Source organism: Cryptomeria japonica, chromosome 7, assembly GCF_030272615.1.
Source record: "Cryptomeria japonica chromosome 7, Sugi_1.0, whole genome shotgun sequence".
NCBI classification, from domain to species: domain Eukaryota; kingdom Viridiplantae; phylum Streptophyta; class Pinopsida; order Cupressales; family Cupressaceae; genus Cryptomeria; species Cryptomeria japonica.
In genome coordinates, this window is record NC_081411.1 from 616,084,639 (window position 1) to 616,156,727 (window position 72,089).

The window sequence follows — 72,089 nt, forward strand, 5'->3', positions numbered from 1 at the left end:
TTTCATTGTTATCTGATATACATAGTGGATATATTTTGTGGATGGGTGCTTACCGTGGTTTTTTCACATAGAAAACCTTGGAGTTGATGTTGTTGTTTTGAGTTGTTGATTAATTGTTTATGTGCTACATTATTTTTGGTTTAGACTAATTCACCCCCCCTCTTAGTCCTACCTTGGGTTCAACATAAATGTGACATGTTGTTATCATATCTATGGTATTGTTGGTTGTTGTTTTACCAAGTTTTGCCTTGGTCTTCTGGATGGGGCATTACACTATATTTTGTATGAATATAAGATTTCTCTATTTTTTAACTACCCTTATGTCATGAACAATGCTCACTACATTGAACAAATAATTATGGTACCACTTTTTTGTTAAAAAAAATTATTCCATTCAATCCAATCCATTATATTTGTTGATAAATTGTATTGTTCCAACCATAACTAGAGATATAATGTAGAAATTTTCCTTCATGAAGTCAAAATTAAATTTTCAATTACTTTGATTTCCATTTTTCAATGGACAAATAGGTGTCAAGAGTCATCTTGTTAAACCTATTTAAAATATATGCAAGGATTCCATTTAGAAAAAAATTGAACCTTAATGATCATGTATTTATTACTTCATATCACACCATGATTTAGGTATCTATTATATTTATGTAAAGTGTTATGTCATATATTTATTCCACCTTTACAAGGGAGGTCATTTACTTCTTATCCTAAATAGTTATTTTGTTGGTTATCATGTCTATCCCTTTAAGGGGAGTTTATAATAATATATATTATAAATCAAAATAACATATTGTATTCCCTTACAGTGAGTATTTATGGATTTGTAATAATTTAAAGTGTCACTTTCATATATAAATTTATTTTTAAAAGTAAGTCACACATCAATAAATTCTCTCATTGATGATTGAAGCATACATCTTTAATAGGACTATTGTGAAACCTTTGTCCCAAAATGTAGGTTTGGAAAAAAATCCTTCAATTTTTCAACTTTACCTATTGATTTCATTATCCATTAGACAATGTAAATTTTTTTTTTTAAATAATAATATATTATATCTCCCTATAACAAATAATTTTTATTTAGTAATATTTGAAAATGTTATGTATATAGTTATATAAAAAATCATAAACACTCTTGTTGATGATTGACATGGGTCTCTTCAATTGACATATTCTAATAATTTTATCCCAAAATGTGGAAGTGTTAGAAATTCCTCTCAAAAATAAACCTCAGCTATTGATTTTTGTTCATTGGATGATGGAGAATATTTATGTTATTGCATTATTTTAAAATTCATAGGCTATAAAATATGAACTTTTTTTCTTATTTTAAGTAGTTGTTAAATTGAATGGTATCTATGTGTATTTAGAAAAAGCATGTTTAAATTCATTAAAAAAATAAATTAAATTTTTAATAAAAAATTAAAGCAATTATACATGAAGTATTATTTCCCTTTATATTAATACATAAAAAAAATAATGAAATAATTACAAAAACTAGATTTGAATCCATAATGACTCTAAAAAATGTTCATATAAAAGATATCAATTGATTTCATATTTGTATCAATCCATAACATCAAAAAATAGTCACAAATGGACTAGAAAAAAGCAACTTGCATGAAAGCCAACAATCAACCTAGAGAAATTTTAAAAAAATGTATGTATAGGCTTAATACATCAAAAAACTAGGATAGATGAGCATTACCTAACTACCTAAAATATGGCACATAGCATTATCAACCCCCACTCATACCTATTAAGTTATCTCAAACTTTAAAATAGAAATAAGCTAGATGTTGATTGAATTCACCACTAATAATGGCTAAATATTTTCTCTTTGAACCTGGCATATTAGAATATGTCCATGCAAAGTTGATCTTTTTCTCTATGAAGAAATTAGTAAACTCTTTCAATTCTTCTGCTACTAGGGATTGAGCCACATCTATTATATGTTGAATTTCCTCTATTCCAATGTTCATTGGTTGTGTAGGTTCAATCAATACCAATGATCTCTCTTGAAAGTGATTAGGCAAAATATCAAGAATCTCACCTCCAGGTGCCTGAGGGAGGTTTTCACGATCAGATGCGTCTTTTATTTTTACTTTTTCAGTTCTAATACTGCCACATTGTGTTTTTTGCCATCAGGACACTTGTTTTTCTTCTTTTGATATTTGAGACTAAGATACTTGACATCCGCTTCTTTCATGTTCACATTTTGTTCGTTGATGGAAGAGATCATGGGTTCAAATCAAGTTGAATATCTCACTCTTCATTTGTTCATCATCCATCAAGTTCAAAACCAGTATCTCTTAGACATCAATTGTTGTTTGAATCAATGCATTTCTCGCACATCAATTCAAAGAGGGAAAAATGTAATACCCTAAAAATGGTCATCTAAACCATGGGCCCCTAATCTCGATTAAATCACCAAGGTCCTAACCAAAGGCAATTAAATCAATTTTGAGCACCTAATTAATTAATTTCTAAATCATCAATGTCACATGGCAAATTAATCTTTTCAATTAAATATATCATCGAAATCTCTTGAATCAATTATCCTACTTATTTAATTAAATATCCTAGCATATTTAATTAATAAATCAATTTGCCATTAAATTTTAAAAAAATGAATTATTTTTGAAAAAGGAATTATTTTGAAAAAAAAAAGAAATCAACTTGAGATAATTTGAAAAGAAATTTCAAAAAAGGAGCAAAATTGAATAAAAGGGAATAAATCAAAGAAAGCTTGCTTTAAGAAAGGAAAATGAAATAAATCAATTTTTCTGATTTTATCTCAATTTTAGTTCAATCTTATCTCCTTCAAATCTGAAGAAAGCAACCAATCACATCAAATCACCTGGATTGTGCTACTTCTAGGAGAATCTTGACCGCTCATCAATAATCAATCTTGACCGCCGCTTTCTCTTTGGATTTTCTATAGATTCAAACCCTCATCTCTCAATCAAAGGAGGTTATAGATTTCATTGTTATCATGTTGGTTTTTCTCTAGAGTCATTGAGATTTCATTCGTTCGTGATCCATCAAGTTCAAAACCGGTATCTCTTAGACATCAACTGATCTTTGAATCAATGTGCTACTCGCACATCAATTCAAAGAGGGGCAAATGTAATACCCTAAAAATGGTCATCTAAACCATGGGCCCCTAATCTCAACTACATCACCAAGGTCCTAACCAAAGGCAATTAAATCAATTTTGAGCACCTAATTAATAAGAGAATTATGGCTACATGGGTTCCTCCTCCTCTGGCTCATTATAAACTCCACTTTGATGGTGCTTCCAGGGGGATCCCAGGTATGGCAGGGGCTGGTATGGCTATTCTGGATCATAATGTAGTCTTAATATCGGCTCAATGTCATGCCCTTGGGTCTCAGTCAAACAACTTTGCTGAATGTCAAGCTCTGTCACTTGGGATTGACATGGCTATTTCCCTTGGGATAAAACATCTTCACATTCAGGGGGATTCAATGGTTGTTATCCAAAGTGTTTTGAATTGTAAAAGTAATTGTTGGCACTTGAAGTATTTAATTGACCACATTTTGGAGAAATTATCTTTTTTTGATACCTATTTGTTATCTCATTGTTTTCGAGAGTTAAATAAATTGGCAGATTTCCTGGCTAATTTGGCAATTGACTCGGCTGCTTTTCATAAGATTGTGGAAAGAGGTGACATTCCTCAAGATGTCCTCCCCGAGTATATGCCTCTTCCCAAATATTAATTTCATCTATTTGGAGCCTTTCCTCCACTTCTTTTTGAAGTATATAGATTATCCCCTTCTCAAATTTTGTATTGGGTTAGAAGGTAATATATGTACTTCTTGAGGATTGGGGAGGCAATAAGGCAGCTGGCAATACATTAAAATTAGTGTCTTCTCTTTATCTTCATTTCTCACTAAAGTATACATATTATCCTCTCCCCAGTACAGTCTGTATCTGTTCTTTTTGTGCTGATAGGAGTCTTTTATTTCTATCTGCATTTGAAGTACTTATACATCTCTGTCCTTGGGGTAGATGTTAATGTGTGTATTTCCTTGAGGATTGGAGACGTTTGTTTCAATTAATTCTATTAATTCATGAGTTACATATGTCTTGGAGATATATCTGGGTCAAGCAGAAGGATGGGGCATTTTTGCTTATTGCTTTTAACTATGGGTGTTGGTTCTATCATCCGTAAATGTTGTTTTAAGCACGCCCCTTATATTATTCACTCTCAGACATAAAAATTTAAAGTGGTGGTATCTTATTTTGGGTCATTGATGCATTATTTTGACATAGTTTGTGTGTAATCCCATATAGGGTTTGAGGCCTTTGTTTCCCCTATCCGGTTGGTCTTATGGTGTTTGGAAATTGTTTTTTATCGTGCTTTACTCTTTGGTACCACTTTCAAGAGTTTTTGTTTCTTACTCATTGGCAAAAAGCTTGTCTATGTATGGTGGCTGGAAGTTAAATCATAGGAATGCACTTCTATTTTTTCATCACACAGGGTGTCATTATTGAGAGTAATGTTTGCATGTTTTTGGGGTACGGGGGAGTTATTTCTTGTACGTGGTTAATCCTTCCCTCATAAATTTTATAATTCATTTTCCACCCTTGTTGATTGCACGATTTTGGTTTCTTCATGTTTTCATAACGTGGCAAAGTTTGTGATCCTCTGAGTAATTTTGTTCATGTGGATATCTTGAGTCATTAATTTGCTTGGTTGGTTTTATGCTTCGCATGGGCATTGTCATCATCGTTTAGTAAGTTGGCGGCTTTTGTTTCTGTCTTGCATTCTTGGTGCCAAGCTGTTTTGAAAATATCATCATTATTTGTTTAGGGTGGCGGCTTGGATAATGACATCATTTTTTATTAGTGTGTCGTCCTCTCGTGGTTGTTTTTCTGTCTTATGATGGCATTGGGTTCTTTAATTCTCCTTGGCTTTCCTGGCTTTGCATTTGCTTTTCTAATGGAATCAGTGGGTTATCGCATTCTATTGCCCCGCAAGCACTATGATTTTTAGGACTCTTTTGTTTTGGACGATGAGAAGCTCGGGCGTTTGTTTCAAATTCATTTGGTGGATTTTTCTCTGGCTATTCACAAAGTTTTGGGAAAGCGATGGCTTGTGGATAATCCAGGTTGCTTCCTTGCTGATATTGCATCTCGGTTTCTCAATGTATGTATGGATGTGCTTCTGGATTCTGCTATGGTTAGGGCAATTTGTGATACATATTTCAACCCACACTTTTACTCTTTGGTTGATTTGGATAATGCTCTCTCTAATTACCGCTTTGATTTTGGTAATTTTGCATATGCTGGTTTTATTACTCGTTCTTAGTTATTATCCTTTGGGTGGCATGGGGAACTCCTTTTAGTTTTAAGGAATGGGCTAATATCTAACATATATGATGACACATTATTTGAATTGGCAGCCCTTTTAGATCATATATCACCAGATTGTCTGGCTGCAGTGGTTAATGTTTTTGTAGGATTGCATTTTCTCTTAGAAGCATTGTCTAATGTTCAAGCTTTGCCAGTCTGGATTCCTCCCATACAGATGGTGCCTCCTTCCTCTCCGCCATTAGAAGGGCCTAGCTCATGGCTCTTATTTACTTGACAGCATGATCTTGGGTTTATGTTTTGAGTGTAACAGGTTTTGCCCGCAGGTTTTTTGAGCAGGGGTATGCTTCCATCTGGTTCTTTCATCTTTTTGGCAAGCAGTATTGTTGTTCATGGGACATAAGGGGTGGTTTTCTACATGCCTGTTGGTCATTATGGTGTTGGGCGGGTGCTACAAAATCTTGTCAAGCATGGAAGCATGTTGTCTTCCCCTTTTCTACAAATTTATTCTCCAAAATTCTTTTTGGGTCCTATGGAGAATGATAAGCATCTTTGAAGAATCATGTAAGGGGAGGGTGTTTATATCAAGTATGTAATGGGTTTATGGGTTTTTTTGGATGATGTCAGGTATATTCTGATAAAGCTCTGTAACGGGAGGGTGATCAAACTCAGATTTGTAATTGGGTATATGGGGATCTAAATTTTAGTTTTTTCTCTTTTTCAGGCCACAACCGGAGGTTTTCTTGCGGGTTCTTTCATGCCGGTATGCCCTTTGAACCCGTTATGTATTTTCAACTCTTAAATTTAATAAAATATAAGTTTAGTGGCTTGTCCACTTTTATCAAAAAAAAAATTCCTAAATCATTAATGTCACATGAAAAATTAATATTTTCAATTAAATATATCATCAAAATCTCTTTAATCAATTATCCTACTTATTTAATTAAATATCCTAGCATATTTAATTAATAAATCAATTTACCATGTCCAAGGGGTTGAGCTTAACTGGTTAAAACACTGGGTTCTCACTGTGGAGACCCAAGTTCAATTCCCAATAAGGACATCTAAAATGAATTCTAAGTTGTGACTCTTGGCCTTCCATAAAAATGGGGAAGGTCTAGGGTCAATCTAATCAAACATAATAATAATAATAATAATAATAATTCAAAATATTGTGGCTTCGGCCTATTATCTACCAAAAAAAAAATTCAATTTGCCATTAAATAAAAAAAAGGAATTATTTTTGAAAAAGAAATTATTTTGAAAAAAAAAGAAATCAACTTGAGATATTTTGAAAAATAAATTTCAAAAAAGGAGCAAAATTCAATAAAAGGGAATAAATCAAAGAAAGCTTGCTTTAAGAAAGGAAAATGGAATAAATCATTTTTTTTTATTTTATCTCAATTTTAGCTCAATCTTATCTCCTTCAAATCTGAAGAAAGCAGCCAATCACATCAAATCACCTGGATTGTGCTACTTCTAGGAGAATCTTGACCGCTCATCAATAATCAATCTTGACCGTCGCTTTCTCTCTGGATTTTCTATAAATTCAAGCCCTCATCTCTCAATCAAAGGAGGCTAGATATTTCATTGTTATCATGTTGATTTTTCTCTAGAGTCATTGAGACTATTACATCTTAGCTTATTGCATATTAGCTTAATCATATTAGCTTAATTTGCTTAATCTTGCATTCATATAGATTAAATCCTCTGTCTTAGTGTAGTCTAGTCACTGGTACTGCTTAGATAAATCTGAGAGAAAATATATACTCGCATCTTTTAGGAAGCAATAGGTCAATTTTTTATGGTTTTTACATTCATTGATTTTGATCAACTAACCATGCATGCAATGATTTATTGAGTGTTCGTGTTTCAGATATAGATTCCAAATTTCACACACACAACCTAAATCATGTTGTTCAACCTTATCACTTCATAGTTGTATATAGGGGACTATGCATGGTAAAAAAATTCCTAGGCGTGGAGGGCCTTAAAATAAAGTAAGATACAAATCCACCTATTCCACTTTTTTAACCAAAGAAAAATACCTATCCACCAACACCTAGAAGATGCAAACCTAAATAAATTATCTAAGATTTAGGTTTCTAGTGACCACTTCAATATAGTTTACCACCACATCCAAATTACCCTTGAAGGTTAAATGTAAAATACAAATCAAGCTTGAACCACCACCTTATCCCAAAAGTAGGATTGAAATCGCATGACAAATTTGAAGGCAATGTTTGTATGTACTCAAGTCATCCCTTCACCTTGCATATAATATTTACCAATCATTGATCATTTTGAGCTTGATTTATATTAAAAATTTTGGGCAAGTCATTTCTCCATAGCCATAAAATCTACCTCCCACCTATTTAAGATTGCTCAAGTTGAAATCACTAGAGCCAAGAGCAAGCCAAAATTAAGAACAAAGAGTGATGAATGGTAGGAAGCTAATATGCCTTCATATATTTCTTCACCAATTATGTTAATATTATTTCCATACCTTTTAATTCATTATTAGAATAACCTCTGCACGCTCCAAATCCAAATTAGAAATGAGAACATTAATGAAGAAAATTGTCACAACAATCAAAACTAGAAACTCCTTTCCCTTACATACCAAAAGTGCATAATGTGTTGCCTAATCTTTTCATATCAATTAATGGTGTATTGCATACCCTCCAATAATTATAAACACAAAGCTAGATTAATGCTCTACATTAATCTACCACAACCCTTAATAAATTCTCTCATTAGGTCAGATGTTATAATAATATTTGATTAATTACCCACCAACTATCATACTCTACAAGTACTAATTATTTTCCAACTAGATACTAAAACTTTTCTCTACCCAAAAGTATGTGTAGGATTCATCTCTTAGAATAGAATATCATCATCAATAATTCTAATAAAAAATGTATGTTTATCTCTAATTCAAGTTGATAATTCTCCAAATAAATTAGTCTATATCATTTTTTGTAAAAATATTTTTACCATTCATATTATGTAATATTTTTAAACCACTATGTAACTCACCCAATGAATTATTTTATTTCTTTGAATTAAATTGATAGGTTTTCAAACAATTATTTTGTTTATATGAATCCAACTATAAATCATTAGAAAACACAATAATTCTGGTGAATTGCATAAATTTTCTATAGAAACTAAATTTCACCAAAAAATAGACATAAATTTGTCATGAAAAATTAATGCATCATGCTAACATTCATTATGATTAATATAAACTTTTAAGGGGGTTTCTTAAATTTATTATTAACCAACACATAATGCATTGAGAAGAGGTTCTCTAAAGGTACATTTTACATCAAATACAAGATCAACACAATAGAAATTCTTATTATTTTTTAAGAGAACATCATGTTCTTCTTCTTTAGGAATGTACAAGTTGTGTTTGTTAAATTTTAGATGTGTAAGATGTTGCTTCACAATTATTTAAAGATGTATCATATGGAAACATAAAAGGATCCGAAAGAGAGCTCCTATGGACATCAAAAATTGGTACATAATTATGATGCATAGAAAATTCATGCAATCCCCCAAGGGCCACTATAAGGTGAAAGATGAGAACAATGATAAAAAAAATGCCCTAAATCCTAAAGTTTAAGGTAATCAACGAAATCATAGGATGGAGAATAAAATGACGAATAATTATGACATGGATGAAGCTACTATTTTTCTCTATCAATCATTGTATCACCAATTGTATTCTCTTTGTATTAGCATGATAGCTATACATAATGTGAATGTAAAATATATCTAACATATAACATTGAATTGAGCTAATTTTTTTATCATTGATTGTATTATCATTGCAATTTAAAAGGCTGTGTATCATAAATCAAATATTTGTGAAACAAAGAGTCATTAGACTCATCATGAGAAGATACAAAACTAGTACAAAGCTCATCATCAAATATATTGTCAATAGAACATAAGCAAAAAGATATAGAATAAGGACTAGCAAGATTGTTTGAAGGTTCATCATTTACCTCACAAGTGTATAATAATTAGTCATAGAGATAAACGAAGTGAATTATCTAACATAGATGGGAAAGTGCGCATAAGATCCATAAGGGGTGAAAGATTAGAGAAGTGGTTAGCAGTCTCATGCACATAAAATATAATATTATTTATGTGGTAGAAATAGGCACTATCATCAACAATAAAAAAGATAAGAATCAATTAAGCTTGATACATAAAGTATAGACCGACAATCGTATGGATCCATCATGAGAAATATAACAATGAATCACAATTAAGAAAGAGTGGAGGGTTGGGTCCAAACTCTAATCAATGATGACCAAATTTGAAATGAAAGATGCAAACAATTAGAAATTTATACATCAAGCTCGGAAATAAGAAGAATATAAAAGCCTAGGACAACATCCTAGAGGATTTGTGGGTTAGTTTCACCGTGTTTTGTAAGGAAACAAAATTACCTTACATAAATATCTAGAATAAATAAATACAATAAAGAAATATTATCAAATTACCCAAAATAATAGAGTTGAGTCAAAAACATGTATGTGATTTAGCACGAAATAAAAATTGAAACAACAAAAATAAACATGTACCTTCAAGCGAAATAAGTGACCAAAAAGATCATGACAAATGACTATCACTCAATTTTTTAAAACTAGATAAAATAATCCACTTGAAACACTCAAACAAAATAATATTAAAAAATTACATATATAAATATTAAAAAACAACTAACCTCTTCAAAATCAATTTTCTATGGAAAGTCTTTAATCATTTCCCTATTCTTAGGGCACGCAAAGAAAGGCAATATGTATGTTCCTTAATCCATAAACTACATGATTGCGCACCCACTAACAAAATTAGGTTGCCACCATACTTGCTCACTCATTGTCTAACTCATTTATTTTTTAAATACGTTTTTAAATTATTAAATGGCTAAAGTAGGTTAAAACGCCACCAAAGCTTTTTTCAATATTATTAAAAATAAATAATAATGTGGTTAGGAAAAACGATTTTTTTTGGATTTCATAATGATTTAAATGAAACAAGAATATTCTTATGTAAGGAAGAAAATTATTTAGTATTATTATCATTTATTTAGTATTCCCTTTAAATGTTTATTCTTTTTAGAGTAAGTGTGAGAGTGAAATAACATGCTAAGAGTTTTGGGTCAACTGTTTTTATATTTATGAATAGATATTAATGTTCTAAATAAATATAGGTGGGATTACACTTTATTAAGAAAAATAATTGGGTCATATAAATATTGCATTTTTATTCTTATATAATAGTATGAGGAATTATATATTTAAATTAGAAGTTGTTTTTGGGTTAAGTTATGATGATTAAGGAATATAATATTAAATTCACCTGGGGATCAAATTTGGTCCATTCACACCTCAAAGGGATTTGAACTTTGGTGGTTGGAATAATATAAAATATGCTATTATCTTCACCAACTAAGTTCAACTAATTAAACTACAACCCTTTAATAAAATTGTCAGTAATATGGAGTTGATTATTATATAACAATTATTATTTTGTGTAAATAAAATTAGTTTAATAATATTATTTCTATACAAACTTATGTCATTCATGATATCTTCACCAAGTTAAGAGTGAATGTCAATCATGGTGATCTGGATATTTGTGCAGAAGGTAATGATGGAGAGGGTGGCCCTATGGATCACATGGAGATATGGGGAGATTGATCAATGTTCCATACAAGCATGGTGCAGTGTCCCTCCTAGACTTGCATTTTGATTTGCGCACTGATAGACTTATTTAGACTTATGATGGTTACTTGGATGGTTGTTTATGACTCTTCTGTTATTTTGGATGGTATTTGTGATACTAGGACTTTATGTGGATTCATGGTATCCGTTATGACTCCTTATGATTGTAGACTTTTATGATTGATGATTGTAGACTTATTATATAACATTTGATTCTTATGGATATTGATATATAGTATCTCCTAGATGGATGGATTTATATGACTCATGGAATTACATATGATTATTGTTTACATGGATTATGAGATTGATGGTGATACTAACCCTACTTCATGATAATGATTCTATGCGATGTTTTGGTATTATATTGCATGACTATCTTCGTGAGTAGAGACGATGCCAAATCACTCATTGTGAGCGGGACATGTCATTGTGATTCTCTATCACCTATCTGTTTATTGTGATGTATATGTCATGTTGGCCTTTTATGCAGGTTTGTAGGTACCAAACATCGACTCCACCTGGCTCCACAGGTCTGAGTGTGTCTTTATCCCAATGGCAAGTAGTCGGACATGACATAGTTTCCCTCACACACTCTTGGTCTAAGATTTATACCTTGTTAGTTAATCCTAATGTCTTATGCTTGGTTGATCTTCATTTAGAGTCAACTAGGAGATGTGGCGTATTGATTAAGTATCTTCCACCTTGTTCTATAGGTTAGGAGGTCAAACCTCTTTGGCTTCTTATTTTGCTCTGTCGTGGTTTGGTTATTGGATCTATTTCATGATTGGATTATTCATTTTATTAAGAATTTAATTGAGTAATTAATTTATTTAATCTAATTTATTGATATTTAATTGAGCTCCATTTATTACTTAATTATTTAATTTGTTTGATTTATTGTTGGGGTGGTTTTTATTTATTGATTTTAGTTTAATTATTTATTTGAGCTCTTTTTTTTTATTTTATTTATTGGTGTTATTATGAATAATGATAATTAATTATAAAGTATTGTACAAGAATTATTTAATTAAAATATGGGTAATTATTTGTAAATAATATTATTCCTACCTATCATCTAATTATGAGGAAATATTTGTATTTCCTAATTGATTATCATTCCTATACTATAGTAATTGAGTTTTGGGTTTGTTTTACCTACCCTTATTTTTGATTGGACGACTTGATTGAGTAGGTAATAAATATATATTTATAATATGTATTTTTTCAAAATTTGCAATGGTAAGTAAGATATATGGTTTTCGGAATTTTTCTATTGGTGGGAAAAACTATAGTCTAGAATTTAATTTTCCTATTTATTTTGGCTTGTTGGTCTGTGCATGGGTTAACCATCCGGAAAATCATTGCAAGAGGCTTTCAAATTTGGTTTAAATATTGGATCATGATTTGGATTTGTGAAGGCTTGGCAATTTCAGATTTCTTCTTCAATTTTTGGTTTTGTGAATTGCAAGTTGGTGACTCTTACTTCTTCATTTCATTTCCGGAAAATATTGTCTTCTTCGTGTCTGCAAATTGAGTTTTGATTGATTTTGAGGATTGGTAGATTGTAGAATGATTTTCCTTGATGGATTTCAATCTGTTATGCAAGTTTGGGAATGGGGGAAAATGCAGATTTGACTTTATGTCTTCATTATGTTTTCTGTGATTTCTTTGTGATTGCACTATGAGTGTGTAGACTCTTATTTCCACTTGTTTTGGTTGCATTTAGCCCCTACCTAGCTTTCTTGACTCTCTCTCTCTCTCTCTCTCTCTCTCTCTCTCTCTCTCTCTCTCTCTCTCTCTCTCTCTCTCTCTCTCTCTCTCTCTCTCTCTCTCTCTCTCTCTCTCTCCCTTGTGATTTTGGCTCCTTATACCTCAGATTATGCTCAGTAGGAGAGAGGATTTCTTCTATAACTTTTACCAGTGAGTATGCAGTGAATGTTTTGGTTGTTTTTGTTGTCTTTTGGATGTCCCAAAGCACCTGTGTGTAGTATGAGGGTCATTTTGCACTGCTGAGTCTTCCTGAGACCCCTCCTAAGCCTTATGCCTCAGTATTGGGTTGTTTTCTGCAACTTTACCAGAAATGTTATGGAAACACCCAAAAACGCTACAGTACATACCAGAAATGCCATCATACATGCCAAGAATGCCACTCTTCATCCCAAAAATGCCACTATTCATACCATATGCGCTGATAAACATACCAAGAGAGCTAAGATCCTGATTTGCAGATGCAAGCGAAATGCCCAGAAATGCCACCCTAGAGACTAGAAATGCCATCATACATACCAGAAATGCCATCACACATACCAGAAATGTTGGCATACATACCAAGAATGCCATCCTTGGTTTCAAGGGCACTTGGTTGTCCCAGGGGTCTCTGGAAGTCAGTTTTTAGCCTATTTAAGTGTATTTTTATTTGTGTGTATACTCCAGAGGCTTGTGCAGTATGTATTGACTTTTTTAGAGTTGATTATGATGTAGTTTGATCCCTTATGTTGTTTCATGTTCTCTGGTAAGAGGGCTCATGCCTTATCTTTTTGGTGATTCCTATGTGATTTGACGCTTCGGGGAGAGAGAGAATGCCTCGTTGTTGAGGGAATGATTATATGACTCTAGTGGGATGTGCTATGCCTCACTTTTGAGGATTTTATGTTATCTATAACTCTTTTATGATTTTCATCCATGATTGGCTTATCTTGATATTGCAATTGTGAAGGCCTCCTTCTTTGAGTTTGATTCACGAGTCTGTATTTGCTCAGTTTGTGCTCAATTTGTTGATATAGTTATTGTATCTTCTTAGGATTTCATGATGGTGTAATGTGTTCATTTGATTTATATCTTTACTCTATGGCCTTGGTTCATGGATGGGGGAGTGGGCTCTTGCATGTATTGGACCTAGGTTGTGAGTACTGGATCTCTAGGAAAGAGATTTAAACCTATGGAACCACATAAAGAGTTGATTGTATAATTGCAAGTGATACATAATAATAATTGATTAGTGGGTTGGGTATTAGAAATACACCTAATCAAGATAAAGAATATGATATTGAATGCCCAAATTGGATGGACCCAGGGAGGTGTTTTTGGGATCCTAGATTGGGAAGATCGTTGGAGCGGTATACCCGATCTCCCTTGAGTTACTTCACGATGGAGATGGATGCCACATGAGGTTAGCATGTGATGACACTATACCCCACATGTATCCATTTTCCATATGCCTTTTTTATTTATTTTCCTCTGGAGGATTATTGCATTGATTTAGCCACTTGATGTACTTTGGTATTGTATCCTTATATTTGGGTTTTGTGAAGTCATGTTGTATCCTTTGGTTGATAGGTGTCAACTTAGATCTTGAGTGTGAGTTGGAACCTTTGTCATCTCCTAGCATAGGGGTGGTTCCTTGATTGGTTCCACATGGTCGGGTGGTTGATTGTCTTCTTCCATTGGGATACTCTCCTTGGTTTTGCGTGCGTGGATTGGATTCTTCATGAGATTGCACTTTGGAGTCGGTTTCTATGTTTGTGAAAAGAAGACATTGTATCATAATAAAATGTGTATGTAAAGGAAATGATGTATCCTTGAATACGGTATTATCATTAGGTATAGATCTATGACTATTTCATGTTGTAATAGACATTTTCTATGAGTTTAAAGTGACCATGTGATTGGAATAGTTTATATGTATTTGAGATGCATTACATTCATGTGATGAATAATATTATGTTATTCTATAGAATGAATGATAGTAAAATTAATTGGATAGCATTGATCTATACTCGAGTAACTAGGTGATCATTGACACTAAAGGTTAAATGATTTCTATTAAGTTCTAATAAAGTATACTACGTGTATTGAACTTTGTATAAGATGATAATGATGATTTTATTATGTAAGGGATTATGCATCTTTGAAATGGGTATCTATATGTAAATGTATAAATGACATGATGTAGAGGTTAGGAAGAATACTTTGATGTTTCTTTGATGTATAGAATGACTATTATGTAAAAGGTGCTTATGGATTTAATGTGATTGTGAAATGGAGTAGTCATTTTGGGATGTATTTATATTCATGAATTGGGACTGAGTTATCTTATGCCTTAGGTTGAATGATGGAAAGAATATAATAGTTGCATTGAAACTTTACTTGAGTAGTTAGAAATTTATGAGGAATGAATGGTTAAATGTAACCTATGTTGCTTCCTTGAGAGATTACTAAGTGAAAAAAAATATGCATATGTGTTGGTTATGCTTTAGATGCATGAAAAGTAAATGGTTAGAGGATTACAGAATTTGATCTTCTAGATAGATGGATGTTATGATAGAATGTTGCTAATTACTGACGTTAAGATACCCTAGGGAATAAATGTGTTCCAAGAATATATTTTGATATGATCTAATGTTAGAAGATTCAATCCGCTTGCGTAATATAGAATTATGATGTTTTACTTGATGATACATGTGTTCTTGCAATTGGATAATGTTGTATAGATGTATTTTGATGTTGAACTAATGTAAAGCATGTTTTAAAAATTAAAAAAATAGTAGATTTAGAATGTTTCTCTAGGGTATTTTGGCGGGCATTACACATGGACTTTTTATTGCATGTCAAATATTTTATTGGTCTTGGTTCAATTGATAAAATAGATGTTTGTGGGGTCCTCTAGGGATTTCTCAAGAGATCAACAATGGATATAAGGTCATGAAAGATAAGCCTTTATGAGCTCAAATCCTTAATGGTAATTCAACCTCTTCTTTATCAAAGCATGGTTTTACTGTGTTTCCTAAATTAAAGAGTGATGGTGTTCACTCTAAGTTTCTAACTTTGTTATCAAAAAATCTTTTAAAATTTAGGTGCACACCTTAATTGGAAAATTATTGGGTTCTAGAATAAATATTGATAATTTGAGGAGCTAAAGCATAAACCTCTTGGGAAAGTTGAAATCTCAACATTGTCTCAGGGTTTCTTGTTCTCTTTCACAAGAAAAGAATCTTATGTTACATCCCTTATGGGTGGCCTAGTTTTGAGGTAAATTTGGCTTCTTCCCTAAGAAACAAAGTTTGAATTTTAATCCTAACAAAGAGATTATAAACTTTGCTTGTGTCTAGGCTAGACTACCTAGTTTTCCTCTTAAGTAACATGAAGATGACTTTGCCCATTTAATAGTCTTTAATGTTGTAGTGAAATCAAACAGAAGGTTAATTTATGTCATTTTTTTTATAGAAATAGGGAAGGTTCTTCCTATCTCCATCAGTTTATCTTCAAGTTTTGGAACTTGAATCTAGACAATTGAGTTCAAGGATTCTCCCTTCCACTGCCCAAAAAATGCCAACTTCATAAGAATGTGTATTCAAATGGAGGGAAATCACTAGAAAATAAATTGATTGTGTCATCTTGTGATCATATTAGCATCCATGTGGATCACAATAGAATTACTAGATAAAATCCTTTTCTCCCATAGGTTACCAAGCAAAATAGAAGGGTTGTGGCTTTGGATTCAAAACTAGGATTTTATTTAAAAGCTATACATCAAGCCAAACATAATCAAGATTTAGTTTTGGGGCATGTTATGGAGTTGGTTGCTATTATTTTGGGTTCTCAAAATGGCTCCAATAAGTGCTATTTATTCCTCGTTGTCTATTTATTTATTTCCCCTAGCCTTTTAAGGCAAGGTCTGAACATGATTAGCACCAAATCACTAAGGGGACCTCTTATTGGTGGGAGGATAATGTGAAAATCTTGGTAGTTCCATGCTTGTTAAATTAGGGGTTTGAGGGTGTGTTTTTATTCCTTGTTTTCCTTCCTTTTAGGTCCCAATCTAATCCTATATTGTTAAGGTATATTAGGAATAATGTTGTTGAGGAGTCAAATAAGAAACATAGATATCCTAATCTAAAATAAATAAATATCTATAGAGACAAAAAAGGATGTGGAGCATGGGAGCTAGAAAATACTTGAGTTTAATGGTTTCAAACCACTCTCTAAGTTTGATAAATGAATATCATCTCATGGAATATCAAAGGATTGAACACCCCTCATATATAGTTGATCCTTCAAAAAAATTGGAAGGAGCATAAACTTTGTGTTGCTTCTTTAATAGGTTACAATCTGTTAAAAATATTTTAGAGAAATAAAATATTAATTTTGGGGTAGCACCATGTTCTTTGACGTTTGTTCATTTACTATATCTAAGGGTCTTGATAGTCCATTGGATTCCAATGTGGTTGAAGGGGAAATTCTATTAAGGAGCACCCTCTATCTTTCCATTTTTTTTAATAACAACTCAATTTTGATTCTCTCAAATATTTATACTCCTAACTCTTATTTAGGTAGATAAACCTTATGGAGAGAGCTATTTTTAGAAATCATTCTCAAATGTTTGTTGTTTTAATAGTATTTCTTACAAGATAAGTGAGAAAGTGAAATAACATGCTTAAGAGTGTTGGTTCAATGTGTTTATATTTTTGAATAGATATTAATGTTCTTATTTATTTATATGAATAGTTAATGTTCTGAATAAATATAGGTGGGACTACACTTTATTAATAAAAAATAATTTGGCTATATAAATATTATATATATATTTTTAATAATAATTCAATCATAGTAGGCTATAATATATGAGAGAGTATATATTTAAATTATAAGTTGTTTTGGGGTTAAGTTGTGATGAGTAGGGAATATAATCTATTAAATTCACCTAGGGATCAAATTTGTTCCATCCACACCTAAAGGGATTTGAATTTTCATGGATGGAATAATTAAAAAATATTCTATCATCCACGCCAACTAAGCTCAACTAATTAAACTACAAACCTTTAATAAAATTGCAAGTAATATGAAGTAATATGGAGTTTACAATATACTGACATGCTCACCAGTAACCGGTTGTGGTAGCTTTGTAGTGTACCGGCATCCAAAATGGAATTTTTTTTCTCAAGTTTAATGATAACCAGTTGTGGTGGCAGTTTGTAAGAGTTCTTTTGGATTTATCTAGATCTGCTAGCCTCAATTTTGGCCTCTATGAGGTTTGTACTATGGGCAAAACTCATCTCTTTCTTAGGATCTTTGGGGGGTTTCTTCTTATAGCTTTGATTTCTCTTTGTTCATTGTATCTGAGCAAGGATATAGGGTTTTCTTCCTGGTTCTATCCCTATTGAGCTCTTGAACCAGTTATCTTATTAATATAGATATATCAGTGGCTTGCCACTTTTGCCTAAAAAAAAAAAATATAGAGTTAATTATTGCATAACAGTTATTATTTGTGTAAATAATATTATTTCTATACAATTTTTTGTCATTCATGATCTCTTCACCAATTTAAGGGTGAATTTTAGTAATGGTGATCTATGTGTTTAAGAAGAAGGTAATGAAGGAGAGGGTGGCCCTATGGATCACATGGAGATATGGGGAGAATATCAATGTCCCATATGAGCATGAAATTTTGATTACATGTCAAAGATGTTATTGGTCTTGGCTCAATTGATAAAATTTGTGTTTGTGGGGTCCTTCTCTAAGGGTTTCTCGAGATATCAACGATGGAGATAAGGTCATGAAAGATAAGCCTTTATGGGCTCAAATTCATATAGGTAATTTGACTTCTTTATCAAAACATTTTTTAACTATATCTCCTAAAATGGAAAGTGATGGTTTTTGCCTCTAAGTTTCTAACTTTGCTATCAAAATTTGGGTCTACACCTTAATTCAAAAATTATTGGGCTCTACACTAAATATTGATAATTCAAGGAGCTAAAGTTGAAGCCTCTTGTAAAATTTGAAATCTCAACATTGTCTTAGGGTTTTTTTTCTCTTTCGCAAGAAAAGAATCTTATGTTAGATCCCTTATAGGTGGGCCTATTTTTTGGGTAAATTTGGGATCTTCCTTAAGAAATAGAATTTGAATTTTAATCCTAACAACAGAATCATAAACTTTGCTCATGTCTATGTTAGACTACCTATTTTTCCTCTTAAGTAATATTAAGAGGAATTTGGCCATTTAATAGACTTTGATGTTGTAATGAAATCAAAGAAAAGGTTGATTTATGCCAAGTTTTTTGGTTTTTAAAGAAATAGGGAAGGTTTTTAATATCTCTCTAAGTTTATCTTCAATTTTTATAACTTGAATCAAGAGGATTGAGTTTAATAATTGTCCCTTCCTCTACCAAAATTATGCTAATTTGGGGCATCCTACCAAATCATGCCAATTTCATAAGAATGTGGATTCAAATGGAGGGAAGGCACTAGAAATTAAATTGATTATATCATCTTGTGAATCTATAGAATCCATGTGGAATACAATATCATTCCTAAATAAAATTCCTTTTTCCCCTAAGTTACCAAGAAAAATAGAAGGGTTGTGGCTTTGGAGTCAAATTTAGGTTTCTCTTTAAAAGATATTTTAGTTGTGTGGAATGTTATGGAGTTGGTTGCTATTATTTTAATTTCTCAAAAGGCTTCCAAGGAGTAATTGTCCATTTATTTATTTAGATTTACAAGGCAAGGTTTTAACATGATTAGCACCAAATCCTTGAGGGCACCCCTTCTTAGTGGTAGGATAATGTGGAAGTAGTGGTAGCTCCATGCTTGTAAAATTAGGGGTTTGAGGATGTTCTTTTATTTATTGGTTTCTCTCCTTTTAGGCCCTAGTATAATCCTATATTATTAAGGCATACTAGAAAGAATGTTGATGAGGACTTAAATGGGAAATATTGAAAGCCTAATCTATTGGAAAATTGAGGTGTGTTGTCATTGATGACATAGTTTGTGTGGTCTATGATTGTGTGTTTAGGTAACATAAGTCAAGAGGAAGTTGGAGTTATTCACTTGTGCGGATGCAGTATATTGTCCAAAAATGTGTGCTCAAATGTTGTTATATTATTTGGTGGTAATGTTAAGTAAGTATGAGGTGTTTCCAGATGGCTACAGTAGTGGAAGTTACAATATGTTGTAAAGAGTATTTAATGTCTTAATAGAAGAATGTTTTGCATTCCTTCCATTCTTGATGATGATAGCTTGTCATTCTAGAAATAAAGTGTACATCATGTGGATGTTGCACTATCATATTTTCAAGTCCTCAATTTCTTAGAAGATGAGGTTGGTTGTGATGGTTTGTTGACAATGAGGCTATTTGTCAGGAATGATCTGGAGAATTCTCTACATTGCTTTGTTGATTTGATTCATGTCTTGCAACTTGGAGGAAATGTTCATATGGTTCTAGTAGTGTTCTAATTCATATTTATAGTGATGGTTTGATCAGGGAGTGAAGTTATGTTGTGTTGTGTCTGTTATATTTATGTGAATGTTGTCATCAATGTCAAACTCAGTGATCCAGTTTGGACCGGATGTGGCATTTTGGGCAACAATGGAAGATAGGTATGTATGTGATATGAAGTATTAAGGCATGTATGGTTTACAAGAGTGTTTTTTGAAATATCCTCTTCTCTGGAATCTTGTGTTTTGCTTATCATGGTTTGTATCAAGTTTTGATATTAGTTGTGTCACTTAATTTTTTATCTGAATGGTTGTATTACATAATGATTTATGATTCCTATGCTCTGGAATATGCAGATCTGTATCCTGAAGATGGAAGTTGTTATGCTTGGAATTTGTGCTTATGGGTCTGTATCTATGGGTCCGATAGACCCTTGTTTTCTTCCAATAATTGAAGTGTGTTTCGATAATTGAAGCGTAAGAAGAAAGTGTGTAGAATACCAATGAAGGCTGGATTAGTTATTCTGTTTTGGTCAAAACATGTTTTGGTAACGTGTTGATTTGATTAATGCTTTATTGTATAAACCTTTTATTTTTGCCCGATATATTATCTTGGTGCATGTGCTTACTGGTATATATATAAAAGATATATGAGTATTTATATATGACAGTGTATGAACAATGCAAGTTGCAGAGTAGTAGAATGCAAGGTATGCAATTAAAGAGAGTAGTAGAGAGTGTAGTATTCAAGAAAAGTGGTGGACAAGGAGACCAGTACCAATATGTGAGCAACGTGCAGTGTGAATAGTGGAGTATGATGGTGTAAGAGTGAAGGTGTATGTAGAAAAGTGTTGGAAATTTGGAGGAAGTGATTATGTGTTGCATTAATGTTTGTCATTGATGTCAACACTAGATGTTTTGTTGTCTATCGGGTTCTGGTAGAGTGGTTGTATTATGATGTTAATCTGGAGATCTTTTTCGGTAAATTTCAATTTGTGGAATTGGTTTGGATAGGTTATTCATGTGTTCTTGATGTGTATTACATTCAGTTGGTTCAGGATTTAATGATCCAGAAGTCATCATTTGTTCTAGTAAGCCTTTTGGTTACCGGTAAGGGTTTAACTGGCAAAGCTTTGTTGAAGATCTTTTGATGGATCTGATAAGTGGTGTTGGTGCAGTTTCTAGAAGGTTATCAGGATGTTGATGGTTATCATGTCCATGTTCCAGTTGATCGGTAATGTTTCATTTGGCTTATGGTGACCTATTTTAGGTCCGGTCTTAATGTTATTTTGTTAGGTTATGGAACAGTTTATGTAATGTGTTGGTTGATGCTCCTGATGTGTTACTAGTTGGATTTATTGATTGGTTTATGTTGTTTTGGTCTTAGGCTGACTTGGTTTATCATTGGTTTGCGAGATTATGTAACGGATTTATTATATTATCTTGCAGGTGGTCGAACTAATTGTTTAGGTCTCGGGTTGGTATAAATATGATGTAAGATCTCTTTGTAGATCATGGGATTAAGGTTATGGGATTATCTCTGTGCGAATAAAATTGTAATCATATGCAGAGGTTTTGGTCAACCATAGGTGATCGAATTGGGTTTGGGTAAGAGTTTTAAGACCTCCGATACTGAGCTTAAATGGAACTATACTTAGGCATAGGAGATGTTATTCTTGCAGTTCATTCATCTTTCCGGATTGTAGTCTGGATTTCTTTTGTAGTTGGTCAGGCTCCTTTTGTGATGAGAAGTGTGCTCTAGGTTGTTGGTCTTCCTGCATGTGTAGGCCCCTCTTATTGTAATCACATACTTACTACAAAAGTATTATCTGACTATGGGTAGTCTTCCCACCGTGTTTTTTCCCTTTACTGGGTTTTCTACGTACAAATATCGATGTTATGTGTTGTGGATGGTTGGTAATTATTCTATGATTTTTGTTTGTGCTTAATTGTTATATCTACTATTCCAGTATTTGGTTTATGCATTCTGGTAAAAGGTTTTGTGTACTTAAATTTCTATAATCTATTGGCAATTGATTCACCTCCCCCTCTCAGTTGTCCACCGATTATCCTAACAATTGGTATCAGAGCTTGGTCCTCTCTGCAGAAGATTAACCACTTGAGGAAGATCCTATGGCAACTAATAGTTCATCTACAGTTGTTTTCTGAAGAGACACCCCTAAGCTTGATTCAACAAATTATAGAGTATGGAAGATTCAGATGGAGACTCATTTGAGATGTATTGGGAAAGAGATTTGGGAGATCACTGAGAAAGGCTATACTCCTTATAATCCAACATCTGGAAATCCTCCTCCGATGGACTTGGATAAGAACATTGAAAATGACTGTAGAGATAGAGAATCCCTCTTGAGTGCACTTTATGATCAGCAAATAATGGGATTAACTGACCATTTATCATCTACAAAGGCTATATGGGATAAGTTGGAGACTTTGAATGAAGGTGACCCTACTATTAAAATTGCTAAACTTGATGGTTATCGAGTGAGGTATGAGAACCAAAAGATGGAAGAAGATGAAATGAAAGGATTACTACTTTTATGGAAAGAGTTAATGAATTGTTATGAGAATTCAATGTTGTGGTGGATCTCTGAGCGAAGATGAGATTGTTTCTTAGGTGTTGAGAGATTTGCCACCAGATTACAAGATTAACGCTACTACAATTAATGAGTTGAGAACAATGTCTAACACCTCTATTAACAAGGATACTTTGGCCAGAAAGTTATTTGCTTTTGAGCTTGAAGAATTTGGTCCTTAAGGAGTTGCAAAGACTGAATCTTCTTTTCATATATCCACATCATCAACCGACAAGAGTGATTGGAAAGTTTAATATGCAAAGGAACTGGAGGAAATGAAGAAAAAAGATGATGAGTTTGAGCAACTTGAAGCCCTATTTGCTAGAAGAGTACCTAAAGGTCCGACACGAAGTAAGTATGAAGGAAAATCACCTTTTAAATGTTTTGCATGTAATAAGATAGATCATTTTGCATCTAGATGTAGGAGAAAGCTAGAAGATCTTTAAGGCCTAACCATGATTATCAGCTCAAGCATAAGTATAGGAGGAGAAAAGACAAATCATGTTACTATGCAGATGAGGAAGGTGTGACTAATTATGATGAAGAACTAGCACAAGATTCAACTAGTGGATCCAGCAGTGGAAAGGAATGGGTATTTTTGGCTATCAAGGAAGATACGCTGGAGCCTATCATTCAAAATAAGGAAAAGGCCCTTGTTGCTAAAATTGAAGACAAGGATGAATGGGTGATAAATATAGGAGTTGAGAAATACAACCCCACAGTAGCCTGAAGATCTTCTGCAAGCCGAATAACCTGTTACAAGGAGAAGCAATAAAGCAAAATTTGAAGAACAAGAAAAACACAGGAAAAATATTCTCCAAAAAAGAGAGCTCCAATTCACTAGAAAATGTATATTGAAAAGATGATACAATGAAAATAAAAAGTAACCTCTAATAGGTCAAGAAACCCTAAAAAGGGAAAACCCTAGGTTTGCACATAATAATTAATTAAAATAATTAATTATATGCACCTAATGTTAGCTTAAGTGTAAAAAGATAATTGGAAACTTAAAGAATTAAACAAAAAATGTTTAATTAATCAAGTAAAGACCCAATTACTCTAACACCCCCCCTTAAGATAGACTTAGGGAGAAGCTAAAACCTAGAACAACTACTAAACGCATGAAAGATGGGTCCCGGCAATAAGGCCTGATCAGGTACCCAAATACAATGAAATCTCTATGAAATGGAGACAAAGGAGAAAACCCAGTGGGAAAAAACTCCTTTCCAAAAAGAGATGAAAGAACATGCTGAAAGAAGAAGAAGGAAGGAAGGCCTCATAAAGACCCCCCAAGGACAACTTCCTTCACCCCAAGCATAGAGCGCAACTGAAGATAGCGCAGTGATGCAAAAGGTTTTGTGAAGATGTCTGCAACCTGCTTAGAAGTGGGAATGTACTCTAGAATGAGAACACCATCCTAAATCAACTAACGGATGAAATGCATGTGAAGCTCAATGTGCTTCATCCGCTGATGCTCTACCGGGTGTTGGGATATATGAATAGCACTCTGATTGTCACACCAAAGAACAGTGGGACTATCAGGAGGAAAACCAAACTCAATCATCAACTGTCGAAGCCATAAGATCTCCTGACTAGCGAGCACAGCAGAGCGGTACTTAGCCTCTGTAGCTGATAAAGCATGAGCAGTCTACTTCTTGCAAGACCATGTGATAGGACCAGAGCCAAGATAGAAAACAAATCCGGAAGTAGACTTTCGATCAGTGACATCACCAGCACAATCTGAGTCAGTGTAGCCAACAATGTGAGGTTCCCTTGATGTATAATGAATGTCATGAGAACTAGTGCCCTGAATGTACCTCAAAATACGTTTGGCAGCTTGCTAATGACTCTCATGAGGATCATGGGAGAATCGAGAGACAAGACCAACCGCAAAGGAAATATCAGGACGGGTGTGAGTCAGGTACAACAAACTGCCAACCAACTGCCTGTAAAGTGTAGAATCGACTGAAGGAGTGGGACAAGCTGTGGTCAAAACAACCCCTGACTGAAATGGTGTGGGAGCAGGCTTGCAATCAAGCATGCTAAAGTGCTGAAGCATGTCAAGAGCATACTTCTGCTGGTAGAGAGAGATTCCATCAAAAGACTGAATCACCTGAAGACCAAGGAAATAGTGCAAGAGACCGAGATCTATCATCTCAAACCGATCCATCAAGGCACACTGAATATGCTGAATCATAGAGGATGAGCTACCCGTGATGAGAAGATCATCAACATATAGCACAAGAATCAAAATGTCACCCTCAAGAAGCTGAATGTAGACGGTGTGATCAGAATGACTGCGGGAGAACCCAATGGAGAGCAAGAAAGAGTCCATCTTCTCATACCAAGCCCGAGGGGCCTGTTTGAGACCATACAATGAACGTCGAAGTCTGCAAACCAAAGAACTATCCTACACAAATCCCTGAGGTTGTTCCATGTAGATTTCCTCCTATAGATCCTCGTGCAAGAAGGCACTCTTCACATCCATCTGAAAAATAGGCCAACACCGAGAAGCTGCAAGAGAGAGTACAAAGCGAATGGAATTCATCTTGGCGACAGGGGCAAATGTCTCAGAGTAATCAATACCTTCAACCTGTGAAAAACCCTTCACAACAAGACGTGCCTTGTACTTATCAATGGAACCATCAGCAGCATATTTAGTGTGATACAACCAATGACACCTAACCATCTTTCTACCTTTAGGAAGAGGACAAAGATCCCATGTATGATTCCTCATCAAAGAAGAATACTCCTCCTCCATAGCACAATCCCACTCAGGGTGACCTGTCGCCTCTGAAAACTTCTGAGGATCATCTGAAATAGCATGACTCAAAAGACTAGAACCCACTATGTGAGAACGAGTGCGACGAGTATGTGAAGGATCACCAGCCAGAGGACCTGCCGCTGCAATAGTAAGGCGAGCCCACTTGGGCATCTGAGGTGGAGCAGGTGGAGGTGGGGATGGTGGGGGTGGGGTAGTGGATCATCAACACCATCATCAAAATCATCCTCAAAAAGATCTTGAAGTGGTGCAGTGGTCGGAGTAGACACAGGAGTAGACACAGGAGTCGGGGTATCCACTATGGGAAGACACTCATCAAACTGAACATCCCGTCAAAATAGGTTCTCTCTGGAATCAGGATCAAACAACCTGTACACCTTAACATCCTCATAGTAGCCAACAAAAATGAGTGGTTGGCTCTTCCGCTCCATGGCTTTCCTTTGAGCATCAGGAATAAAGGCCCATGCCTCACTACCAAATACCCAAAAAAAGGAAACATCAGGCTTGTCATGAGACCAAGCCTCCTCAGGAGTCATATGTTGAATAGCCTTGTGAGGCATCTGATTCATAATATAGTTGGCGCAATTGATTGCCTCAGCCCAAAAAGATGAATCCATGGACCTGGACTGAAGCATACAATTCACCATCTCCTGTAAAGTTCTATTTTTGTGTTCAGCGACACCATTCTGCTGAGGGGTGTAGGGAATAGTAAACTGATGCTGCAAACCATGCTTAGTGCAAAAATCTCTGAAAGCCTGATTCACATACTCCCCCCCATTATCTGTGCATATCCGCTGAATAGAACAGCCAAACTGCTTCTCGACAAATGTCTTGAAGATTCAAAATGAATCAAAGACATCAAACTTGTATTTAAGAAAGTACACCCATGTGCATCTGGAGAAGTCATCAATAAACGTGAGTACATACTTGGCCCCTAAAAAAGAAGGAGTGGGAAATGACATGAGATCACTGTGAATCAACTCCAAGGGTGCCAAAGCATGAGAGGCTCTCCCCTTCAGAAAGGGATCTCTGTGATGCTTGCCAAGAACACAACCATGACAAACACCATCAGTGCAGGAAATCTGTGGGAGCCCAAGAACAAGTGCCTGTGTACTCATCTGCTGAAGATATCTGTAATTGACATGGCCCAATCACTCATGCCAAAGCTTACTCACTAAATCTGCATCTGCTATGAGAGATGAACCTGTACCCGAAGAGGGCTCAAATTCGTCAAATCTATAGAGATGAGATGCAGAATCCACACTACCAGAAGCCACAACCAAATCAGGGTCATGGAGGTCCCGAATAACCACATCATGTGGTGAGAACTCAACTGTCTTACCAAAGCTAGAGTGACAAATCTAATAAATGGACAGGAGGTTCATCGAGATGTCAGGGACAACCAGAACATCCTATAGAGTACCCCCATCCAAAGAGACAGAACCTGAACCCAAGACGGAAAGCTGAACTAAGTCACCCACTGCAATCTGTGAAATACCACAAGAGGCAAGAGAAGTAACCAACTGCTGAGTTTGTGTCATATGGTGAGAAGCACCAGAATCTAGAATCCAAGTGGACCCAGAGGTTGAAGCTCTAGCAGTGAGAGCATGACCTTTCCCTGTGGAAGGAGAAGATGCCTAAGGTGAGGAAATGTGATGTTGCTGCATGGCTTCCTCTAAAGCCTCTAATCATTTCCAACACCTGGAAACTAGATGTCCATCCTTTCCACAAAAACTGCAAGTGTCTGATGATTTCTTCTTAGTCTTGGAGGAAGACTCACCGGACTGTGAAGATTTCCCTTGTTTGGGAGGAACTGGTTTTGAATCAGACTTAGGAGCAGGCTTGGAGGAATTCTCACTACCTGCAGAAGGCTTTTTCTGCTTTGGTTTTTGCTTCTGTTTGTCCTTCTCCTTAGAGGACTGAGCAACCAATGCTTTGTTCTTAGAGCCTGAGAGCGTATCCAATTGAGAAAGATGAGATTGCTCACGAGACAAGCGCTCACAAAAGACATCAAAGCTAGGCATGGTGAAATTAGTACCCAAACCATCCATGGTGGAGTAGAAAGTAGAGGCAAAAAACTGAAAGGGACCCAAAGCTTCGAAAGAATCAAATGAATGCACTCTGTATCAGTCTTGTTCTTTCCACATCCCTGAAGAACAGATCTGGTAGTCTTGAATTTGTTCAAAAAATCCTCAATAGTGGGAAAGGTATCAGGTAACAATGAAGTCAACTCTGCCTCAATCTGTAATGCCCGAATCTCATTGACCCTCCCGAAGAGAGAATCAAACTTCAACCACCTATCCCGAGGAGTAAGCAACTCATCAAGGTGAAACAGAAGACTGTTAGAGACATGCAAAGCGATCAAACCCATGGCCTCATCCAGCTTGTTCTGGTACATAAGAACCTCATAAGAACGGTGAAGGTCTGGCTGAACCTCATCCAATGTAGCCCACAACCCTCATGACCTGAGAAGCCTTATGATGCAGGGCTTCCAGGTGTGATAGTTGTGTGAAGTCAACAACTCAACTGAAGGATCTGCCATGAGAACAAAGAAAAAAAACTCTGCACCTGCACCTGCTTGTTGGTTGTTTTTATTATGTGATCTTTCAAAATAGACAGAAGATGCAGAAGGGTTTGTTTGTTTTGAGAGTTTAGGTGTTCCTGATTTCTGAGATAAATGACAAAAAGTGAGAAAAAAAACACCCCCCTACAATGGAGAAACCCAAACCCTAGTACATAGTACTGAGAAGGAAGTAGTGCATAAGCAAAAAAACTTCAAACTGATATCTCATATACCTAGTGAAAATTCTCAGAAAAAAGATCACAAATTTGAATAGAGCATGCTGAGATCTTTCCAACGCCTATTCGTTTTCTAAAAATGGAGTCCGTTTGCCCATTCTAAGACCCCAGAAGTGCAAAAAAGAAGCCCGACTTTGACTAGTAAAAAACATAGTCAAACAGTAGATCTAGGAAAAAAATCCACCACCACGAGGTCCATCTCGGAATCACCTTTCCAACACCTATTTGTTCACCAAAATCCGACTCTGGATGCACGATCTAGGCCCAAAAAACCAACCCCCTCTTAAAAAGACTAGAGAGGAGGGGCTGGTGGTGCTCCGAGTGGAGGTGGCGCTCAGGGCGGGCAGAGGTGGTGCTCGGGCCGGGCACAGGAGGTGCTAGGGCGGAGCTGAGCGGAGAAGAGCTCAGCCCAGCAGTGGTGGCATGCCGGCAGGGTGCGAGCGGCGGTCGGAGATGCGGGAAACTTGTCGGCGAGGAACGAAGCGTGGTCGGCGGCGTGGACTTCACGGGCGGCGGGAGACTCGCCGGCGGGAGACGGAGCTTGGCCGGCGACATGAACTGCACAAGCGGCGGGAGAAATAGCCGGCACGAAAGGAAAGTCACCGGCGGGAGCTGTAGCTGGAGCTGGAGGCATGTGACGCCGGGTGGGGCCGGCCTGACAAGTCTGTACGGTGCCGGACTGTCAGGTCCGATACCCTAAATTGCTTTGTTAAAAAACTTTTTTTTTTTTTGGAATGCCTTTTTGATTTGTTTTTTTTTTTTTTGTAATTTTTTTTGAAAATCAAAACAATTCGGTCTGCATGCCATAAAAAGGCAATTTTTTTTTTGAAATTTTTTTCTCGATTTGCGTGCAAGGGTCGTACGGCCTAGCTTGGAGAAAAAAAAAGCACCTGGATGCTCAAGGGTCAAAAATGGACAAATTTTATATGACTATAGGGGTTTTTAGGTCTTCTGAGCATGATGGTGAGGTCCGTTTAGGCCCAAAATGCTCAAAAAAAAAAACGTTAACCCTAAGCACACAAAAAATGCTTGAAACCCCAGATCTGCTTCAAATGCAAAATTCTCAAAAAACAAGAACAGGTAGCTGCAAATCTGAGCTCTGATACCATATAGGAGTTGAGAAATACAACCCCATAGTAGCCTGAAGATCTTCTGCAAGCTGAATAACCTGTTACAAGGAGAAGCAATGAAGCAAAATTTGAAGAACAAGAAAAACACAGGAACAATATTCTCCAAAAAAGAGAGCTCCAATTCACCAGAAAATGTATATTGAAAAGATGATACAATGAAAATAAAAAGTAACCTCTAATAGGTCAAGAAACCCTAAAAAGGGAAAACCCTAGGTTTGCACATAATAATTAATTATATGCATCTAATGTTAGCTTAAGTGTAAAAAGATAATTGGAAACTTAAAGAATTAAACAAATAATGTTTAATTAATCAAGTAAAGACCCAATTACTCTAACAATAAATAGTGGATGTTCACATCATATGGCTGGAGATAAAAGGAAGTTTCTATCTTTGCAAGAATTTGATGGTGGCCTGGTTAGATTTAGAGATGACAAAGCATGCATGATCAGAGGAAAAGGAACTATATCATTGGATGGTAAGTATAACACTGATAATGTTTATTATGTTGAAGGTTTAAGGCATAATCTTTTGATTGTAGGATAGTTGGTGGATAAGGGATTTCAATTACAGTTCAAGGATGGAAAATGCAAAATCATCAATAGATCTGGATTGGAGATTGCAACTGCTACTCAGACTAAAGGTAACATCTTTCATTTGAACTCCAGTGAGAAGACATTTTTGATTGCACAAATTGATGAGATTTGGCTATGGCATAAGAGATTGTGTCACGTGAATTTTAATTGCATTGTAAAGATCAGTTCAACTAAGGCTATTAGAGATATACCTAAGCTTGTGAAGCCCTATAATCTGTTATGTAAGGAATGTCGAATGGGAAAGCAAGTGAGAACTTCTTTTAAGAGTATACAAGACAAATCTAATGATCTTCTTGATCTTATTCATATTGATTTGTGTGGTCCTGCTAGAATAAAAAAAATTTAGGGTGATAGATATTTCATGCTAATCATTGATGACTATTCTAGAATGATGTGGGTTACTTTTCTAAGGGAGAAATTTGAAGCTTTTGAAAAGTTCAAGATCTTTAAAGATAAAGTTTAGACAGAGATAGGGTTGAAGATTAAATGCTTAAGGTCAGATCAAGGTGGTGAATTCGCATCTGGTGAATTTAATAGTTATTGTGAGAAGTATGGATAAGGAGACAATTGTCTGCACCCCAAACACCTTAGCAGAATGGTGTTGTGGAAAGAAAGAACAAAACTATATTGGATGCAGCTAGAACTATGATGATGGAAGCTAATTTGGCTCATATCTATTGGAGAGAAGTTGTGAGCACAACGGTATATACATTCAATAGAGTTCATATCAAAGAATACACCAGTAAGACACCTTATGAGTTATGGTTTGGTCATACACCTACAGTTAAGTATTTCAAAATCTTTGGTAGTAAATGCTATATTAAAAGAGATGATTCCATTGGAAAGTTTGATCCTAGGTGTGATGAAGAGATATTTCTTGGTTATTCTAATGAAAGCAAAACATATAGATATTATAACAAAAGATTGCAAAGAATTGTGGAGAGTATTAATGTCAAGGTGGATGAGTAGTACAAAGGTCAAATCAGAACTTATGAGAGAATCGGAAGTGGATATGATCATAACTGAACTGGTAGCACCCATACCAGAATAGAATGTTGAACCAGTTACCCCAACAGTATTAGAAAATTCAACAATAACTGAAGATCTGAGCAGAGAAACAGAAAGTCAGAAGACTCCTACATATATAAGGTTAAATCATTTAGAAGATTAGATCATTGGAGACAAGAACAAAGGAGTAATGAGAAGAAGAAGGTTGGTAGCTGATGAGGTATAATTACTTTCTCAAGTTGAACCGGCATCAGTTATTGAAGCTAGTAAAGATGAATGTTGGATGAGAGCTATGGAAGAGGAATTAGATCAAATAGAATAGAACAACACATGGACTTTAGTTCCCCGACCTAAAAAAAAGAATGTTATTGGAACTAAGTGGGTCTTTAGGAATAAATTAAATGAGGATGGACAAGTTGTGAGGAATAAGGCTAGATTGGTATGTAAAGGATATTCTCAGAAGGAAGGAATTAATTATGATGAGATTTTTTCTTCGGTATCTAGGATTGAAGTTGTGAGACTATTTCTTGCTTATGTTGCCCATAAGAAATACAAGGTTTATCAGATGGATGTTAAGTGTGCATTTTTTAATGGATATCTTGAAGAGGAAGTTTGCATCGAACAACCTGATGGATTTTCACTTTCAGATGACAAAAACATGGATTACAGGTTAAGGAAATCTTTATATGGATTGAAACAAGCCCCTAGAGCTTGGTATGCTAGATTGGACAAATATCTTTTGAAGCTTGGTTTCACTAAAGGTAATGCTAACAGTAACTTATATTACAAGATCACTAATGATGACATATTGATTGTTGAATTCTTTGTTGATGATAGCGTTTTTGGAGGTAAGGATAAGTTATGTATGGAGTTCTCTGATAATATGAAGAATGAATTTGAGATGTCTATGATTGGGGAGATGAAATTTTTCTTAGGATTGCAGATTACTCAAACTGATAAAGGTATTTGCATTTGTGAAACTAAGTATGCTAGAGAATTGTTGAAGAAATTTGGTATGGAAAATTCTAAACCGATTGGTACTCCTATGGTTACAAGTGAGAAATTGACAAAGAAAGATGCATCAGCTCTGATAAATCCTACAAGGTATAAATCTATGATTGGAGGTTTGTTATATCTGACTCAAACTAGACCAGATATAATGAATGTAGTTTGTATTGTATTGTATTGTATGTGCTTACCGGTATATATATAAAAGAAATATCAATATTTATGTATGACAGTGTATGAACTATGCAAGTGAAAGAGTAGTGGTATACAAGGTATCCAATTAAAGAGAGTAGTAGAGAGTGTAGTATTCAAGAGAAGTGGTGGACAAGGAGACTAGTAACAATATGTGAGTAACGTGTAGTGTGAATAGTGGAGTATGATGTATGTGTAAGAGTGAAGGTGTATGTGGAAAAGTGTTGGCAATTTGGAGGAAGTGACTATGTTTTGCATTGATGTTTGTCATTGATGTCAACACTAGTTGTTTTGTTGTCTATTGGGTTTTGGTAGAGTGGTTGGATTATGATGTTGAGCTGGAGATCTTCTCCGGTATGTTCTGATTTGTGGAATTGTTTTGGATTGGTTATTCATGTGTTCCTGATGTGTATCACATTCAGTTGGTTTTGTATTTGATGATCCTGTGTGGGAGAAAAAGTGACACTAAGCAAACATGCCCTAATCTCACTTTCAACCACACACTTGTGGAATACGAAAGAGCCTAGAGGTATCACACAATTGCCTACTTCTTTTGGTGGAAGAGAGAGCCATGGGCTACCTATTAGGATTTCTATTCCTTTGTTGTAATTGAAAGATAAAATGATGCAAGTTCAATCCCTAACCCCAAAGTGCAAGTATGAACTAATAACAAGATTGCAGAATTGAACTTGAACAATGGAAAGCGGAAAACACAAGGACAAGACAAGAATGCAAATGCGTACCTGGAGTTAAAATTTGACTGAAAATGTTCGGGACGGGGGCGTGGGCGCCACTGTCCTGATTCTGCCCCTGAAACTGCTCCAAAAACTGCAGTTTTGCACTCTGGAAAAGCTGTCAAAAATGCTGAAAATGTTGTCTGTCAGGAGGACCAGGGCGCCCAGCGCCCCTGTCCCAGGGACCAGGGCCTCCAGTGCCCCTGTCCTGGCAGGACCAGGGTGCCCCACGCCCCTGTCCTGGTCTTTTGCTCCGAAACTTGGTGTGAAGTTCGGTCTCAGTCCGCTTCTGTCGGATCTGCAACTTACGGCGTCGTCCGAATTCCGAAACCTGCACTTATATCTGAAAAGGTGTGGGCGGCTATATAGGGTTTTTCCTTAGTCAAACCCCCGCTTCGGTGATTTCCACCTCCACGAATAGCCAAGTTGTATTGTAAAATGTATTGTGTGTGCAGACCTAGTGTGTGTGCAAGGTCCTTAAATGCAAGAAAGCAAACTAGAGCAACCTAGAAAGTAAACCCTAATTGCTTGTAAATGATAATGTAAATGCTCTAAATCAAGATGCAAAGTGATCTAAAGCATGAATAAAGGATATATTGAAGCTTATGCAAAGACCTGAAAACAACATGAAATCATACCCAACCCTCAAGGGAGGAGTACAAGTCAATCTTCAGTCGGTAATCTCCTATTGTTCTTCAATGTCTTCCAAGCCCTAAATGGATGAATGAAATTGATAAATGCTTGATAGAAGGATGTTGAATGTTGTTGAAGTCCTCAAAGATCTGCTCTTTTGCTGCATATGAGGTTCCTGAAAATGAAAATCCGATCCCTTCAAATGAAGAAAGAGAGCTCTTATGTAGGAAACCCTAGGTCGTAATTTCGACTTTAGGCCAACCTAGAGATTGAATATCCCACCAATTTCTTGGGGTTAAGCTTTATTTTATGATTGGATCGCACTCCTAAAATTTCGAGAAAAATGTCTGGGACCGTGTGCACTCCGGGTGCCATGGTCCCGACAACTTTTCACCAAATTTTCAGGGCCGTCAGATATGATGATTTTAGAGAGAATCCCGAAGTTATAGATGATTTCGAGATGTTTTGACCCTCGAAATCAAGCCCCCAAGTTCAAAATAGGACCTAATTAGGGTTTTTGATTAAATGATGTATAGGAGGAATAAAATGAAAAGGGCACACTTTAATGAAAGGGCCCAACTTTATGATGTGAAATAGAACCTTAGACCTAATTAATTTAATTAATTAAGTGCCAAAGGGGAAATGTGATGCAAAATGCAAAATGCGCCAAGGTGGGTGCTAAACTAGGTGTGAAATTGTACCACCCTAGCAAGTGCGTACAATTTACGACGCTACATTTAGCCCCCACTTTAGCGGTCATATGAACACTACGTGCATATGCAAGCTAAAGTACAGAAAAGTAAACATTATTTGAAAAAGGATATATCCATAAGTCTGTCGAACGAAGCCCCCAGCGGTATCTGCAGTACACAGTTAGGAACCGCACCCTACAAAACACACGTTAGATCACAAAATCACCTAATGCTTACTAAGGAATGTGATGAAAATTCGAGGGTAGCTATATGCCCCCCCTGTTTCGGCTTGCTAATTTTAGTGAGTTGAAACAGGGTATCATGTTTACCACTTCGAATTGTTAAAGAAAATTGATGACAAATGCTCACAAGAAGATTTGATATGAGATCAAAAACTAATGGAGAATCATTTGGTAAGAAAGAGGACTAAATCTCAATTCCAACACAACAAAGAGTGTGAGGATTTGAGAGTTCTCTAACACAAGATGAAGGAAACAAAATGGAAAGAGAAGAAAAGAAAGGAAAAAAAGCATGAATACACACATTAGTGATCCATGAGAAGAATAGTGAGAGAGAAAACATGGACTTCTCACCCCTAGATCTTGTCTAGGTGATCCATGGGAAAAAGGACATGGAAAACTAGCCCCTAGAGTCTGTCTAGGTGATCCATGTAAGGGAGGAGAGTGAGAAAGTCTAGCCTTATGCCGCTAGTTCCACTCAACCTCGTGCATGTGTGTGTAAGGGAGGTTAGAAGCACCTCATAGGAGTCTATGCCCAAGTATGCTACAACCCGTATATGTATAGTACAAAAGCGTGACATCTCGCTCTAAGAGTCTGTGCTCTGGTTCCGAGAATAATCACCTTGCATAAAAGAAAAACAGAGACATCTCACTCTAAGAGTTTGTGCTCTGGTTCCGAGAATAATCCATTGCTCAAAAAGGTGTAATGTTTATGTCATAAGAAAATTAGAACAAGGATACCTACCTTCATCACAAAAGAAGACACCCCCAAAATGCAACAATGTCATAGATCCAAGCAAGAGAGTTTTGCACTCTTTAAGCAAGGATAAGATAGTTGAGAAGGGATATCTTGTAGTATGTGTAAAGGAGATCCTTAGAGGAGAAGAGATATTTGTACAAAAGACACCTATCCCTAAGAGAAATTGTCTTAGACAAATATAACATCTTCTAGAATAAGACAAAGAAGAGAATAAGAATGCAATACTTCCTTCTTTTGAGAGGTGAAAGTGATTCTTAATGAAGGATGACGCTCTTTTAAACCCAATTGGGAGAGTGAATTCATTATGAATGTATTTTACCAAGTGCAAAAGAGGTTGTAGTCAAGGACTTACACCTCTTGTAAGAGAGAATCCTTGAACAAACAACAACAAATGCATACAAGGAATAACATCAAGTAATAAAGTTCACACCATCCACGAAATAGGAAAAATAAGGAAAGATCATTGCCTCCCAAGGATAAGGACAATGAGAAGGACTTACACAATCTTCTAGGGAGAGATTTAGACATAGGCAAAATGAAGAGATGTATGAAATCACTCTTCTCCCCATAGGAACAAGAGATAACATAGAAAATTAGGCTATTATGTTGCTTCAAAAATATGATTGCACTTGAAATTGTACCATCATGAATGACAATGAGCCCCTAGTATATGAGCTACCAATGTCACATAATGATGAGCAACATAACAGCCATTAATGTTATTTAAAGACATGATAGATTGAATGAGGTATTTGAATATGACATGCTAAATGCTCAACTATAAGTGAGATCAAAAACATGTATAAAATGATAAAAATTGAAGACGAAAAGTCACAAGAAATATTAGAAGAGGGATGAGTGTAATTTATTAGAGCCTTATCCCTAGAGGAAAGGACTTTATGATGAATAGGAGATAAAGATTCATAAGTGGATTTAGAAATTTGAGGGGAGTCATAAAGAGATTTGTTCATCACCAAGATTTCCTTATGAGGGGCATGAGAGTTGACAGAAGTAGAAGATGATCTAGTTGAAGTGAGATCATCATCACTACTAAATATAGCATTCACATTGAGAGATGGTCTTTTAGATGCTTTGGTACGTTTGCAGGGATTATAGCCGAGTCCAAAGGCATAATTGTGAAAATTAGTCTCTAGAGGAGCCTTCATCCCTTGTTCATGAGCGCCACAACCATTTCCATGATACCCATGCTTAGCAAAAATGTGAAAACCATGACCATAACGATCAGCCATTTTAGAAAGAGAAGGCGGTTTTTCATAAGACAAAGAATCAAACTCTTCAGAATTAGAAGTGTGAGGAGAAGAAGTTTGAGAAGTGGCCACAAAATTATTACTCATAGGTTCAGGTAAGACTGATTGATCTCTAGTTTCTTCCTTCTTTTTAACTTTAAGCTCTCTAGGAGGAACCCTATACTCACCTACAAAGGTGGGATTAAAGTCAAGAGATCCCCAATCGTCTTCTGTGAGAACCTTCTCAGGATCAAAAGCCTTTTTATGCGTATATTCAAGTCGAGAAGGATCTTCTTCAGGAGCTTCAGACTCATTCAAAGAATTTTGATTATCAGAGGGTGATGATTCATCCATAGGTATCTTGTTTAACAAGTCATCACTAGAAGAGGAAGGCTTAGAAGAACTCCCTTTGGAAGTAGATGTTTGCAAACAAGCTTGAGAATTAGTGTCACCTATCAAGGTATATGTCTTATTGTTATAAATGAATTTAACTTGTCTATGCAATGTAGAGGGGACAGCTTGCATACCATGAATCCAAGGTCTCCCTAATAACAAGTTGTATGTTATATTTCCTGACATAACATGGATAGGAGTAGGCAAAGTAACAGGTCCCACTGTGATGGGTAAGGTGATAATACCTAATGAAGACTTAGCCACATTATCAAAGCCTCGAATGGGATTAGAGTTAGGCTCAATAAGGGATGTATCCACATTCATCTTATGCAATAGATTAATGCTACACACATTAAGGCCAGAGCCATTATCTACCAGTGTTCGTCTTATAGCAGTGTCATTTATGATAACCACAATCATCAAGGGATCATATTGATGTTGAATTTCACTAGTAGGCAACTCATCTTGAGTAAACACAATTTGAGCTTTAGGATTCATCACAGAGTTAACCAAAGATACTATATTACTAGATGTATTAGGTGGAGGAACATTCAAATCTTTCAAGCCATCTTGTAACATTCCATGATGAGTGGAAGAAGTTTGGATCAAATCCCAAAGGGATATCTTAGCAGGGGTAGCTTTAAGTTGTTCTATGAGATCATATTCCTTACCAAGAATTTGTGAAATACGAGGAGCTTGAGGAAGAATAGGTTGGGAAGGAGGAAGTGAAGTTGGGATAACTGGAGGAGGATTAGGTTGCCTATTGTTTCTAGTATTATAAGTATGGGCAACCGCATGATAACTCTCTCTATTCAATTGCTTAGCATACTCATAAGGGCTCTTAGAGGAATAACCTCCTTGCATAGTAATAACAGGTTTCTTAGGAGTGCAAAAAGAATCATTAGCATAACCACCTTGAACCACTAAGATAGGCTTATTTAAAGGTTGAGAATTTTGAGAAGGACAAGCACCTTGGATAGTGAAGAGAGGTTTGTTAGGTGTTTCATTCACATGTATCAAATTGATTGAGGATGGTTTAGAGGAATGAACAAAAGTGTTGGAAGAATTATTGATAGTCTTCTCTTGCACTAAAATCTTATCACAGATTAAATCAATTTTAGCAGAGAGACAAGGGGTAGGCATTGATGTTCCAGTAGGAAGAGTAATACTAGGAAAGGTCATATCATCCTCTATCATCAAAGGACCTACATGGGGAATAAACTCTCTAGGAGAAGGATCAACATTACTCTCTAAAGTCTCACTTTTGAGAGGGAGATCTTTGAAAGAGATGTTAACCATCTTGCTTTGAACTAGGGTATCCTTATGAGTAGAACCAAGTTGAGGAGAGGGAGAATAATTGAGATTCAAGGAAGGTGAGAAACTATCAAGGGAGTTTTCAATCTTGATTTCATCCCCTTTGGCTAGGGTTCTCTAATGGGATAGAGATTAATCTACACCTTCTTCTAATGGTTCATCCCAAATAGTGAATTTGTTGAAAGGAATGTTTGAAGCATTGTCAATTTTGGGAGAGGAGATAACATTGTTTATTAATTCTTCATCCTTAGGAGGGAGAGCATCAATAGATGTGTTAAACTCATCCTCTTTCCTCAAAATATTTTCAATATGATCTTTATGGGAGAGAGAATTAAGGAAATTGCTTATTATTTCATCTTCTTTCTCTAAGGGATGCTTATGGGTAAGACCAACTTTAGGAGAAGGGCAAGCATTTATCATTAATTCATCATTTCTAGTGGGAATTTTGTTGGAAAAGGAAAGGCCATCACTAGGAAATGTAGGGATAATGTCATCTTCTTGCACAAAAGGATCCTCATGAAGGGAGTGTTTTTTAGGAGACACAAAGGTATCAAGGGCATCATCCAACAAAGAAAGATCATATCTATTAAAAGGTTTATCTTTTGATTCAAAAGGAGATATCTCTTCATAGAGGGGATCATTGAAAACAACCATGTTACTAGATTTAGTGGAAGAGCTGATAGGAATGTACCCTTGAGAGGAATCATTCGACTTATCTTTCTCATCACAACGAAATGGCATAGTAACAATGTTTATGAGTTTTTGGTAAAATGAAGGTTTGGTATATTTAGGGTTCAAAAACTCATCTAAAGCTTCATCTAACTCATAATCATCACAAATATGAACATCTTGCAAATAAAAATCTGACATTTTGAAATAAAAATTGCACACAATGCAAAGAAACAAAACACACTCTTTCTTTTCCTTCTTTTTTTTTCTTTTTGAAAATGAAACTTAAATGAAACACGCTAAATCTAGATTTAGATCTAACAAATGTAATGCAAGAGAAAGCAATAATAAGATTCACGTCGGGTTCACCAAAAATGTGTGGGAGAAAAAGTGACACTAAGCAAACATGCCCTAATATCACTTTCAACCACACACTTGTGGAATACGAAAGAGCCTAGAGGTATCACACAATTGGCTACTTCTTTTGGTGGAAGAGAGAGCCATGGGCTACCTATTAGGATTTCTATTCCTTTGTTGTAATTGAAAGATAAAATGATGCAAGTTCAATCCCTAACCCCAAAGTGCAAGTATGAACTAATAACAAGATTGCAGAATTGAACTTGAACAATGGAAAGCGGAAAACACAAGGACAAGACAAGAATGCAAATGCGTACCCGGAGTTAAAATCTGACTAAAAATGTTCAGGACGGGGGCGCGGGCACCACTGTCCTGATTCTGCCCCTGAAACTGCTCCGGAAACTGCTGTTTTGCACTCTGGAAAAGCTGTCAAAAATGCTGAAAATACTATGTCAGGAGGACCAGGGCGCCCAGCGCCCCTGTCCTGGCAAGACCACGGCGCCCCATGCCCCTGTCCTGGTCTTTTGCTCCGAAACTTGGTGTGAAGTTCGGTCTCAGTCCGCTTCTGTCGGATCTGCAACTTGCGGCGTCGTCCGAATTCCAAAACCTGCACTTATATCTGAAAAGGTGTGGGTGGCTATATAGGGTTTTGCCTTAGTCAAACCCCCGCTTCGCTGATTTCCACCTCCATGAATAGCCAAGTTGTATTGTAAAATGTATTGTGTGTGCAGACCTAGTGTGTGTGCAAGGTCCTTAAATGCAAGAAAGCAAACTAGAGCAACCTAGAAAGTAAACCCTAATTGCTTGTAAATGATAATGTAAATGCTCTAAATCAAGATGCAAAGTGATCTAAAGCATGAATAAAGGATATATTGAAGCTTATGCAAAGACCTGAAAACAACATGAAATCATACCCAACCCTCAAGGGAGGAGTACAAGCCAATCTTCAGTCGGTAATCTCCTATTGTTCTTCAATGTCTTCCAAGCCCTAAATGGATGAATGAAATTGATAAATGCTTGATAGAAGGATGTTGAATGTTCTAGTAAGCCTTTTGGTTACGGGTAAGTGTTTTATCGATCGAGCTTTGTTGAAGATCTTTTGATGGATCCAATAAGTGGTGTTGGTGCGGCTTCTAGAAGGTTATCAGGATGCTAATGGTTATCATGTTCTTGTTCCATTTGATCGGTGGTGTTTCATTTGGCTTATGGTGACCTATTTTAGGTATGGTCTTAATGTTATTTTGTTAGGTTATGGACCGATTTATGTAACATGTTGGTTGATTCTCCGAATGCATTACCAGTTGGATTTATTGATTGGCTTATGTTGTTTCGGTCTTAGGATGACTTGGTTTATCATTGGTTTGTGGGATTATGTAACAGATTTATTGTATTATCTTTTAGGTGGACAACCTAATTGATTAGGTCCCAGGTTGGTATAAATATGATGTAAGATCTCTTTGTAGATCAAGGGATTAAGGTTATGGGATTATCTATGTGAGAATAAAGTTGTAATCATATGCAGAGGTTTTGGTTGATCATAGGTGACTGAATTAGGCTTGTAAGAGAGGTTTAAGGCCTCCGGCATTGAGCTTAGCCAAAACTATACTCAGGCATAGGAGATTTTATACTTGTAGTTCACTCTTCTTTCCGGATTGTAGTCCGAAGTTTTTTAGTCAGTGAGGCTCCTTTTTGTGATGAGCAATGTGCTCTAGGCTGTTGGCCTTCTTGCATGTGTAGGCCCCTCATATTGTAATCATATACTTACTGTAGAAGTATTTTTTGACTGTGGGTAGGCTTTCTACCATGGTTTTTCCCTTTACCAAGTTTTCCACGTACAAATCTCGGTGTTATGTGTTGTGGATGGTTGGTAATTATTTTGTGGTTTATGTTTGTGCTTAATTGTTATATCTGCTATTTTGGTATTTGGTTTATGCATTCCGATAAAAGGTTTTGTGTGCTTAAATTTTTATAATATGTTGACAACTGATTCACCCCCCCCCCCACACTCTCAGTTGTCCATCAGTAATCCTAACAATAAGTGCATGTGCAGTGTTGTAGTAATCTTTTACCAGATCTATTGCAAGTAGTTGAATTGATAGAGTGCAGATAGTGTTGTAGTAATCCCTTACTAGATTTGTTGTACATAGTTGTGGATAGGCTGGAGAGATCCCCTACTAAATTAGCTATGAGTTATTATCTCAGCTTATCTGAGAACTAACTTGATGCATTTGGAGATGCATTTTTTCTCAATTCACTTATTTTTATTTCAGTGAGCATTTTGGCAATGAGCCGCATTGTTATTACGCAGTGAGTCATCTAGCAGTGATCCATCCCTTTCTAAAAATCATCTTAACCATTTTTATGTCTTGAGAGTTAACCCTCTCCATGGTTTTTTCCTCTTGGGTTTTCCACATATAAAAATCTAGTGTCTATGTTGTGATTATGTTTTTCATTTATTTTGCATTTGTTGATTCATGTTGATGAGATTAATTGCTAAGGTTAAAATATCAGTAAAACTTTTATAAGTGTGGGAATACTGATTCACCCCCCTCTCAATATTTTGGTCCATTCAACCACTCAAAAGTGTTAGTGGATATCAGTTGTGTTGGTCATTGCCCAACTTAGTTGATTTATCATATATGGATCATACTCTTTTGGTCAAGATATGTATTGGAGGTTGAGATAGAATTTTGATATGGTCTTATCCTGGCATGTGCAGATCCACATTGATAAGTTTGCATTGGGTGATGTTTTTTGGCCCAACTAGTTAACGTGCTTCATTGTTTTTCAACACATTATGTTTGGTGTCAATTTTGGAGGATGTGCTATTGTGTGTAATTCAGTGGAATCAAATTAATAATATGTGTTGTGGTGCATTTTGGTCCTATCTATCTCTAGGAGTGGACCACATTGAGTGATTTTGGTCTGGGTAGAAAACTTTATGTAATTAATGTATATTTTATCTAGGGCCGACCTAACTAGGGGTTTCAATGTATAATCTATTGAGTTGTTGATATTGTTGGGAGATTGTTGTAGTCTGTTGGATCTGGTTGTTGGACTTGGATATGTTGTTGTCATTGATGTCAACATATTCTTGTGATTTTTTCCAGTGAGCTTGTGAAGATTTTATGATCCGGTTTGTTGTTCTTTGGTTACTGGTTCCTGGTATTCCTATTGGAGTTCTGGTTGATATTCCCTCCGGTATATTCCAGAATGATCAGATCTTGTGCTGAGACTTTGGGATGTTGTTTGGGATAATATTTTGTATCTTCATTGCAGATGGTTCATGATTTGATGACCCACAAGTTATCTTTCCTCGTGACAGTTGTTGTTTGGTTGTGTTCCTGTAGCTTTGAGATGTTGACCGATGAAGATTTGATTTGAGGTGTTGGTGAAACTATTCTAGATGATTCTAACATGTTTGATGGTGTCTCATAATCATTTCCTATTTTTTTTAGTGATCTGTATTGATCGTTGTGCGATTTTTGGTGTTTTCTATCGACCAGTGATGATTTGTGTGTTATGCGGTATTTCTAGTGGTCTAACATGTTGCGGTTGATCTTGGAGCGATTTCTAGTGGATGTGATCATTTGGGAATTTGAATTAGGTCCATGCTATGTAATTTAAATTATAATATTGGTCTGGTGGTCAATTTTTGTATCATGTAATGTAATTTTTGTATTTATGAGTTGAGGGTTGAGGGTTTAGCCAACCTTTCTATCAAGGTTGATGATTTGCATATATAGGTGATATACTTATGTAATTTAGTTGTTGATGTGATGTTTGCATTATCAGAGAGAGGTGTGTGTGAGAATAAGAGATATAGCATTTGATGAAGTGTTGTGGTGAGATTGGTGTTGCAGAGAAGACAACTGTACTTAACCAGAACTGCTATCAGGTATATGTAGATGCTACTATTGCAGTTCATTTATTTTGGATTGTAGTCCAATTCATTTTGTAAGTAAGTGAGACTTCCCTAAGGATTGGAGCCTTCCGGGCATATATATTTTGGGCAATGAGCCTAGGCACTATGTCTGAATGCATGCACATTCCCCATTATAATATTTTCACATACTACTACAGAGTATCATCTTATTGTGGGTAGGTTCCCATCATGGTTTTTTCCTTGACTGGGTTTTACACGTCAAAAATCTTGGTGTTGTGTTGTTTATTTCCTTATCTTGCAGTTGCTGCAGTTTATTAGTTTATGTTGTGGTGTTTGATTATCTGTGTTCCAATGAAGACTGATTCACACCCCCCCCTCCCCCCTCTCTCAATCTTCTTTCTTGATTTTTGCTAACAATTGTTATCAAAGCTAGATCCTCCCATAGAAGCTTAATCACTTGGGGAGATTAGAGATGGCAACTCAAGGTATTCTTTTCAAAAAGGACAGTCTGAGGTTTGATGGAAGCAACTATACTGTGTGGAAGAACCAGATGGAGGTGCACTTGAAATATCTTGGAGAAGATTACTGGAAGATTACTAAGAATGTCTATGTTGTTCCTCAAAATGGACTATCCACTCTTGCTGAAGTTAAAGAAGTTGAATATAATATCAGAGCAATGGAAGCATTACTCAGTGCTCTGACTGATTCTTAAAAGAAAAATATAATGGAACTTTAGACTGCACATGAGATTTGGATGAAGCTTGAGATCCTGTATGAAGGTGATAGTCAAGTGAAAGTTGCTAAGTTGCAAAGTTTGAAAGGGAAGTATGAGACATTGAAGATGGGAGATGATGAGAACATACATTCATACATGGATAAGGTTAATGAGATTATCCTTGGTATCAGATGTGACGGTGGGAAGATTGACAAAGATGAGATTGTTGCTAAGGTGTCGAGATCTTTGCCTCCTGCTTACAAACATAAGGTTGTTGCTATAGATGAGATCCAAAGTGTAAATATAGTAACAAGAGATATGTTGGTTGGAAAACTTGCTGCATTTGAGCTGAGAAAATTTGGAGAATCACATGGAAAGTCTGAGACAACATTTAGAGCATCAACATCTATCTCTAGTAAGCAAAAGTATGATCTTGATGATTCCAGGATATCCAGGTATGAAAGAGAAAGAAGAGAGATTATAGAGCAAGAGAGAGAGCTTGATAAGCTTGAAGCATTGATTGCCAAGAGATTGCCTAAAGGTGTCGGTAAGTATGATGGAAAGTTTTCTTTGAAATGTTTTACATGCAATAATATAGGACATTTTTCTCCTAGATGTCCGGAGAGAATGGCTAAGTATGACATACATGATAAGTTTGATAAGTATGATAGGAATGATAGATATGAGAAACATGAGAAGTATGATAAGACTTATAAGTCTAACGAGAAGTTTAAGAACTAGAAGAAGTGTTATTATGCTGCAAATGAAGGTGTTACAGATGAAGAATCAGAAGGAGATGAATTTGTGTTTATTTCCATTAACGAAGATGGGCCTGTGCCTATTGATTCCACTAGTTGTTTTGTTCAAGAAAAATCTTTGGCTGCTAAAGCTGAAGAAATGAGTGTATGGGTAATTGACAACGGTTGTTCACATCATATGACTGGTGATAAAAGAAAATTTATAAGTACAGAAAAGTATGATGGTAGAATAGTTAGATTTGGAGATGACAAAGAATGTGTAATATGTGGGAGAGGTTCTATTTCTTTTGATGGTAAGCATAATACTGATGATGCCTTGTATGTTGAAGGTTTGAAGCATAATCTTTTGAGTGTTGGACAAATGGTTGACAAGGGTTATGATCTACAATTCAAGGATGGTAAATGCAAAAATCTTGAATGCCTCTGGTATAGAGATTGCATCTAGGACTAAGACTGAAGGTAGCATTTTTCATTTGAATGCTAGTGAGAGAAGTTGTTTGATTGCTAAGAGAGATGAGAGTTGGTTATGGCATAGAAGAAAATGTCATGTAAACTTTGATTCACTGATCAAGATTAGTTCTACACATGTTAGAGATATGCCTAAGATTGTTAAATCTGTTAATCCGATATGTAAGGAGTGTCAGTTGGGTAAGCAAACAAGAATTTATTTCAATAACAAATGGTATACATTAGATGGATTGCTAGATCTTGTGCATACTAACCTATGTGGACCTACAAATGTTATAATTGTGCAAGGAGATAGATACTTTATGTTGCTAATTGATGATTATTCTAGGATGATGTGGGTTGTATTTTTGAAGGAAAAATCAGAAGCATTTGAGAAATTCAAGATATTCAAAGCTAAAGTTGAAACAGAGTCTGAATTGAAGTTGAAGTGTCTGAGATCTGATAGAGATGGAGAATTATATTCCAATGAGTTCAATTCTTTCTGTGAGATGCATGGAATTAGAAGACAACTTTCTCCTCCTAGAACCCCAAAGCAAAATGGAGTTGTTGAAAGGAAGAACCATACTATTTTGGATGTTGCAAGGACTATGTTGATTGAAGGAAATGTTCCAAAGATCTGCTGGAGAGAAGCCATTAGCACTATAGTCCACACATTTAATAGAGTTCATATCAAAGGTGATACTGGTAAGACCCCTTATGAGCTTTGGTTTGGTCATTTGCCTACTGTGAAATATATCAAAGTTTTTGGTAGAAAATGTTATATCAAGAGAGATGAGGATATTGAAAAGTTTGATACTATAAGTGATGAAGGTATCTTTTTGGGATATTCCACAAAGAGTAAAGCCTACTAGTGCTATAACAAGAGACTGAGAAAGATTGTGGAGAGTGCATGTGTGAAGGTGGATGAGAACCTTTGAAAGGAGATCAGAGCTTATGATGAAGGTGAGCATGTTGTTTTAGCTCCTATTCAGCCTGAAGGACCTATGTAGAATGATCTGGTAGAGACAGAGACTATTAATCTAGATGTTGTTGCTGCTGGTGAAGATGTGCGAGAATTTGAGAATAAGAAGACTCCAAGGTATGTTAGATTAAATAACTTTGAGAATCAGATTATTGGTGAAAAGAATAAAGGTATGATGACTAGAAGAAGGTTAGCTACAAAAGAGGTATGTTTGATATCCAAAGTTGAACCTAAAGATGTTGTTGAATCTTGTAAAGATGAGAATTGGATAAGGGCCATGGAAGAATAATTATATCAAATTGAAAAGAATAATACTTGGGAACTTGTGCCTAGACCTAAGGATAAAAATATTATTGGTACTAAATGGGTTTTTAGGAACAAATTGAATGAAGTCGGTGAAGTAGTCAGAAATAAAGCTAGACTAGTCTGCAAAGGGTATTCACATCAAGAAGGAATTGATTATGAAAAAACTTTTGCTCTAGTTGCCATAATTGAAGTTGTTAGGTTGTTGCTTGCTTATGTTTCTTATAAAGATTTCAAGTTATATCAGATGGATGTCAAATCTGCATTTCTGAATGGTGATCTAGAAGAAGAAGTCTACATTGAACAACCTGATGGATTTTTATTCTCAAATGATGGTGATATGGTATACAAGTTGAAGAAAGAAATTTATGGATTAAAACAAGCTCCCATAGACTGGTATGCTAGATTAGATAAATACTTGTTGAAATTAGGATTCACTAAAGGTGTTTCTGATAGTAATTTGTACTTTAAAATAAAAAATGATAACATCTTGATTGTTGAAGTAGTTGTTGATGACATTATTTTTTGTGGTGAAGATGATATGAGTATGAAGTTTGTCGGTGATATGCAAAATGAATTTGAAATGCCTATGATTGGTGAGATGAAATGTTTCTTAGGTTTACAGATTGCACGGATAGAGAAAGATATCTTTGTATCTCAAACTAAGTATGTGAAGGAATTGTTGAAGAAGTTTGGACTCGATGATTCCGAACCGGTTGGAACTCCTATGGTGACTGGTTGTTGTTAGGATTCCCACAGATACTGAGAGGGGGGGTGAATCAATATCTGTGGGAAGCCTAACAATTGATATCATAGCTTGGTCCTCTATTTTCAGAAGCCTAATAGCTTGAGGAAGATCTTGACACCAGTAGAGATGGAAAACTTGATGAAGCAATTAGAAGGAGCTCTCTCAGACTATGATGTAGAAAAACAAAAAAATATCAAACTTGAAGATGATCTAAAAGCCGCACAGGATATTATTTAAGCACTTCAAGAAAATCTTACCATTTCAAGAAACAAGAGAAGAGAACTTTGTGAAAAGATGCAAAATGAGAATGATGAAAAGGAAACTCTTAGTGATCTGATGAATAAGCTGAAACAAGAAAACATGACAACAAAGAATGAGATGCAGGATATGACTATGAGATTTTGTAAAGAAATTGAAGATAGGAAAAAGAATGAAGAAGACTTGACTAGAAGACTAAATGATGCTGCAAATGAAAACATAAGACTTAGTTATGAAAATGATATGTTGAAAACAGATCTGATGCATGCACAAAATGACTTAAATGAACTCGTGAGACAAAAAGGTATCTTGGAAGGAGAACTGGCTGCTACAAATCAACATAAAGAAAAATTCAAGAAAATCTCAGAAGAACTTGGTGACTTGTTGAAGAATCAGAAACCTAATGGTGACACTAATGGTCTTGGCTTTGAAGCTGGTGAAATCTCCAATACTGCAAACACACAAGATCATGGCAAACTGGTAAGACAACCTACTGATTATAAATTCAATGGCAAATGCTTTAACTGTAACAAGTATGGTCATAGAGAAAATCAATGTAGATCTAGAAATTATTAGAATACCAATACACCCACCGGTGTTCAAAATGTAACAAAGTTGGTCATAATTCTAAAAATTGCAGAATGAATGTGAGATGTTATGTTTGTGGAAGATTTGGACAATTATCTAATCAATGCAGAACACAAACCGGCATAGGATATGGAAAAGCTATTCAGAAAAATAATGTGACTTGTTATGCTTGTAACAAGATTAGACATATTGCAAAATTTTGTAGAAGCAAGTCCTCACCGGTAAATAACAAAGGTCCTAGTTTGAAAGGTAAAGAAAAGGTTGAAGAATTTAAGTAGGAATTCTCAAAACAATGGATCAGGAAAACATAACTAAATGTTGATAGGAATACTCCTCCATTGGTAGAACAGTGTAACACTCCACTGACAAAACAGAGTAGCATTCCATTGGTAGGAGAGTCTTCATCTAACTGAAGAAAATTTCCTTGAGGGTTTAGCAATCAAATGTGAAACATGCTATGATTCCCTCAGTTGATGGTAAGAAGTTGAAATTACTTCTATACTGGCAGATAAGTTAAGTCATTACTTAACCGGAAAGCATTAAATGTGGTGGTTGGAAAAATTAACATTATAAATCAGTGTTTTGGCTCCAATTTCATTTCACCGAGCATTCAAACATTCAAAGAGAGTGAAAATTCCAGAGCAAAGACATTTCGAGAAAAGAAGCAAAGCAATTCAGCAAGCAACCTTTTCCTAAGGTAGATAAAGGTATTTATATCCATGGCTTCTTCATCTATTTTTGAATTCATAGCAAACCCTACTGTAGTCAAAGTGATTAAACACCCTAGACCCGTATTTCAGTTAGTTCTCAAAATTGCAAAGAAGGATGATAATGTTGGTGCATTTTCTCAAATCCCCAAAGGAGTAGTTTTTGCACAAGACCCTAGAATGTACATTCATTGTCACATAGAAGAATTAGGTGATGAGGAAATCAGGAGCATGTATAAGACTATAATTTGTGATGATTCTGATAATGTGAAACCTGAACACAAAATAGCTGAAACCCTAGGATTCACTGAAATCCTCAGTATTCCAGAATTCCCTAAGGATGTTATAAGGATAGTTCTAAGCAGGGTTCATGGTGAATTTTTCTGGTTAGACTCAGTTCACAAAATAACTAAAGAGGCGGTAAAGGCTATGACAGGGTTACCTTCCACCGGTAACAGACCTGATAAGACAAAGAAGGTCTCAAATGACCTAGTGATCAACCTAACAGGTGCAACATCTGACAAGAGATCTTTAAGAGTGAATGATGTAATTGACATCAATGTCAGATTCATTAGCATGATTTTAGGCTACAAAACCACACATGCAAATAGGTTAAACTTAGTCTCTAGCCTATGCATAAAGAGTGCCCATGATATGATCAAGGATAATGCAAAAATAGATGTGTGTGAATGGTTGAAAGATGAGCTTATTGATAATCTTGGAAAAATTAAGAAAGACAAAAAGGGGACATTTAGATTTGGAAACCTACTTGTCTGTTTAATGTTGCACATAACAAAACAAGTACCTAGTATTGGTAATAAGAATCTTGGTTTTGACATATCAGTAGGCAAACAATTGTCTGATTTACTAAATAACATAGGTGAAAACAGAGAAAAGAATATAAATGAGTACTTTCAGGCATTGAAGGCCCAGATGAATACTAGAGTCAGACTTTCACAAGCAATTGTAAATAAGTATAAGGATGAAATATGCTTTGTTATTAAGAAAGATGAAATTTGGATGGAGGCAGTTGTCCCAAGAACCATTTGGGTTACTAAAATGGGTTATGAAACTGATGACCACATAATTGAAACATATGCAAAAGCCCTTCTGGAAGCACCTAAGGAACCAAAAGAAGAGGTATTTGGCAGTGCTGAGACTATTGAGAATCAAATTCAATCAAAGAAAAGGGTAAAGAAGGTAGAAGCAACAGTGAGAAGATGATCTAGGCAAGCAAAGGCTATCAAAGAAGATGTACTTAAACAAATCGGTATCACTGAAGATGAGTTAGAAACACTACAGCCAAAAACTCACCTTTCACCGATAGCAACTTCTTCGAAAAGTGACATGCCAGCTGCATTTAAGAGAGTTTTGAGGAAAAGAGAACCTTCACCGGTATCTACACCTTCTCCTAGAAGAACCAAATAGAAACAATAGGCAGTAAGGCCCCCAACTAAGAAGATAACTCCAAAGAAGAAGAAGTTAACACCCAAGAAGAAGACTCAAGGAAACATTGCTCCAATTGAAAAACTACTAGATGAAATAACAGAGGATGGACAACTGAAAAACATCAATAAATTATATGATTCATTATCAATTGATGACAAGGAGAAAGTTGAAAATAGTGTAATTCCACACTTGGACATTTACAAGAGATTTCTAATGCAAATTGTAGATGAATTGTCGGCAGAACTGTTTAAAAGACTTGAAGCAAGAAGGCAGGTTGTTGTAGAGCTTGATAAGAAAATAAAAATTAAAAAACTACTTGTTGTTTATCCAGTCAACTCACCAAAAGAGATAGATGATCTAATCTCAGAGGCTAACCAGCCAGTATTTTCAACTGCACACCAATATGTAGCACTTATGGTTGGTAGAGCAAATGAGGTTGCAGAGGAAACGACCAATGCATGGGACATATTCCTTGTAGAGAAGGAAAAATAGGAAGAATATAGAAAACCCAAACACATCAAAGTATATCAAAAGGAGAAGGATAAGGGAAAAGGCAAGGTTGGTGGACCACCTAGCATAAAAATAAAAGATAACTTATCTCCACTGCCTCTGAATACTCCACCGGTAGTTACCACTAACAATCAACCGGATAGTGAGAGTATGGATATACCACAAGAGGACACCAATCATAACTCTGAGGTATTATACATAGTGGACATTGATACTCAAAAGGTCAATATTGTGGTAGATAAGGATACAACTGTGAAGATAGATATGGCTAATGAGTAACTGGTAACTGATGGTACAGAAGGTAAACCGACAGATGATAACACTGAGCAATAGGCTCACACAGAGCAAAAGGCTCCATCACCGCAACAGGTTCACACTGAGTCAGTGCCATCGGAAATAGTTGAGCAAGACAAACCTTTGCTTAAAGAAATGGAAACACAAACTAACCTACCAGAGGTCACCACAAGAAAGGATATTGCTCCCACCAGCGGTATATAGATTATTGGCTCATCAAATAATATAACGAAAGTTCTTTTGGATTCCATAAAGAAGATAACATATTGTAGCTCATAGGCTTAAAAGGTAATAGATGACACCATTCCAATTTTGAAGATGATAGCACCAAAATGTAATGTAGATAATAAAGATTCTTTGAGTCAGCTTGATACTTTGTCCAAGTATATTACTGAAAACACTGTGATAGTTGAACAAATAAAAGAGGAAGCATTCAAGGAGAGATTAGAAAAGGAAAAACACAAATTCTTTGAGGAAGAAATAAAGAAGTGTACAAGGCAATTTGACACACTTCTACCAGAACTATGTAGCACATTGAAGGAATTCAAAACTTTGTATAGGGATAAATGTAAAACTAACTTTTTGACAGTTGATATAGACAAGAAAATTAGCAAGATACAAGAAGAAATAAATCAACTAGCTGACAATTTCATTAATTCATCTGATTCATTATCAGTTTTTGAGCAGAAGATAATAGGTTTTGAGGAAGAACTATTAAAGTTGGAAAGAGACAAAGAAAGAATAAAAGGAAAGGCTAAAGATCTAAAATGGAGACTTAGTCCAAAATTGGACTACCTCACCTCCTTAAGGAAAGAAATATCCGGTGCCTTGATTCAAGGACAGAAAACACCAGCAGAGCAAATGCAACACCTCACTGGTACAATAAAAGACAACAAAAAGTTCATTGAGAGCTTGAATCTGGTTTTGGCAGATCTTTTTCAGATTGTAACCAACCGGTTACAAGGATGAAGCAGGAAACCGCACTCATTGACACTTTGACAACCTTTGTCATTGATGCCAAAGGGGGAGTAGTGGAATGAGAAAAATAATCAGTAAAATGACTCATCAAATGAGGGGGAGTAGGGGAGTACACATTATATTGGTAAGACAATACCAACAGATTCTTTTTTTGGATGACAGTTTTTGGATTTTTCTCATGAGTGTTGCCATCAATGCCAAAGGGGGAGATTGTTGGCAAATGCACACTCCAATGAGACATTGTAGGTGATTGAAGGTTTTGTCATTGATGGAAACCTTACAATCCAATGACACCGACAAGACAATTTACCGGCACTAGCAAGGTCAGACTCTACACCAGCACACAGACCACTGGTACCAGCAGTGAAAGGAAGCATACTGGCACAGAGGCCGACAGGAATTTTGTTTGTAAATTATTTTGTTAATTATTGTAAAATCATTGTAAGCCGACTTGGAAAGTTGTAAAATGACTCATATATATAAGAGTTCATTATAGAGGAAGAAAAGGATGTAATGAGAAAAAAACAAGGCAGACCTATTATGCGAATTATAGGTTAAGGGTTTATGTATGAAGCAGAGCTATAAACCGATACTGGATCTGGCATAATAGATGCTATTTTGAAGTATTACAAGACATTGGATTTATATAATCCATTTTGTAAGTCAGTGAGACTTCCCATTTTGTAATTGAGCGGTGAGCTCTAGGCACTTGGCCTTCCTGCATGTGTAGGCCCCTATTGTAGCAGTAATATTCTCTTATTGGCCAGTAAGTGAATATTGTGGGTCACAAATCCCACCGAGGTTTTTCCCACACTAGGTTTCCTCATTAAACTACTGTGTTATGGTGTGTTTTTCATGTGGTTGTTGTTATTTATGTTTATTGTATTACTTTATGTTTACCGATATACAGTATTAATATGTTCTACATGTTTTAAGTTAAGAAAATCATCAAACTGGTTAGATGTTGATTCACCCCCCTCTCTCAGTATTTGTGGGAATCCTAACAGTTGTAAATTGTCTAAAAATGATGAATCTCCTAGAGCTAACTAGAGTTTGTACAGATCTATGGTTGGTGGACTATTATATCTTACACAGACTAGGCCTGACATTATTCATGTTGTATGTATGGTTGCTAGATATCAAGTTGATCCTAAGGAAAGTCATGTTACTGTTATTAAAAGAATATTCAAATATCTTAAGGGAACTATGGATTATAGTTTATAGTATCCTGAGAAAGATGATTTTATGTTACGTGCTTACACTGATATAGATTGGGAAGGTGATGTAGATGACCAGAAGAGTACTACTAGTGGAGCATTCTTTTTGGGTAAAAAGTTGGTTTCATGGGCTAGCAAGAAACAACACTTAGTATCTCTATCTACTCTTGAAGTTGAGTACATTGATGCTGCTAGTAATTGTACTCAGATAGTTTGGATGAAGCAAATGTTGAAAGACATCAGAATTATTTATGATGAGCCTATTGTCATATACTGTGATAATTCTAGTGCTATAAACATGTCAAAGAATCCGATACAATATTCAAATACTAAGAATATGTCAATCAAATTCAATTACTTGAAGGAGTAAGTCAGTGAACAGAAGGTGAAGTTGGAATATGTATCTACAAAGGAACAAATTATTGATATTTTTACTAAGCCTTTGCCTGCAGATACATTTGTCTATTTGAGAGATAAGCTAGGGGTAACCACCCCTCCTGATGAGAACTAGATGCATTGAGTTACATCGATCCAGTGGATTTTAGAGCTTTATTCTTCTTACCCAGATTGATGTGTTAGTGTTGCTCTACTGCTGGAGTAGTCTGTTGACTTGGTTGTGACAGATTTTATGTTTTTATGTTTTGGTGGAGAGAGATCTGTGTTTCATATTCAAAGGGGGAGAATGTGTTTGGTTTTATGTTTTTGGAGAGCTTTGGCATTGTTGTCAAAGGGAAAGAGATCATGTGAAAAATTGTATTATCTATCCTGATCTTAGGGGGAGTTTTGTTAGTGATATCTTCTTTCTTTGCATTGATTGTTTTTCACATTCATATGTTGCCATAAATACCAAAGAGGGATATTGTTGAGTTGTTGATATTATTAAGAGATTGTTGTAGTCTTTTGGATTTGGTTGTTGGACTTGGATATGTTGTTTTCATTGATGTCAACATATTCCTATTATTTTTTCTGGTGAGCTTGTGAAGATTTCTGATCCGTTTTGTTGTTCTTTGGTAACTGGTTCTTGGTGTTCCTATTGGTGTTTCAGTTGATATTCCCTTTGGTGTATTTGTTGGAATAGAAGGAATCCAGGAACACTGAGAGGGGGGGTGAATCAATGTTCTGTCGGTGTTATAAGATTTTACCTTATTATAACATACACATATAAACTGGTAAATGAAGAAACATATAACATGAAGTAAATAAACTAGCCACATGAATGAACACCATAACACACAGAATTTTATACATGTAAAACCTCAAAGAGGGAAAATCATGGTGGGATTTGTGACCCACAATATCAATTCACTGGCCATATGAAAGATATTACATAGCATGGGGGCCTGCACATGCAGGAAGGCACACTACTCAACACAAAAGAGTCTCACTGACTACAAGCTTCTACTGAGATAAAAAAATATTGGTGAACTCACAAAATGCATCTGCAATGCCAAAAAGAGTTTCGGTTATAGCTCTATTCTGTACCGGTTCATAGACTCTAAACCCTTTTACCGGTATCTCCTTTACTCTAGGAAACCTTTACAAATTGTCTACTGACCATTGCATGATTACTTTCACATACAAATGATCTACATACATATCATTCACATCACTTTTCTTCTCCACATTCATTATATATATTCTCCTATATCAAAATGACCTAATAAACTGACTTATATACCCTTTACAAACAATATACCTTATGTCAGCTTACAATACGTTACAAAAGATATTCAATGTTGGCTCTATACAATAATTACAAAATAATTTTACAAATAAAGCCTTTTCCAAATCCCAGGTTGATGTCAACTTCACTGAAGTGTAGGATGTCAGTGTCAGTGCTGGTATCTGTCGGTATCTGCTGGTATCTGCCTTCTACAAAATCTTGTTGCCATCAATGACAACATATGAATCGAATGAGTGTCAATTGCCAACAATATTTTGGAATGATCAGATCTTGTGCTGATACTTTGGGATGTTGTTTGGGATGATCTTGTCTATCTTCATTTCATATGGTTCATGATTTGGTGACCCACAAGTTATCTTTCTTCGTGACAATTGTTGTTTGGTTCTGTTCTTGAGCTTTGAGACATTGACCAATGAAAATTTGATTTGATGTGTTGGTGCAACTATTTCAAATGATTCCAACATGTTTGATAGTGTCTCCTAATCATTTCCTATTTTTTTTGGTGATCTGCATTGATCATTGTGCGAGTTTTGGTGTTTTCTATCAATCGGTGATGATTTGTGTGTTATATGGTATTTCTGGTGGTGTAACGTGTTGCGGTTGATCTTGGCGCAATTTCTGGTGAATGTGACCATTTGGGAATTTGAATTAGGTCCATGCTATGTAATGTAAATCATAATATTGGTCCAATGGTCGATCTTTGTATCATGTAATGTAATTTTTGTATTTATGAGTTGAGGGTTAAGGGTTTAGCTGACCTTGCTATCAAGGTTGATGGTTTTTGTATATAGGTGACATACTTATGTAATTTAGTTGTTGATGTGATGTCTGCATTATTAGATAGATTTGTGTGTTTGAATAAGAGATATATCATTTGGTGAAGTATTATGGTGAGATCGGTGTTGCAGAGCAGACAATAATGCTTAACCAGAATTGTTATCAGGCATATGTAGATACTACTATTGCAATTCATTTCTTCCGGATTGTAGGTCGATTCATTTTGTAAGTTAATGAGAGTTACTTGAGGGTTGGAGCCTTATGAGAATATATCTTTTGGGCGGTGTGCCTAAATGCATGTGCATTCCCCATTGTAATATTTTCACATACTACTGTAGAGTATCATCTTATTGTGGGTAGGTGCCCACCATGGTTTTTCCCTTGATAGAGTTTTACACGTCAAAATATCGGTGTTGTGTGTTGTGTTATTCATTTTCTTATCTTTCAATTGATGTAGTTTATTAGTTTATGCTTTGGTGTTTGATTATCTGTGTTCCGGTGAAGACTGATTCACCCCCACCCCCATCTCAGTCGTCCTTCTTGATTGTTGCTAACATAATCTAGTATAAATGGAAGTGCAGATGTGTGAATTATGTGTGGATTGTTGTGAAGTGGATATGAATGATATCCAAGTGCATTTAAGGAAGCATAAATGCAAATTTTAGTTTGTAATGAGTTTTATGATCATATCTTCAATGTGACAGTGTTTCTAAAGACAATGAATGAAGCGAGATATGTTTTCCATGATATTGCTCACTTGACATAGTGGTTCATGGACAGTTTGATGATCAAGAGATCTTGTTCATTTAAGTTCATCATTTCCATGTACTTACCAGAAGATATTGAGTACTTTAGCAACCTGTGTAGTCTTTGTATCTTTCCCTATAACAATGTGCTTAAATAATGCAAGTCCTTTGTATATTGCCCTAAGGTTGTGTGACTTAGTCTTGCAAGTCCAATTAAGAGTAGTGAGATTCCTTGGACTTGAGCCTTAAAGGCATTAGAGCAAGGTTTCTCTGAGATAAGCTTAACTTCTTGAGGAAGGCCTAGGATGGCACAAGACATCTATTTCAAGGCACCAAGGTTTAATGACACAAATTAATCTACTTGGAATTTATGGATAGAATATCATTTGAATTTTCTATTGTTTGGAATATGGGACATTATCAAGTCTAGATATACTACTTCAAATGGTGGTCAATATACTTGATATTAGTCTAAGTGACGAAGTTTTTGAAGATCAATGGATGCAAATATGCAAAGAAAATTTGGGATAAGTTGAGTAGCATCTATGAAGGAGATGAGAAGACCAAGAAAGTCAAAATACAAAATCTAAAGTATAGATTTGAGACATTGAAGATTGCTTAACATGATAACATTGAATTTTATCTGCACCAAGTGAATTAGATAGTAAATGCAATCAAAGGTATTGGTAGAAAATAGAAGAAAGTGAAGTTGTGAGAAAAGTGATGAGAACATTGCCTAACTACTATAAACCTAAGAAGTATGACATTGAAGAAAGTCATGATATAAATAAAATACACTTTGGATCAGTTCTATGGGTCACTCTCAACTTTTTAGACTATAGAGCTTAAAGACTCGGGCAATCAAAAGAAGGAAGTTGCATTTAAAGTTTCCAAAAAGATTGAAGATGAACTTGAAACAAGCAATAACATGGATGAATTGGAAGAAAACTTTGTGAGAACACTGAAGAAAGGATCCAAGAAATACAAAGGTAAGATACCCTTTAAATATTTTACTTATGGAAGACTTGATACTTATGATTTTGGATGTACTTTCATGCAAGATAACTATAAGATATCAAATGATGATAACAAGAGAAAAGATAATTATAGGAGATGATAAGCCTAGAAAAGAGATTTTGTTCAATGGAGACCTATTTCTTTGAAGATGAAGATGGTGATGACTCAAGTGAAGAATCATTATTTTTAGCAAATAGAAGAAAAAGATAGTGAAATTTCTGGTACTTTGCATGATGAGAATAACAATGAAAGATCAATGATTGTGAAGACTGCAACGCATTCGAACCTAAAGATTAGATAATTGATTTTGGATGCTCAAATCATATGATAGGAGACAAAAGGAAGTTTATAGACTTTGGCAAATATGACAATGGATCAATGAAGTTTGCTAGTGAGGATGTTGCACCTATCTATGGTAAAGGAACCATATCCATTGATGGTAAGCATAAGACAAATGATTTTCATTATGTTAAAGGTCCGATACATAAGCTTTTGGGTGTGAGTCAAATTTGCAGTAAAGGTTATAAGCTCATATTTTATGGGTCCAGATGTGAGATAAGAAAATGAGGTTTTGTAAGATTGGTTGCAGAAGGTATACGGACAAATGGCAATGTCTACTATGTGAAGGAAAATAGAGGAAGTAGTTGTTTGTTGGTGCATAACAATGAATGTTGGTTATGGCACAAAAGGTTGGGATATGTTAACTTTGACAACATGGTGAATATCAGATCTACTCATGCTATGAGAGATCTACCAGATATTATCAAACTTTCTGATACAGTGTGCAAGGAATGTTAGATGTGTAATAAAACAAGGAAAAAAATTCAATAACAAGGAGTATTCTACCACGAAGCCATTAGAGTTGATTCATATACACCTATGCGGACCTACAAGGACAAGATGAATAAATGGTGAAAGTTATTTTATGTTGCTCATTGATTATTACTCTAGAATGACATGGGTTACTTTCTTAAAAGAAAAAGTTGAAGTATTTGATAGATTTAGACTATTCAAATCTATGGTTGAAAATAAAATAATGTTAAAAATAAGCGTTTAAGGTCTGATAGAGGAGAGTTTACATCAAATGAATTTGATAGATTTTGTCAATAACATGGTATTAGAAGCAATTATCTGTACCTAGGGCTTCTCAGCAAAATGGAGTTCTTGAGATGAAGAATAGGACTAATATTGATATGTCTAGAACTATGTTGAAAGATTCTAACCTGCCTAATATTTATTGCAAAGAAGTTGTGTACACTGTTGTATATATTCTTAACAAGGTACAAATAAGAGTGTATCACACAAAGATACCTTATAAGCTATGGCATGGAAGATCACATATTGTCAAGTATTTTAAAATATTTGGAAGTGCTACATAAGAAGAGATGAAGGAGACTTGGGAAATTTTGATGCAAGATAAAATGAAGGAATATTCTTGGGATACCTTACAAAGAGAAAGGCATATTGGTGTTACAACAAAAGGCAGAAGAAGATTATGGAAAGTATCAAGGTTAGAGTGAGTGAAGAGTGGAATCATGTTGCATCTAGACCTGAGGTTGAGATAGAGCATGCTCTTATTGTTGAGGAAGAAAAGGAATTTCCAAAAGACAAAGAAGAGACAAATGTAGAAGAGAAGGAACCTGAACAAGAACCAAAAAAACTTGAGAATTATGTGTAGAAGAACCATTCAGAAGATTAGATCATTGGAGATGAAGACAAATTAGTTTAGACAAGAAGAAGACTTTCTGAGACTACTGAACAAGCAAATTTTTATTTCCTATTTCAGGTGGAGCCAAAATCTTTTGCAAAATCTACCAAATATGAAGGTTCGATAAAATCTATGAAAGAGGAGCAAAATCAGATAGAAAAGAATCAAACATGCGAATTGGTACCTAGACCAATGGACAAAAATGTGATAGGAACAAAGTGGGTGTTCTGGAATAAGCGGAATAAAGATGGAGAAGTGACAAGGAATAAGGAAAGGCTGGTTTGTAAGGGTTATTCACAAGTTGAAGGTATAGACTTTGAGGAGTATTTTTCTCTGGTAGATAGGATGGAAGCTATAAGGATGTTTCTTGCATTTGATACATATAATATCTTTAAGGTATATCAGATGGATATCAATTCAATATTCTTGAATGGATAACTTAAAGAAGAGGTGTATATTGAACAGTCATATGGGTTTAAATTGTCAAAAAATAAAATATGATCTACAAACTAAAGAAGGAACTCTATGGACTCAAGCAAGCCCTTAAAGCATAGTACGCAAGGTTGGATAATTATTTATTGTAGCAAAATTTCAGGAAAGGTATATCAGATTGTAACCTTTATTTTAAAGATCATGGTAATAAACTATTAATAGTTTTTATGTATTTTGGTGATATCGTTTTTGGAGGAGACGATGATGTTTGTAATAGATGTGCAAAATAAATGCAAAAATAATTTGAGATGTAAATGATTAGTGAGTTATCATTTTCTCTTGGTCTTCAAGTGACACAATCAGAAGATGATATTTTCATTTCTTAGACCATGTATATCAAGGAAATGATTGACTCTAGAATCTTCAAATTAATCATAATAAATAAAGGAACAAGAATGCTTAGAAAGCATTCCTTCATAATAAATAAAGGAACAAACTAATTGAGTTAGCTCCAGAGTTAGTTTTTTTTTTAATTTCAAATCTCATCACAATAGTCTCGTAATGCTTAGAAACCATTCCTTCATTAATCTCCAAAGTGTTGGAAGAATGCTGCAAATATGTGCTTAAGAGATATTTAAGAGATGTTTTGTCATTGATATCAACATATTTCTCTCTCTGTGATAGTGATGCAGTGAAGTTCAATAAGTTAGTTTGTTCAGAATATTGAAGATTAGAGTTTGCAGATTAAAGGGTTTGTAGAGAGTTGTCTATAGTTGATTCAGTTCAAGTTTCAGAGGTCCACATGGAGATTTGATTGAGTTATGGGTATCTATGTTGTGGCTGGTTTTTTCAGTTGTTCAGTGGTGACAAAGTGTTAGTATTTTGAACTGCATTTTAATATATTGATCTATGGATTTGGTGATATGTTTGGATCATTGGTGTGTATCCTTAATTCAATTGGTTCATGGTTTGGAGGTCCGCAAAGTGATTTTTTAAAGTTGATAGTCATTGTAGTTGATTTCAACAATTGGTATCATAGCTATTTCATCAATTGGTATTAGAGCAAGTTCCTCTGAAGAATCTTGACCACTTGAGGTGATCCCGGATGGCAACTTACAAGAAAGATAGTCTGAGATTTGATGTCACTAACTACTCTCTTTGGAAGAATCGCACCGAGTGTCACTTGAGATGCAATGGTAAATCTTACTGGACAATTAGCAAACACAAGTATACCATTCCTCAAAATGGTCCTTCAACTCCAGATGAGATAAAGGAAGTTGAATACAATATTAGGGCTAAGGAAGCATTGTTGAGTGCTCTGCCTGATTCTAAAATTAAATGAATAATGTTATGGAATTGAAGAGTGCTCATGAGATCTGCAAGAAGTTGGAAACTTTGTATGAAGGTGACAGTTATGTGAAAATTGCCAAGTTACAGAGCCTAAAAGAAAAATATGAGATGTTGAGGATGGGCAAAGATGAGAACATCACTTCTTTCATGCAGAAGGTGAATGAACTTGTGTGCAATATCAGATTTGCCGATGGAAAGTTGGAAGAATCAGAGATTGCTGTGAAAGTTCTCAGATCTTTACCTACATCCTACAAATATAAAGTTTCTGCTATTGAGGAGATCAGAACTGTGACAGATGTAACCAGGGACATGTTGTTGGTAAGATTTCAGCCTTTGAGTTGAGTGAGTTTGGTGATTCTCTTCCTAAGGTATAATTTTCATTCAAAGCTACTCTTTTTGGAAAGGATAAGCAGAGATCTAATCCAGGAAAAAATTATTCAAGGTGGATATCCAGATATGAGAAGGAGAGGAATGAAATTAAAGAAGAAGAGAGAGAGCTTGAGGACCTTGAAGCCCTTATTTCTAAGAGATTACCTAATGGAGCCGATAAGTATGAAGGAAAATTGCCTCTTAAATGTTTTTCTTGCAATAACATAGGTCATTTTGCCTCAAGGTGTCTAGAAAGAGTTTCTATAAAACCCTACAAGCCTAGAATTCAGAAGAGATATTATTATGTTGTTGATAAAGGTGTGACATATGATGAATCTGATAAAGGTATTTATTACTATGAAGGAGGATGATCCAATGCCTAGTGATTATGCTAGCTACATAAATGTGGAAAAATATTTGGATGCACAAGTTGAAGAGAAAGATTAATGGTTGATTGACAGTGGATGCTCTCACCATATGACATGTAATAAGAGTAAATTTGTGAGTTTGGAAAAGTATGAAGGTGGAGTTGTGAATTTTGGTGATGATAAAGATGATATAATCTATGGTAGAGGATCCATTTCTCTTTGTGGTAATAAAAATATTGATGATGTCTTGTATGTACAAGGTCTAAAGCATAATCCTTTAAGTGTTTGACAAATGGTTGACAAGAGGTATGATCTTCAATTCAAGAATGGCAAGTGTATAATCTTGAGTAGTTCCGAAATTGAGATTGCATCAAGTACAAATACTAAAGGTAATATCTTTCACTTAAATAGTGTTGGTAAAAGATGTTTGGTTTCTCAGGTTGATAAAAGTTGGTTGTGGCATAGAAGGATGTGTCATGTGAATTTTGATAGCATTGTCAAGATAAGTTATACTAAGGCTGTGAGAGATCTTCCTAATTTGATGAAACCTACTAACACTATGTGCAAGGAATGTCAGTTAGGGAGACAAACCAAAGTTACTTTCAAGAGTAAGAAGCATTGTTCAAGTGGATTATTAGATCATGTGCATATTGATTTATGTGGTTCTTCTAGAGTCAGAAGCTTGCAGGGAGATAGATATTTCATGTTCCTTATTGATGATTATTCTAAGATGATGTTCGTTACTATCTTGAGGGATAAGTATGAATCTCTAAATAAGTTTAAGATTTTCAAAGCTATGGTTGAGATAGAAATAGGTTAGAAGTTGAAGTGTCTAAGATGTGATAGAGGTGGTGAATTCACCTCCGTTGAGTTCAATGCATTTTGTGAGGAACATCGGATAAGAAGACAATTGTTTTCTCTAAGAACCCTGTAGCAAAATGGAGTTGTGGAAAGGAAGAATGGAACCATTCGAGAAACTACTAGGACAATGATGTTGGAAGGAAATGCTTCGCATGTCTATTGGAGAGAAGTTCTAAGTACTGTTGTTTACACACTTAATCAGGTACATATCAAAGGTGATCCCAGTAAGACTCCTTATGAATTATGGTTTGGTCATGCTCCTACTGTTAAATATTTTAGAATTTTTGGAATTAAATGCTATATCAATAAGGATGAAGATCTAGGTAAGTTTGATCCTAGATGTGATGAAGTAATATTTCTTGGTTATTCTACCAAAAGCAAGGCCTATCGGTGCTATAATAAGAGATTGAGAAAGATATTTGAGAGTGAAAATGTCAAGGTTGATGAAGGCAAGGAAAGGCAACCCAAATCCTCCAGATATGATTCAGATGATCAGAATGACAACTCAAATAAAGGGAAGAAAGCTCAAAATCAAAACCAAGTACAAATCATTCTAGAAGAAGGAACAAGTGTAGTTGTTGAAGAAAAAACACAAGAAGTTGAAGTTCAAGAAAATCCTAAAACTCCAAGGTATGTAAGGTTAAGTCATTTTGAAAATCAAATCATAGGAGATAGAAATAAAGGTGTTCAAACAAGAAGAAGAGTTGTTGAAGATCAAGTTGAGTATTGTTTTATTTCAAAGATTGAACTTAAGGATGTGAATGAAACATGTAAAGATGAACATTGGGTAAAAGAAATGGAAGAAGAATTGATGTAGATTGAAAAGAATAATACATGGGATCTTGTTCCCAGACCTAAGGACAAAAATGTAATTGGAACCAAATGGGTATTCCAGAACAAATTAAATGAGAAAGGTGAAGTTGTTAGAAACAAAACAATACTTGTTTGTAAAGGATATTCACAAATGGAAGGAATTTATTTTGAAGAAACTTTTGACCCTATGGCAAGAATTGAAGTTGTAAGATTGTTTCTTGCTTTTTTAGCTTATAAGGATTTTAAATTCTATCAGATGGATGTCAAGTCAATATTCCTTAATGGTGAATTGGAAAAGAGGTGTACATAGAGCAACCAGATGGATTTCAATTGTCTAATCAAGGTGATATGGTTTGATGGTTGAAGAAATCTTTATATAGATTTAAGCAAGCCCCAAGAGCATGGTATGTTAGATTGGATAAGTATCTACTAAAGCTAGGATTTAAAAAAGGTACTATTTATAGTAATCTATGCTTGAATATTGATCATGATAACATTCTGATTGTTGAAGTTTTTCTTGATGATATTATCTTTGAAGGGAATGATAGTTTGTGCAGAAAGTTTGTTGATGAGATGTAGAATGAGTTTGAAATTTCTATGATTGGAGAAATGAAATTATTTTTGGGATTGCAAATCACTTAGTTAGAAAAAGGAATCTTTATATCTTAGTCCAATTATGTAAAATAATTGTTGAAGAATTTTAATTTGGAACATTAAAAACCGGTAGGTACTCCTATGGTAATCGCATGTAAGTTGACTAAAGATGATGATTCCCCTAAGGGAAATCGGACTAGAAATAGATCTATGATTGGTGGATTGCTCTATTTGACTCAAACTAGACCTGATATTATGAATGTCATTTGTCTTGTTGCTAGATTTCCAGCTAATCCTAAGGAATCTCATGTTTTAGTTGTTTGAAAGGAATAATTGATTTTGGTCTGTGGTGTCCTAAAGATGATGATTTTACTTTGAGTGCTTTTACTGATGTTGATGAGCAGAAGACTACTAGTGATGGTGCATTTTTCTAGCAAAAAATATTAGTTTCATGGTTGAGCAAAAAGCATAATTCTATTTTTCTATCTACTATAGAGGCAAAGTATATTGCTGCTAAAAATAACTATACTCAGGTGGTATGGATGAAGCGGATGTTAAAAGATATCAGAGTAGTGTATGATGAGCCTATTGCTATTTACTGTGACAAATCAAGTGTAATTAACATTTCTAAGAATCTAGTGTTGTGTTCAAAGACTAAACATATATCCATCAAGTTTCGCTTTTTGAGAGAAAAGGTAAATGAGAAGGAAGTCAGATTGGAGTATGTGTCTACATATAAGGAATAGATTGCAAACATCTTCACGAAGCCTTTTCCTAAGGATACTTTTGAGTATCTGAGAGGGAAGTTAGGCGTGATTTCCCCTCTTGATTAAAACTAAGATGCATTTGGTATTCATCCATCTGGTGCATTCCATAGTCATATCGTGTGATCTAGATTGATGATTGGTGGCTACTACTCAGGGGGAGTAGTCAGTTTTGTGAGTCATATGTTTAGATTCGGGGAGAGAGTAAGTTTGTGGTTTCATTGCAAATATGTGCCTTTGCCATTGATGTCAAAGGGGGAGAGAGTCATGTGAAAAAACATAACAGGGAGAGAATCATAAGAGATTTGGGAGAGAGATTCATTTCTTCTTTCTTTTTTATTGATTATTTTTCACATCATATGTTGTCATCAATGCCAAAAGGGAGAGATTGTTGGAAGAATGTTGCAAGTATGTGCTTAAGAGACATTTAAGAGATGTATTGTCATTGATGTCAACATATTTCTCTATCTATGATAGTGATGCAGTGAATTTCAATGAGTTTGTTCAGCATGTTGAATATCAGAGTTTGTAGATTAAAGGGTTTGTAGAGAGTTTTCTATAATTGATTCAGTTCAATTTTTAGAGGTCCGGATGGAGATTTGATTGAGTTATGGGTATCTATGTTGTGGCTGGTTTTTTGGTTGTTCAATAGTGACAGAGTATCAATATTTTAATCTGCATTGCAATATCTTGATCTGCAGATTTGGAGATATATTTGGATTGTTGGTGTGTATCCTCAATTCAAGTTGTTCATGGTTTGGAGGTCCACAAGTGATTTTTAAAAGTTGGCAATCATTGCAGTTAGTGTTCCTTGATTCCAACACAAAGTATATGGTTACATTTAAGTCCTACATTCATCATAAATACATGACAATATATATATATATAATAATCATTAAAATTATTTGGACGTGCATCTATAAAGAGGAAATAAGTAGGAAAACGCATCTTATATTATATTCATAATATTTTCAAATTTAATGAGCTATAAATTTATTTCACGAATACAAGTATCTCTAATAGAAACATGAAACATTTTAGACAATATGTTGGCAAGGAAAGAGAAGTGAGACAAACTCCCGAAGAACATGTCACATCTTACGATATCAGACCTACAAAGCTTATCGATTGAAACATATCATGTAGACTAGGGGTGCTAAGTATGGACCACATCTCATCTTGTAGATACAAATAGATTGTAAGATATGATCACTAGTAGTAAGAAGATATAATAGAAAATAAAAATAGATGTACATCAAGAAAGATAAATGGGAAGAAAGGGATATATATGACATGAATGTATGAGAGTAAATAAGGAGAACTAAGGTGTAAATAGTATATTTAATGGATTAAAGTAATATAAATACTTTTGGATCTTAATATAATATGTTATGTACATTCTTAACATTTTGTTAGATAGATAATCTTCTATCCAAATCTAATTCCTTATTTCCTTAATAGGACTGAGTCCAAGGCATAAATACTACAACACTAGAAACTCATTAGGGTTATGAACTTTGGTCAGTGTCCCCAAATTTCTTGCTAGCATTAAATACATTGTTGAGACCCTAGTTAGGTCTTGTTGAGGATAAAAGAGAAATTTTTCAAGTTCAAATTATATTTCAAATAGAGAAGATAAAGAAACTATCCCTTTAACATCTGTAATGGGTAAAAAAATAGGGTTTCCACCATAGGAGAATGAAAGCTAATTTTTTCTTAGAGACCTATTACATTCAAAAGAGGGTTGAATCCAAAGGATTTAGTCATAAACTAGCAATGATAAGGAGTAAAAATATTGATTGGATTCAAGGGGATGGATTTTTTTTCCCTCTTTTGTGAGTTGAATTACTAAAATTAGGGTAAAGTGCTAAAAATGAAGATAAAAACATGGAAATAGTGAGCTATAGATGTGGGACTGAGACACACACCTGGATCTAAGGATTATAAGCATATTCAGATCTGATCCCTGAAAAAGCTCCAAAAAAGTCAAAATCTAAATTCTTATCACTCTAGTCATCCTAACTTTTCGCACACCAAAAGGGGTTGATTCGTCCTTGCTAATAATTCCAATTCTGAAGATCGCAACTTCATACCTGTTTTCTACACACAAAAAGAAAGGGAAATAGTTTGGGAATTGGGCCTTGCCTAAGTTAAACCCTTGTTTCGGAATTAACCATGAAATGAGATCAAAGATAATTGAATTGTTGTAATTGAATATTCTCCTTTTGAGGGAGATTTTGAATAATGACTGAAAACCAAATGATATACCTCTTTGTGAAGCTCTTTGTCTCCATATGAGATTAGGGTTTCATGTAATCTTTGACAAAATAGGATGTGAATCTCCACTTCAATACTTGAATCTTGAATTTGTTGGTGCTCCTAGGCTTGAAGGAAGACTGATTACTTGCTCGATTTCTTGATCTTATGTGTGTATAATGTATGCTTGCTTGTGTATTGTTCATGTGGATTATCTTGTATATCTTCAAATGGGAGGGGAAAGTCTCCTTTTATACTTGCCTGTCGAAAAACTTATCAATTTTTTGATATGAGCCAACATGAAGTTGGGTTTCCCACTCATATTTGAAATGGAAAAAAGGTTTTTAAAAGGGGCCCAATTAAGGAGGACCGAAGTGTGGTGCCCTGGTCCTAATTAGGGCCAATGCATGGCACTCTTGTCCTACCACAATTTAGGGCATGAGGGCTTCACTAGAATGGCAATATTATATCACGTGCATTCATATTGGGGGGTTTACTATCCCAAAAATGAGGGTATAATATATTGCCCATTGGTGAAAATAGGGGGCTTTTTAATTTAGGCTACGAAAAAATACAATATTTCATGAAAATAGGGGGCTTTTATTTCATATTGTGTATTAGGAGGGGGTGACAAAAAGCAGTTTAGGGCAATATTTTTTGAAAATAGGGGGATTCTTTAGTATTCCATGAACGCATGTGCTATAACCCAGTTTCACTATGTGAAGCCCCCGTGGGCTAGGACAAGGTGCTTGATTGGTGTGTGAGTTTAAAATAAATCCATATTTGCATGGTGTGAGTAGAATTAGGTCCTAGTCATGCCTAGGGGTGCAAATTCTAAGGTAGGGACCCAAATGTGATCAAAATTGTATAGGGTGCAATTTTAGGATGTTATAATGTCTACCCTGTGAGAGGGTGTTAGGCACCAAGGAGATGGTGAATTGAAAGAGGGTAGAGGTCCAGAAGAAATCCATAAAAGGATGTGACTAAAAATAAAATTTGTTGGATAACTACCATAGGTTATAATAAAGGAGTAATAAATCCCAAAATAAAACCACGCGTGGCAAGAGAAGATAAAAATAATACAAGGGAAATCAGAGAGGAAATTGAAATAGGAAAGGAAGCGATAGTGGCAAGCCCAAATGGAGAGGAAACAAGATAGAGAAATATGAAGGAAAGAGAGAAAAGAGACTGCATAAGGATGGAGATTGCAACAAATATGAGATAAAGTGTGCCAATGTGGGTGTTGTTGAGCATACCAACGTGGGTGTTGCCAAGAAGAAGAAGAAAGACAATAGGAAAAAGGATGAAAATACCCTAGAAAGTTCAAATTCATGTCAAAATAGGGAAAGGAAATTATTAAATATTTTGGAGATGAATCTTTAAGAAAATGAAATATCTAGAAGACTATTGTTAGGGGATTATATCAATAGGGAGACTCCTACCCTACCACAATATTCCATAAACCCTAAAAGAAATCTCAACCTATCCACTATCACAATAAAATTAAATGATAGGTTTATGGAATTTCTACAAATTTTGGAGGTCTTACCCTTAAACAAAGCATATTTAGAGGTATTACTTAATAAGATTATAAGGAAATTAAGAAAGAGGAGAAAGATAGAAAAGAGGAAGTTAAATTTAATTTATAAAAAGAGTTGAGATCGCTAACTAATCAAATATCACTTACAAATAAAAAGATGAAACATTGTTTTGAGGATTACAACCCCTTAAGTAAGATCCATCCCCATAGCCATATATTTTGGTAGAGGTGATACCATAGAAGAGAGAAGAAGAGAAAGAAGGAAATGTAACACAAGAGGTTGAATGGGAAGAGATATTGGGAAATGATTTATTTGATCTTGGACTAAAGACAAATTAGGGTAAAGAATAGAATCCTCAAATAGTTTAAAACATTCAGAAGGGAAAAAAGGAATGGCCCCAATTCTAAAAATCTAAACCGAAGAAGAAATCATATAAAATGGAAGCCTTTATTAAAATACCAATTTTTTGCCAAGACACAATTGAAGTTGCAAAACATGTGTTTCTATTGGAGTCTCATTAGAGAGGAAAGGAGTACAAGAAGATAGGAAAAGATTATTGGAATTTATGTCCTCTTTAAGAAAAGATGAACTAGGTTGGTATATGAAGACCTATCCTCAACATTAGTAGAAATTGGGATGAAATTTGGGATAATTTCTTAGTAAATTTTGATAATCTGATCATCCTTATTGAAAGTGTCAGCAAAATGAGATATAATACCTCTCCTTTTCTAGTTTGGAGATGTGGATATCCCATTATGATGTGACCTTGTTTTTGGAGATATCAAGTTGTGCATGTATGCCTACCTCTCAAGTGTCTAATCTATGATATGCTTCAGTGTGTTTTGGATGTCCTTATGCCTTACAATGTTATTAGACTATCAAGCATTACTGTGATTGTAATGTATTTTGTGCATGTATTATTGTGTGCCCAATTCCTTGAGATGGACTAGTGTACTCTTATGTGTGCTTCTCCATGTGTTGTTTATCTATTTTTTGTTAATGATGTAGATATGTTGTTTGATATTGATTTAAATGTTAATTTAATATGATGATGGCATTTAAATACATTTTGAGATAGAATAATGATACAATTTGATTCCTTAGTTTTGAGATATTAATATTGATGTTAAAATTAAATAATTATGTGTTTAAAATAGATAAATATAATTAGACGATGTTATGTGATGTTTTTATTGAACACGCACTGGATGGTGAGAGGGGGGTGAATCAACATTAAATTAAAATTTTAGACTTTAGTCTTCCATCAAACATGTTTATTCCAAACACTCACATCAAAGAGAATATTATAATATCATTCACACCATTCACGCATGAACACCAATATTTTATACAAGGAAAACCCAAACTAGGAAAAACCATGGTGAGCATCAACTCGCAAAAAATGATCCACTATATAGAAATATTTTACAAAAGGGATCTCGCTGCTCCAGACTTACAGACCAAGGTTAACTACTCTTGGTGCAAGATACAACAAAAATACTTGTGCACTAAAGCTTACTACAATAGTGCAAGATACAAAATTACAACTTGTAGAAAAAGAACTGCATGAATAGAGGCATTTTAGTATGTTTATCACAGTCTCTGTTATAACACAAATTTTGACCTAACTAAAAATATGTGAACCTCCAAGTCTAGATCACTGCTCTTATGTCTAATGGTACCTCTGTCACTCACATTTCCATCCTTACAATAATTTGCACATATATTCATCAATGTATATCATGCTCATACATACATATGTCTATTTCTTTTGTCCTGAGTATATATATATATATATATATATACCAATCTGGAACAAAAACATCTTCACCAAGTTGGCCAAAAGAAAGGTTTTAATGTGTATGCACATCTCTGACCCATAATATACAATTGGACCAAAATATGAAACATAGAACATAATCCAAACCAAAATCAAATGTGCACCACCAGACCAAAATAATACTTCATACGCCATCACTGGACCAAAAATATATGTTACATCTAACTTTGATAGCATAACTCGAACACATGTATCAATCATATCACTTCACAATTGCGTAAGTCTAGACCAAAACAACCAACACCTAGACCACAATAATCAAATTTCCAACTATCCTCATCACCAAAAAGTAACTGAATCAATATTAAAATGTAATAATATCAATTGAATCAACTACTAGTACAAATTGTCCATGTCCAAACGATAGTACCAATCCATAGCGACCTCTGGTCCAAAAGCATAACTGTAAACACATCATAGTAGATAACTCTATTGATGTCCAGACCAGAACCCATCCAAACCACACTATTTGACATCAATGAGAACAAAGCATGTATGTGTAACAATCTCCCCCTTTTCAGTGATGGCAAACAATCAAAAATGTTTTCACAACTCCCCCTAAATAGAGAAACACCATATAGTAAAACAATCCTTTTTTTTTTTACTTTAAATCTATTTCAGTATCCTTCTCCCAAAGTAGATAAAACATTTTTCAATAATCATAATGCATAACATAGAAAATCAATAAAAATTATTTGGCCAAATATCTTTGCACTATTTCTTCAATCTTATCACTGAGGCATTCTAGGCACGAGTAGCAGTAGAAGGAATCATACACTGACATTCACACTCAATACACTTGTTCACTGCATCATCAAAAGTGTCTATGTCTTTAGCATATTTATCAACAATCTATGCATTAGCCAACAGTCTTATGTAGGAAGAAGGTTTTAATTCAATATCAGTTCACAGCTCTCCAAACATCCTCATGTAATCATCTCTTTGACTCCTCCTCGGGGCTAATTGATCATGCAATTCTCGAGCCTTGTTTTTTTCTTTGTCATAAGAATCTAAGTAGACTTTATAATTCTTAGCCATTTCCACTAATTGAAACTCAATACGATCAATTTCATCCTTGAATTTTTGTGTGGAAGTAGGCCACCTCAAACAAAATTTATACAACATTTCAGTAGCCTCCATTGTTTTCCCGAAATTCATTGTTAAAGATTAGCACCTGATGTGCTCTTTTACTTTTTTCTATCATCTTCTCTTGTAGGTTTGTCTCCATAAATCCTTCCTTAGAACCATTGTCATCTCCTTTAGCCATTCTTTCTATAAGTATCTGCACAAGCTCCTCCATAAGAAGATCAACAATATTAGTAGCAACTAAATTATTTGAACCAAGTACTTCACAAATGCATTTTCAATAACATCTTTCTTATAAGAGACATGATTGTGATATGAATTGCCAATGGTCTACACTCTACTAGGCTTCTTGATCATTTCAAGTACCTTATGTTTGGTAAGTCCATCATCATCAGTAACCTCATCAGAATCTTTCTACTCCTTTTCTTCTTCCTTAACTTTTTCTTCTATAATCTTCTCCTCTTCTTCATCATCACTGTAAATTGTTACTGGTTCAATGTCCTTCTTCTTCTCTGCAACCATCTTTTCACTCTTATAAATTTTAGAACTAGAGGTAGAGATCTCTATAGGTAGCTTCCTTTTTTT